The following is a 72,089-nucleotide window of genomic DNA, read 5'->3' as shown; positions in this document are numbered from 1 at the left end:
AGACCTTTCCCTCACCCTCCCAGGCATTGAAGACCCGGTACACCGTGGTTTTGGGGTAGTTAAGAAGCTTGCAGATAGCAGAGGGCTTGTGTCCCGTGTGAGCCAATTCGAGGATGACGTCTCTCCTTGCTTGTTCCATGATGGTTATTGTTTGTTGTCAAAACAATTGTGGTGGAAGTTATAGTGTATTGTTCATGCAACCTTTTATATTAGTATGATTTAACCCCGAATATCCACATTATGGATCTGGATGAAGTTTCAAGTAGTTCCAATTTATCGTGGACACCTTGTATGATAAGTTGTCACTGGAAATATTATCATCAGGAGTTATACTCACTAAATAGAAGCAATTGAAGATAGGAACTTTGATATTAAGGCTGGTCTTGAAATCCAAAAAGATCTGGCTAAGGAGATTTTCACCTTGTCTTCTCTCTGTTTATTTTCTGTGGTAAAATGTTAGTACAGACCTCTTTGATCAAATCTTTAAGGCGAATTGCCTTATAGTTCCATGTCCCAAGTATCTTAGAACTATGTCTACCGCAGTTACAGTAGAGACTGGACTACCGTCATCTATATGTAGTTAAAAATCTTGGAACAAGGATGAAAAACCTAAACTGCAGTGAGTGTAATGTCAATCTTATCATTGATGAGTTATACTCCGCAAAAAGAGGCAGGTTTAATTAGAGGCAAATTCTTGGGCTGCAATAACAACCAAACAAATAAAACGGTACTTACATTTATAATCAAATATGTTGTAGGTAACTACATGGATGTGTTAGCACTTATACCGGTTGCCAAATTAAACGCTGAATTACTCTACAGCAAATATGCTTTAATTATGAAAAACCTTCATCAAATCGGGTTTATCGTTGGGGCAGTATTAGTTGATAATTTCCCAGTCAACAGGAAGTTCTTTACTCATTATCTTCAATTACTCACCCACACAACATCAATAGAAAAGCTCATCTCATCTTCGAACCTGTATATGATTTTCTAAAAAATGTTATAACTGCTTCCAAAAGTAAGAATACTTGAGCATTCCTCTGAACCGTCTAAGAGTTGAATCATTATTACAGCCTCAATTTGATCACATCAAAGAAATCCACCATAAAGAGTCAACATTTAAAGTGAAGCAAGCACACAAGCTCTCTCTCAAAGAGAGCTCTTGGGAAGATAAATTTGAAGTTAGCGGATGGTGTTTTTCATGAGTCCACCATTGGAACTCTCAAACTATACACAGATTAAATGATCAGATTTCAAGGATACAGCTGAGTTTGCTGAGTTTGTCCGGACGTTTTAAATGTAAAAACTCCAACAGTTGGACAGAAGAAAAGAAATGCAACCAGAAGAATGGGCGCTTAAAAAAATCAGCTTGGATTGTCCTTTCTCAAGGAGTTTTCAGACTTCCTCAAGGTATGGGAAGAGAGCGGTGAAAGAGGCCTGACTGCAGAAACTTTTTTTGCAACTAAATACACATGCCTAGCTATAGGAGATCTTGCCAAGTACTTACTGATCAAAGAAGAAGAAAATTTTGTCTACATCTTGCTTTCCAAGATGTAGACAACATTTTGTAGAATTTGTGGAGCACGGATATAATAGTTTGCTCCACTATGCTGTCTATACCAGCCCGTGTTCCACAAATTCTGGAGGCAGAAAAGAAGATCAGGATGAAATCTCTCGTTAAATGTAATAACATGACCATATCATAGGTCAAAGATGTGTTTGCAAATCCTAACGTAACAAAAATACCATTTTCAGATTAGCAGCCTTCAGATCTTGAGACAATGTCCACTGCAGGCGAAAGTAATGCATTGTTTTTTGTTGCGGGATATATTGCATTCTCTCTCAAGAATAAAGTCAAATGTGTGTCATGCAGATGATTTTTAGCTGTTGAGGATTCCCCGCTTGACACTGGTATTAGGCTTGTGGCGGCAGCTAATAAACAACAAATTAGCCTCAGCAAGTTCATTGACATCATTATCAATAGGAGTTCTGTCGACTCCAACAGATATATTATTTCTCAGCTGTCTTTTTGTTCACTCTCTGTTCACCCTCATCAACTGTCAGCCAGAAGAAAGGAAACCCAAACCAAGAGTTTCTTTCGTGGCTACATTCAATGAAAAAATGTTTGACAGCTCAGAAACTACAATTCAAGCAGTCGTTGATACTGTTTGTGATCTAGGTCACAAATGGGCAAGCATTCTGGTCAAGATTTCACAAATCCTCTCCAACGTGATTGGCAAAAAAGTTTGGTTATTCAACTCAATGACAACACCCGACAGGAAGGTAGAAAGAGATCGAACTAGCTCAAATCTAGAAATGTTTCCAAACTTCAATCTGATAATGTTTAAGCTATGAAAATTAATTTTTCTGGTGTGTTCATCAACTTTTGAAATAATTAATTTAAATTATATTGGTGATATATTGCAGTTTATTTAGTCTTGAATCCTTACTAATTGTCATTTTATAGAATAGATATTTATAGATTTTAACTCATAAAATATGTATGGAAAAACATATAGTAAAAAGAACATATTCGTGAACTTCTTTTAAGACAGTCCTTGGAGTGCGTGTTTTCTAGTCTATTGTCCAGGTGCTCAAGAGGTCCATGGTTATTCACTTCTGTTAAGCTTTGCGCAATGAGCTTGTGCAGGAGGTGCAAGTTGTTGTTTACGCCTGCACAAGAGTCATAACCAGGGAATATTGAATGTAGATGTAAATTTGTTAAAATAAAGCAGAATCAAATGTATATACGACAACTCCATTGTGTCATATGTCAAAACGAACTCGGTGTGTATGAATTAGAACAATCGTCTGTTCGGACAACATATACACTGTAAGAACTTGTCCGGCAGAACAATTTGCCAGTCCTGGACGATCAGAATAGAGTAAATATACTGAAATATTGATGACACCCTAATTATATGTATTGACGGTCATCCTGAAATTTCAAAAGGTGATCGAGAAAAACGTGACTCTCGAATGGTTCTCAAGTAACATAACAATTGGCTTAGCGGAACATTTTGTAGTATCTTTTTCACGCTTAAAGCATTCCTACACCATGGACAGATTTATGGGGATAGGCTGAAAAGCCTTCCCCCCGCTCCCCTGGATTTCAAGATTGAATGCATCCGGAAAAGTATACCTACTATGCATTGTACGGGTATTATTATAAAATAGAGCAATTTCTAATACAAATTTTAAATTCTGTATACTTTTTTAAAAAGCTATAAGTTAGCTTAGCAAAACTTTTATTTTTTTTCAAAATTGGTAACTATCTACATATAGAATACTTATATATCTTTATTTGAATTGTAAATTGCAAAAGGAATTGAATTAGGAGCGAGGGAGTGATTAATAAAAATCATAACTTAATTTATAGTAAATATGAAGAATAAATAAGGGAACTCTAAACATATTGAATGTATAGAAATTTTTTCACAGTCCTGGATGAGGCTATTTATTTATTTTTTGTTTTTTAAAAGAACAATTTATGTTAGTTCATATAGAAGTACGGGATCCGTATTATATGAAAACAAATCCACGTTGCTTATATATGTCTCTTAATTCAATTTTCAGTTAATTTTCTTCAAAAAAAAACTAGTGAAATACATTTGACCAAAAACTTACTGATTTGACATTAAATTAAACTTTCTTTTTTTCAGAATGACAGGTGACTGAACTTTTAGATTGATAACATCATTCCCTTTTATAGATACTTTTTTTTTCATTAATAAAACAATTGAATAGAAATGTGAGTAGATCAATAATCATGGAACACTTATGCTCTTCTTAGGGAGTTTCAACATTAATTCTAATTGAACAAATATGAGTAATTACACTACTACGATTTTGGCATTGAAAAAATATAGACTTGATATTTTCTGTCTTCACGATGAGGCTCTGTGCAATAGTTTTGTGAAAAGTAATTTTTTGAAATAAGTATATCTTGTTCATCATTCGTCATTTCGCATCATAGAATAAGTAAAAGTTGTAAAAGTGTGCGTGTATACAACAAAACACTTTTTTGGAAAGGCTTGCCATTGGTTGGTTCAGTCGTGAATTATCGTTCACAGAGTATGGAGATCTGAATAGAAGAAATTCGCCATATTTTACGTTTTTTCTACATTAAAGGGAAAAACGAGTCGAAAGCGACCAATGAAATTTGCAAAGTATACTGGGTCAGTACTCTTTGGGTTCTTGTTGTACAACAATATTTCCAGCGATTTTGTTCTTGTAAAGTGGGGGTGAATGATCCACCGCAAACTGGTAGGATTGACGTCGAAAATGCGAATAAAATCATGGAAAATATCGAGATAAACCGTCACGTTAGCAATCATAGCATTGCCCAGGAGCTGAATATTGTTAACAAAATCGTTTTGAACCATTTGCAGAAGGCTGGATATAAAAACAAACTCGAATAGGAGAGGAATGGTGTTCTATTAAGACAACACCAGGCTGTACACATATGTGATGATCCGCCAGAAGCTCCGGGAGCTCGCAGTGGGAAGTTCTTATGCATCTACCCTACAGTTCGGACCTGGCACCAAGTGACCAACGCCTGGTCCTGACTATGAGCAACGCCCTTGGGGTACAAATTTGGACTCAATAGTGGCTTGTTAAAATGTTTATTCAAGTGTTTTCCCCATAGGGGCAAGAGCTTCTATGAAAAGGGCATTATGAAGTAGGATTCTCATTGGTAACAAGTTATCAAACAGAAGGGGACATTCTTGGGACAATCCGATGATTATAACACTTCTTATGAAGTATTATAATATAGTGAAAAATACAAAATTACTATTTATAATATTTAGAATAATAGACTTGGAGTATCGAGTTCTCCCCATTTTATTTGCTCTGGTAAGTTAGTTTTACCAATATCTTCCATTGATTCATCGGAAGTTACAGGGGAAAATTTTTGAATCCCTTGGTTGGTCATAAGAGTAGGTATACTTTAGTCTAGAGCTCGACGATTTGAATATATCATCCGAAAAAAGAATAAAATTGAATCCTAATTCATACAAGACAATTCTTATTTAAGTAAAAGTGGGTTACAAAATATATCCTGTATGTACATGCAATTTATGTTCGATTTCAATAATTGTGATGAAAATCGTGTGTATTTTGGGCATGTAATAAAAAAAGAAACGGAAAATGAACATGGTAACCCTGACAATTTGAAGAATGTTTTGGAGAAAAGGAGCAGAGCTGTCAAAACGTTTTATTAGATCAGCTACAAGCATCTCAAAAAAGACTTTTTGAAAGCTGCCCTACCTGAAGAAGGGTTGAGAAACGTATCTCTCTGGTTTTTGTCATAGAGATAAAATACATAGAGTGATGATGTGAAGGAGAAGTTGACTAAAAAAACAGGGAATCAAAACATTTGAATTGTAATAGTTAGGTTCGTAAAAATCACAGAGGGCGCTTCGAATATATTTATTTTTTTAATATTTATTGATATAATAATAATAATTTATTAGCATTACTAAATGAATTTAGTGATGTAAATATGGTTATAAAGTATCTTTGAACAGATTATTTTATTACGCATATTAATATTTTATTCCAATTTTTAAATTTAAATATAATTTGATTTAGACTTTTACGCTATAACAAATTGTTAAAAACAATATTATAATACAGTATCGACTAAAATACTATGTAGGATTTTGATGTTGGAAAGTATATGATAGGACATTGTGGAGAAATAATATGACAATGTTGGTCTAATGTTACTTAAGAAATAAATAGTAGTTGGTGGGATTGACTTATTTGGCAAACTACCAGATGATTTTGGGCCTCTTTTCTGTTTTTTTAGAAGAAAAGTTGTGTGATACAATCAAGGTAACAGCGTGAATGAAGGAAATACAAGATTATGTATATGGACTTCAAAGAAGATTCCAGGTCAGATGGAGGAAATACTATAAGGTTTACTAATACTTAGTCATTACTACTAATTAAAGGAACATTAATATTAAAAGGAAGGTAATACATGGGAATTGGATTTTAATATTAATTTATATCAATCAAGTGCCTTCTTTCTGAGTTTTTGTCATTTCAAACTCAGTCATTGATAGGATTATCTATTCAATGTACATATTAATCATGAACTATTCTCTAAATAATAATTAAAATTAGGCAACACGAAAGATATAAAAAAAACTTGCTACCATATGCTGTAGTTTTTTTGAAATTTTTCTTTTCCCTTTTGTCAATCGCGATTGACAGGGGATAAAAAAGCTAGTCTAGGCTTTTTCATTAATTCTACGGAACAATTTTTAATGCCACGAAACCTCGAGAAGAGCCAACATTGATAGTATTTGTATCTCTTATTGAATTTAACGTTACCAGCCGCAGCGCTATCCTATTATTGATTTATCTGGGGTATTATTATGAGCCCTGATAATTTGATATGATAATTTTTTTTCTTCAAAAAGTATAATTAATATATAGCTACATACTTCATACACGAATAACAAAAAAAGTAAAGACTTATAAATCATTCTTTTTAAGTCCTTTCTTTTCTATATTTAGATATTCCAAACTTTATTTGACTATTTTTAATATCATTTTCTATTATACATATCTTCATATTCAAATCACTAGATAGCTATTATGTAGTATTCACTTGGGTAGGAATCTATATGTAAATACAACAATGGATATTATATCCTATATATTTATTCCTTTCCCTCAAAACAAAACTTTGAGTGATAAGTCGAAAGATGAGCATTTTAAAAATACCTAAAAAAATACATTAGGGTGGATCAAACGACCCTTTATTTGTTTTTTAGTTTTCCCTTAATTGGTTAGATGGAGTTGCACTGATTAAGTATAAGTAAACATTATAGTATTGAATTTACTCCATCTAACCTAGGAATCTTGTGTGAACTCCGTACACATAAAGTATATTTCTTTTTCCAGGAACGACTGGGCTCGAACCTACGTACATTAAGTTCAAGAGAATAATTTCTGCTGAGCCCGTTGTTGATGAGCTACGTCGATTGTTCTTGGATTTTCTTACCTATTCTCTAAACGTTACTCTTGTTCCAAAAGTCAATAAAAACAAGTTTTATTTTTACTTCATAATGATCGTAGATATTTAAACCTATCAGGGTCAAATTATTTTCTGGCAAATTTTTAGCATTAATATGCGTTACTTTTTATATAACTGAGAGAAAATGAAGAAAAAAATAATTCACTTTTTTGGCATATATATGCTTTAATGGTCCTTTTAGGTTTAAAGTATCGCTTTTTACAGTTTTGAAAGTCCTGATTTTGATAGGTGACGTCCCCCGTTGTCATTTAAATAACTTATCATTTTATAGAGTAATAGTTATTTTATCATTTAAAAAAATGAATAATTTAATCAACTGCATAACGTTTTTCATAATGGTGAATTATTAATTGAATAAATTATTATTTTTTTGCCGATGCTGCAAAGTTCTTAAAAATGTAGAGGTTTTCCAAAATAAATGCGGTTCCAATTACTCGATTTGAACAAAATGCATCAATTTGAAATCATTTTCCAATATCACATTTAATGGTATCAATTTTAACTCTCATTCATTATTATTTCTGGATTGATTTGCTTTCCAAAAAATTTCAAGTTAAAAAGTATTGAAGTACTTTTTTGCTGGTTTTCAAAAATTTCAGCTAAATTGCAATTATTTACTTTTATAAAATAATACATCAAACCATTTTTGTCAATATTTATTTTAGAAAGCAAATGCACGTTCTTCACTACTCAAATGCATGATGGCGATTAACTGTATTTCTAAGAAAACTTTAGGATCTTGCTTCTAATATGTTACAGCCTTATTGCCACATATTATAAACAAAGGAATTCAGATGACAAACCCTATATATGTACTCAGGGACATATCATAACAATCTTTAACTTTCTTATTTTTCCTATAACCTAGTCATATTTGCTATCAAATTAAGGCTCTTGAAGTGAATAACACAAATATAAACATATCATGTAAGAATAACATAACATAAATCTTTAAATCCGTATCCGAGTACATTGGATCCTGATCCAAAATCCGAACTGCCTCTACCCATACATCAAAATTTTTCAAATTAAAATTAATACTACGTCAAAAATGGCCAGTTTTTTATTGTCCCCAGCAAGATATGTTCTTTTTACAAGGGAGATGGATATTAACCTGAAATTGGGATAGTATAATTTAGATATACAATACACACTCGTATATACAGAGTTGTGTAAAACATGTCCTAGATAACAGGAGCAACATTTTATAGTCGGCAATCTGAAGAGGTTTTTTTATTTTCCAAAGTTGCTACCGTTACTATTTAATTTTTGAAAATAGAATATCTAAGTGTAAAGTAATCACTATTGCCTGTGCTCATGAATGACAAAGAAAGAAACTGAGAAGCTGTTGGAGAGGTATAAGTGTAAGTATATGTTGTACTGCAGGTAGAATTGAGGATCAACATTGGAATCCTTCTAGCCAACATGTCCTTGATATAAAGGAGTGGTATTTGTGTTAATTTCCTTCGTCCGACAGCTACTTGCAGCTGATATAATACATCGACATGATATTTAAGCTGCTCTCCTTATAAATATTCCTCAAATCAAATCTTCTTTAGGGTGACCACGTTCATTTTCGGTTTATTTTATCCTAAAATAACGGCGGGACATTGTTATAGGATTTTAGGAAAAAATAGCGGTGTAAAAAATCGAAAAAATCTTTTAAACTAATATAATACCAATCACCAATATAATGTATATTAAGATGAAAGAAAAAAAAACGCCAGTGGTTCCAATGGAAGAAATGCATATCACTTATTTCTCTGTTATCAATTATAATATCGTTAGACATGATGGATTATTCATATTGGACAAGATCATGGATATATAGCTTTTTATTAGTATAAAAGAATTTTGCCGTTTTTTGCAATTGGTCATTTTTTTCCCCCTTGATATTTTTCTCACTGCCATTTTTCGCTTACAGTATTTTATACATCACTGCATATGACATATATGAGAGAAATTAATAAATAATAATTCCCTATACCCATGTCTTAGATTTCATTGAAATGTGCCAAAACATTCATGCTTGTTTGAAAAAATGATTCTTACACAAAAATATATTAATAGCAGACAATATAAAATACAAATGCATATTAAACTATTATTTAAAAAATTTGCAAAAAAAAAAAAATGAAAAATAGATAAAAGACTTTTGCAATTAATAAAATAATTCATTTAATTTTGTTATTCAATAAGTAAAAATTAATAAAAAAATTTAAACTTGCAAATTATTAGATTTTGCATTTTTTTATAATACAATTGGAATCTAGTTCTATAAGAAAGTCATTGATAGAGTTTTAAAATTTATCCCCTGTCAGTAAATATATAATTTTTAAAGAAACTCGGAAATGACATGTTAAGCCTAATAATTTGAAAAATGTTTTTTAGGATAAAAACAGCTTAGCAGTCATGACTTTTCATTAGATCCGCTTAGAACTGCTATAAAAGGAAGGAAATAAGGAGGAATTCTATTTTGTATCTTGCAGGAATATACAGAGGGAGCCAAAAAACTTGCATTTACATGACTAAATTATGAAAAACGAGATATTTATACTGTAAAGAAAAACATCTTAAACCCAATTTGTGATATGTTTAAATGATAAACTTAGTTAAATTTTTTTATTTAATATTTTCTTTTACAACCAATAACAATCTCGACAAGATGTCTAAAAGATTGGCAGCTCTCGACAATGAAGCCTGTGCCCATGGTGTGTCAGACTGTCATGGTGACAGCTCGTAGCGAATTCAAATTTGGATGAGAAATACGGTAGACATTCGAGACGCAATAGGTTTTTAAAATTCCCAAGGCTTTTAGAATTAATGTTTCATTCTTGAGGAGAGAACATTTAATTATAAATTAATCACGTTTGTCCAAACTCATGAAAGACTGAGAGTAACACTAAGGACTTGTAGTAAGCCTTTGTTTGACACGGAGTAAAATTGAAGATTGAAATCGGAGTAATACTTCTACTTACAGAGGTGGAACCCATAACTTGCAGTAGTTTTTAATTTAATTTCCCTGTGGCATTTTTCATTAAAAGGTTTCAATATGCAAACAAACGACAGCTGAAAGAAAAATCAACAAGTTTTGTCGGATTTCGGAGCAACAACATAAAAGACCATCCGTGGGCGATCTCCTCCGCACCTGTGTCACCGCTGATAAGGCTGCAGAGATAATTGGCATCTCTGCCCGGACTGCCTACAACATCAAGAAGTCCATTACAAAAAATAAATAATTGCAAGTAATATATTATAAATTCATAAAGAAGAGTAATAACTCAAATCAGATTAATAACTCGATCTGTTTAATCTGCTACAATGATAAGAATACAGTATTTAAGTCTTAAAACAGTATAAATTCAATCAGTCAATCATTTAAAAAAATATCTTAGAAATCGACGCCTAAAATGATATTTTTCTAAAGTTATCAAAAAATTGAAAAAATTTTAGTATGATTAAAACGGAGAATTGTGACATTTTAAAAATGCAGTTATTGTGTTCTTGAACTTCTATCAAAATATTATTATTGGTAACTGTTTTTAAAATATTTAACTTTATCTAAGTTGTTCAATGTTCATTTTAAGCCGGATCAATTGTAAATCAGCCGATCTTTTTTAATCCTAAGAAGATTTTAAAGCTTTTAGGGAACAAAAAAAGCCTCCTTTGTGGTATCTCTTTTTTTTTTTCTTCTTTTTTTTGCGTGAGGATGAGATAATTACATATTTTAAGCTAAAACATGGGCCTTTTACATAATGAAATGTAAATAAATAAATTAATAAATAATTTAATTTAATTTTTAGCATTTTTATATTTTATTTTTTAATGAACTTTAAAAAAAAGATGATTGCGTTTATTTATTTCCTTTTATGACTTCTAGCAGCTGATCTAAAAAAACTTAATAAAAATATATATCGGAGGATTTTCTCTATAATCAAATAAATAAAGTATATACTAAAAACTGTACAAAATATATTTTGCAGGATTTGATTTATGAGTAAAAAATATTTTCACACTAGTCTTTAATAATTTAGAGGGTCGAAGATATTGCTTTGTCCAATGATTTGCAGTTTTACATATAACATAGTAAAATTTAACCCTAGTTGAAGTTTGATGGTTGTTGAACAAAGACGACACATAATATATCAAAGATATATATAGTAGATTGTCTACTGTACATACATATCGTATGTATTTGAGAGTGAATCCCTGGATCAATTATCATTCTATAATATGTGGATTTGGTTCTAATTCAACAATTTCCCCTATTATATATAAATATAATATTGAGCCTATTCATTTTTCTCCCTGACTGGACATTGAAGCTCTCACGTTTGATAAAGATATATTGGATTTTTATAATCCATTAAGTTAGAGGGGTTCGAGGTAATGTCTGGACGAGTACATTGTGTATTTATATCCAGGTTTAGGTCCATCGATAAATAACAAGAGGGATCAAAACTCTTTAGTATAACTACACACATACATTTGATTTAGAATTAAATACATATACAGTAAGACCTTGACATACGAGTTCCAGTCGTTTATAGAGCGAGCTCCTTAGACACAAAGTCCAGAAAAAAAGCAATTTATCCTATAGCAAATCCCTTATTGAGAATGTGTGCTTGAAGCGGCTTTCTTTCACATCACCAATTCCCCATTAGCTATTATGCCGATGCAAACTTTGGCTCGGAATCCACCCTGCAATACATTAGTACCAGAACTCAATTTTTCTCAATCGGTGCTCATTGTTTTTAGAACAATTGACATTTTAAAGCTATCTCACTAATGATTCGCCAGGTCTCCTATGTTCAAACTCGTATATTAAGACCCTCGTATAGCAAGGACTTATTGAACATAAAAATATCATTAATATGGTTATCTTCTCTTTAGAAAAAGAGTCAAGTTCTATTTTTTATCTTTTCTTCCTTATTGAAACTTTTATTCGTGTCAAAAATTCTCTTTCTGTCAGAATTCTTTCTACGTAGCCAACATTTTATTTAATAGCTGAGAAGTCAAAAAAAGCATTCATTTTTTATGAGTTGGAATATACTTCATGGTAATGCTTTTCCAAGATAACTTAGAAGTTATTTGCATAGATATACGTCTTCCATGTTGAAGAAAAACGACTATAGAATCCATTCTTGATTCAAATATTTTATAAAACATTTGCATAGGGACTTAACATAGCACTTAAAATGGAAATTGTGAATATTATATGTCCTTGAAAACGTTCCAAGTTATCATTTTCGCTTAAATTATATTAAAGCACCGCAGTTCACCAATTGAACTAGTTTATTAAAATTTTAAGTATCTTTTATACAGGATAATGGACCAAATCCAGGGGTGGGTGGGGTTGCTATCTACTGCCGTAATGATACAAGAGCTTTTAATCTCCAGGAACACTCTGGTGAATTTTTTGAACTGTGCACGATTCAAGTTCAAAATTTGAAATGCATGTGTGTATAGGTATAAAGGAAATTAATAACTCAACCATAGGACTTCAATATACCTGCAGTTGACTGGAATACTCCGACACCTTATTCCAATTCAGCAAATCTACTTATCCAGGCTTTTCTTGACTCCTTTCTCCACAAATACATCACTGAATCTACAGATATCAAAGGAAACATACTTAGTCTTGTCCTCTCTAATTCATCATGTAATATTAAGACCCAAGTCATGAAGGATGTGCCCCTATCAGATCACTACCCCATTGTTATTGATGCTGATTACATTGTCAAGTTGAAAAAGCCACACGAGTCGCCCGCCTACACTCTAAATTTTAAAAACACCAATTACATAGCAATACAAAAAAGCTTGTTATAAATTTTGTTATTCACTCTTCTCCACCCCAAATAACTTCACGAACATGGTACCAGGTTTCGAGGATATGTGGTATGCATTTAGTGATATACTTCACTCCCTTATTGATAAGTACGTTCCCAACAAAAAAATCTCATAATAATAAAGGCCCTCTATGGACTAATCGGAGCATCTTATTATCAAGTACAAAAAATTCCTATGTCCTCAAAACTTAGAAAAGTATAAAGCTCTCCAAAATGCTTTTAAACTTCTGGTGTCTTCGAATAGACGTAAATTTGAAGATTAATTGTTTAAACTTTGTTCATTGCTAAAATTTTAATGGCTATATTTTTGTTATGATTGGTATGCTATCAAGGTTTGTTTCCAGATCTATTGAACGTATAAGCGATTTAAAGTTAGTTTTGGAATGGGCAACTAAGAGACGTGTAGACTATAAAACGTGAATTATTTAGTACTGAACATTAAACAACATATTTCTATGGGCTCTGAATGGTATAGTCTTCAAACTTCAACTATTCTAATAGGGCATACGTCATTGCTAAGCATATTAATTTTGAAGGAGAATAACTTATATACATATTAAGGTGAATTTGCACATCTATCGATCATCTGACGCTCTGTCGTGTATAATTTTGGAAAAGACAAATGGATAAATTTAAGGACCCAACATGTTCTAATCTTCAAAACTCAACAATTATTTGCTTCAAAATAAAGAGTTTATGTGATTTAAAGACAAAATGCCACAAAAAATAAATGTGTATACTTGTTAGAAACTGTCATGCCTTTAAAATATAATTTACAGCGGCATTTTCACCCCTACAAACAAAAAACATTTAAATCACAGAACCTCATATCTCTTCATGCCTGGAGAATTGTGAAGGTTTATGCAGAATTATCAAGTTCCCTAAAGAGGTTATGACAAAAATTATTTGTAGTAATTACTTTCATGGCATTACAAATAAAAACTCAATAAAACAATAATTGAAATAAAATGTATTCACAGACTCATGTTGATCGTTTTTAAATATTACTTTCTAATTTCATGTAGAGGAGGCTATAAGTGAAGAAACATGATTGATTAAGTCCAACGAGTATAAGTACCTACAGTATACACCATTACATAGAATCTAGGTTGTTTAACACACTCTCAATAAATCGACCAAATTATATCAATAAAAGGGGCAATAAAGTTAATTTCTATTGATTTGTTTATTTCAGAGATATCTCATCAAGTAAGCACATGAGTTGGACCCTTTTATTGTGACTTAATTAGGTAGGACGGAATCTATAACCCATGAAGACCACATAATAGTATTTTCACAAATATAATTGGCTACATGACAACTCTTTTACCACTACAGAAATTGAGTCTACTTGAGTATTACTCTACAGCTAATTATGCAACCTCTGCGAATTTTTTAACAAGTAAGAAAAAGTTGCATACGTCATGAGGAAAGCTTACAGAAAATGAATAAGTGAAATCATTTCACATGAACTATAAATCTACTCAAGCTAACAAATGCGTTTTGCCAAATGGTTTATGGGTATAGGTAGAACCAAAACTATAAAACAAAGTGATGAAACGCCCTTGTTAGCTTGAGTAAATTAATAAAGCAAATAAAATTTTCTCTGCAGATACAACAGATAAGGTTAATTTTATCATCCAGGTAACAAATAACGTAAAAAAAGGCATATTCGACCATAACTTTGGAACAAATTGAGAAACCATAACTCAAGTTGATTTCAGGGGAAGGTTTTGAGCTCCACCGAATGCCCATTCTAGTTTGAAATGCAATAGATTTTTATCAAGAGCTCTTGCAATTATTATCAGGTATGTAAGCGTCCCGTTTTTTACGTTCCTTTCAATTTACTTTTTAGCCTACATCCGTTTTTAGAGGTCTGTTCAGCGTTCAATTTATTAATTGTGGTTACAAGCTATATGTAAGGCTGAGCTTAGTGAAATAAAATTATGTTGCTGATAATAAGTTTTTAATTTAAGAATAGTCATAGTTAGCAACGAATTTGGAAATATCCAAATAAATCCTAGTTTTTGGAAGTAGATCAAATGATCTAATTAATTATTTTTGATTCAAATGGAGTGTTAGGAAATAGGAATCATGTTTCTAGTAGTAAGGTTGATTGTTACTAAAGATGTTAAGATAAGATAATTTCATATCTTATTATTTATACACATTTGATACTCGCCAAAATCCTCTTAAAAAAATTAACAAAAAAAAAAATTAACTTTAAAGAATTTGTTCCAGTTTAGCTTTCAACTATTTCGCCAACTTAACAATTATTTACAAACCAGATATTGATGTCATATCAAGTATGAATACCAACATGTAGATATGAACTATACAATTATATGTAAATATGTATTAGTACGTTAAATAAAGAGATGATTCTGTTCTAAGAGTATGAGCTGAATTTAATTTACATGGTGCAGTCACTTAGAAATTAAGTCTTTAAGAAACTTCAAGACAACCTACGTGAGAAAATTAAATATTAAAAAGGATGCCGAAGAGCGAATTGTAAATGGAAAATCAATCGCTTATAGAGGGGATTCAAAAGCTGGAGATCAAATGTAGAAGTAGGAAATCAAGAATCTACAGTGACAATAATGAAAATGACGATTGAAGAACAAAAACAAGCTCGAGATGAAACCCACAGTTCATGGAATAATGTTCTAAAACTTTGTTTATGCTAAGGAAAGTAAAGTTTATGAGAAGATTAGAGAAGGAAGGTCATCAGCAAGTGTCTGAGAAGTAGAAATTCACATACACCCACCACCTCAGATCGAAAAAGATGTGAAAATTAAAGAATTCATCAATTGGATAACACTCTGGGACGATTATGTAATGATGATGAGGACGAACAACCAAACACTAAATAAGAAAAAAATAATTTTTACAATATTATATAGTCCGGAGAAGTTGAATAAAATCAATCAAGCCACGGAAATCAAAACTGAAATAGAAAACTCTATATTAAAAAATATACTACGTATAGAAAATTACCTTAGAAAATAAATATTGCAATAGAACGAAAGCAAAAAGAGGACGAAAAATTTGATTCATTCTACACTTCATTATGTTGTCTAGCTAAAAACACTGAGTTACGTGAGATGACGTTTTATACTTGTATGTCAAACTTAATTATTCTGGGAATCAGAAATGAAGATACAAAGAAATTGTTATTATTTAAATCCACTGAGTTATCACTTACATAAGTAATTTTGATCTACCGTATTGAGAAGAAGTCCTCCAATGGTCCAGGAAGATGTATTGGCTAGAAAATAATTAGTATCAATATCTAGTATATAGCTACAAAATGTTGAAGAGATATAAGGTCAAAAATGTATGGGATGGGGGAGGTAACAAACATGGAAAGGGAGGGAAATATCCAGCATATGGAGAGAAGTGCAATCGATGTAGAATATTGGGATATTATCATAGAGTTTGCAAGTCCAAAATAGATGTTAAACGATTTCCTGCAATTAGAGTAAATGTGATTAAGAAACATGAGAATAATCCAATGGTATTATCTGATGTAATTATTGAAAAATAATAATATCTATAAAATTAAAACAGTTCTCGATACAAGAGCAGAAGTTACTGTAGCAGGAATAGAGTTTGTTAAGAAGATGGGATTAAATAAGAAAGCAGTGAAAAAGGTCAACGAAGAGAAGATTTCAGATGACGATAGATTGCAATTAGAAATTATTGGATGGTTAAGAATTACTTAAGTGTTAAATTCAGTAAATAGTGAAGGAAATGTAATTATATGTCGAAATACCCCTGTAATATTTTTGTCTAGACGAATCTGTCGAGAACTACAAATCATATCAAAGGATTTTCCAAAACAAAATGAGTGTAGCTTTGGTGCAATCTGGGAAGAAAGATTATAAAGAGATTTAAAAGAAAGAATTAATAGAAAAATGTATTTTGTGATGAGGAAAAAATTTAAATTATGGAGGGGGCAACCATTGATGATATGTCTTAATGAAGATTATCACCATACACAGTTCATACTACAATAAAAATAGCATTTACCTATAGAGTTGAGGCGAAGAAATAAATTAACAAAATGGAAAGAATGAAAATAATAAATAAAGTCGTAGATAGGTGCCATCCATTAGTAGTTGTACCCAAACCCTACTGGAAAAGTGAGAATATGTGTGGATCTAAAGAAATTGAATGGCCATGTTAAGAGGCCCATCCATCCCATGAGAACACTTTGGTACATAATACCCAGTATTCCAACAAACATTGAGTTTTTTACAACATTGGATGCAAAACAAGGATATTTGCAGATGGAACTGGAAGAAAAACCAAGAGAAATGACGTGTTTTATGACTCCTTGGGGTAAATATTTTTTTAATAGAGCTACGATGGGATTCACAGCAACCGGGGAACGCATATTATCTTCGTAGAGATGATGCATTGGAAGGTTTATCAAGCACTTACAAAAGTCGTAGATTATGTTCTCACTGTACCACACCATTTCGAAGACCACATTAAGAATTTCTGTAGAATCCTACAAAGATGTAGAGAAAACAAAATAACATTAAATCCGTCCAAATTTGTATTTGCACAATCTAAATTAAAATATTGTGGTGATATTTGATCCAAGAAGAGTATTGAAGCAGATCCAAGTAAATTGAATACTAATAAATATTTCCCATAGCCATCATCTAAAAAAGAACTTGAGAAGTTTTTAGGGATTAGTTAATCAATTAGTATGTCCACTGAGATAGCTTTTATGATCAAAAGTAGAATACTTGTGAGACAAAAATCATTCTTTGCCAATGAACGAAATTAGAGAAGTTTTAACTTCATCACCAAAACTGTTCGATCCAAGATTAGAAACCAAAATTGAAACAGATGCATGGAGAATAAATGGATTGGGATACATGATATGTCAGAAACACAAAGAAGAATGGAAATTAATTCAACGTGTCTCCTGATTTTTATCAAGTGCTGTAACAAAATACTCCATGATGGAATTATAATGTTTGGGGCTAGTGTGCGCTATTAAGAAATGCCATATATATACATATATCAAGCAGGCTTACCTACATTTTGTGTAATTACAGATCATAAACCACTTGTTCATATTCTCAATAATTACAACATAAATAAGCTACAGAGAAGAACGGGACGCTAAAATTCCTTTTTTAGGTTTAATTTCGCGTTCCCTTCAGAAGACTGATAATTTATTTTGATTGTTAAAGTTATCATATAGAATTACTGTAGAAGTTTGACGTTTCTTTCATTATGAGAATAATTAATGTAGCTAATCATAAATATAGTATGCGCGTAAACTAAGTCTTCAGGAAATGAGTTTCGTAAGTTCTTAATAGAAAGAAAATCAAGGAAATTATTTTTACCTCATCAACATCCGTTATTTCATTATTATTTTTTTATAGCTTTACTTTTGGTATTTTTCATAATTAGACTTTTGGTTACATACAAATATATACGCAGCAACATTCTAATTCTTACAACAGTCTTGATGTATGATTAGTTTGGAATGTTTAACCAAATAGCTTATTATTAAGGAAATTGGTGTGAGCCTTTCATAATTGCACTACATATTTCTTTTTTCAAAATAATGTGTAGGTGTATTTGTAAATTTTAAGCATTTATACGAGAGCAATCTTTTTAGTCATTGGCAATTTACTTTCCACATCTATATTTATTGCCTCCTCCAACAAATGTTTTTGCCCCTGTTTGTATGTTCATTTGTTAGTCAACAGGGTTACAGCAAAAGTTACGAATCGATTTTGATCAAACTTTGTACGAGGACTATATATGGCCACAGTAAAAGGCCATTAAATTTTAAGAGGTCAAGGTAACACAAAACGTAAAAAAAAACATACTTGACCATAACTTTGAAACAAGTTGAGATATATAACTCAATTTGATTTAAGGGGGAGGTTATTTGCTCTTCCGAGTGCCCATTCTTGTACCTTTAATTCTCCAGGAGAGAACATTCAAGTATAAGGTAAAGACGGAGAGCAACAGTGATAATTTGTTAGGAATGTTTAACCAAATAGATTATATTAAGGAAATTGTTAAGAACCATTTCATAAATGCATTCATATTTCATTTATGGGTCTACTGTAAGTCCTTATTAGACTCAAAGTAAAATGGAGGATCAATATTTGAGTCATTACTGCCTATGTCCTAGGTAGAGGCAGATTGATTGTAGTTATATATATTCTAAAGAAAAAGGTGACAGCCATATTAATGAAGGGAGGGGGAAGGGGGGATTGACACCTTTAATTTTGATGGGTATAAATTTTTTTTACTTACCCTATGAATATCTTTTTTTGACACGCGTTATTATTAGAGATGGGATCTTTGTAGATAAATTTTACTGTTTCATTTCCTTGCATTCTACAAATATGTAACATCCCCAGTCATCCCCAGTTTTGATCGAGGGTGTGTTAATAAGAGAATATATTTGAGGTTTGCATTTTACCAAGTACCCGTTCTAGTTCAATATTATTTAAACCGGCATGTTTCCTCTTTCCTTATAGTATCTTTCATTGTAGCTAGTCCAATAAAACGGTGAGACAGACAAGCTTTTGTCCTTTATAACATTATTTAAATTGTCAAGGTGACCACTTGCATTCTTGATTTCTATTTCTTTATCGTACTGAAAATGCTTAGAATTGAAAAGTAATTGTATAAGATATAGAAAAGTTAAAAAATCCAAATTTATGTACAACCAGTCGCAATTTGCAGGGTTTTGTATGGTTAAAATATATATTTTTCCCAAATTTGTCGTCAATTTACCCTGCCACATAGTCATGATCCTTTTATCAACTATATTAAGATTTAAAAAGAAAATAATTTTACTTGAGTAAAGTAAATATTTCACATAAATTGTTTATTTTAGTCAACTAAAATTTGACAAACGTTCTCTTCTAAGAGACCTAAAAATCCAGAACAATTGTGTTAACTGTACATAAATAAATATTGTAGCTTATACTTATTGCTCTGGGATATATTTTTAACTAATATTAGATATATTAAAAATAACTGTAAACTAACTAAACAAATAAAAAATTAACAATTTCGATAAATCTTTATTAAACCACTTTTTAAAATATATGTTTAAATACGAGAAGTCTATGGGAGGTACTAGAATTTCTCTCCTGAAAAATAACATGACTTCCAACTTCAAATTGGATATGAATTCATAAATATGCACAAGTAAGCATTACTGGAGAATACATCCTTAAGCAAAATGATCATGCCACACTTAAAATATCCCTAATAGGATAAATAATGTCATGATTCCCAAAAAATATCCACATTTTAACTCACTTCTCAACGTATTAAAATACAATGAGAGTCTCAGAATTTCTTGCCTGAATCCTTTTTAGATATTTTTGTCATCCAAAGATGAAAAGGTTTTCTCAAAGCCTAGACTCTCACTTGTCTTCATCAATCTTCTAACCTATCTTTAATATTGCTTCAAAATACCATTTATTCAAACTAAAAAAGAGGTCAAATCCCAAAAAAGATGTGTGAGTTGCCAAATGATTTATGACGACATAAAAGAGTGAAATATCACTGTCACTGTGTGTATGATATTTAATAAACTATGGAAGATAGATATGTCAATAAAAAATGAGTAATTATGGTTGGTTGAGCGAATAAAAGTCAAATTTGAAGGTCAATAATAATCATTTTGATAAGATTTGTTAAGTATTTTTGAAAATTGGTCGTACATTATTTGGTGTAGAACGTTATCTGTCTACAGATTTATAGATCTCAAAATTCTGAGATCTATTCTGTTTTAAATGTTAAGGACACGCCCGAATCAGACGCAAAAGACATCAGACATCAATTTTTAAAATATATTAATAAATACTTATATGAGAGATAAATCAAGAACAATATGATACTTATTTATATATATATATATATATATTTAATATCCTTCATGTTTTACTCAACGTTGTTTACTTATATTAGTTTGTAAATAAAGCTTCAGAGAGTGGCACCATCTTACGAAAAAAAATAAAACAACTCCTTAAATTTTAAATATATTATTTAATATAAAATATAGGTGCATTTTACTCACATACATAGAGGGTGATGTGAAAATTATTCGTGGTACTTTTTTTATATAGGACCTTTATTTCACTAGGGTGTCTTTCTCTGAAATTTGAGGGTTATTTCGTCAACGTTCTAATATTTGTATGCTGTTATAACGCTGAAAGCAAGGCTGTCGCCACAGAAAGGCCTCACACACACCCCACGCATTATTTGAGACGGTAAAAATTGGATATCAGTTCAAAAAATGTGATTTTAAATCTTTTTTCTAGAGTAAATGGTATTAAAAAATATTTATTTTCTTCTAAATCAAGGTTTTATTATAATTTTTACCCCACCCAAAAAAAAAAAAAAAAATCTGAGAGACTCCCCTTACTGCAAATACTGGCTCCAACACCAACTATGTATACATAGTACGGATATACCGAACAACACAACCGCTGATTTCAGACCTTTCGTTCTATGCTTCTTTTTGGAGGAACGGTTGCAAGTCAAAATAAACGAGTTGTGCCTTTTCAAAAATGGCCAACTTCTACATTCATGACGTCATGAATCATGTAAATATGTTTTTATATAAAAAGTATTTTCTGTAAATTGCTTCCCTCACTTTGTTTGTTTAACTCTTTTTACTCCTATTTATTTATGTTCCAAGTTTGGTCTTTTATATGTATCTAAGTATGTTTAGTGTACACATTCATATTAGGGGAGACCAAACGAGGCATTTTCCCTACGGAACGTTTGCAAGAGGCTTATTTCTTCGAACATTAAAAAAAAACAAATCATAAAAACACATATTTCTTAATCCAAAGCCATGATACAATTTTTGTAGTTCCAACCATCCCTGTCTACGAGATGTGGTTGCAATACATTAATGATTCCTATTCAAATGTAACTTGTGGAATAAATATTGACGGCTATAATCTCTAAACAGATTTAAACATTCGTAGACACTAGACAAATAAGTGTATTTAGATTTCTTATTTCCCAGGAAATGGCCTTTAAGAGGGATACAGTTAGTAAGTAATAAATACTGTTAAATCTATGTATATTATGGTACCTTGTAATTTTGCCTTAAACTTTTTTTCCTCATGACATTTTGCTTTAACCCAATTTTGCCTCAAATGAAATTTATAGGTCGTTATCGTCTATTCTTGGAGGAAATTGCTTTTCCTCATTTAATTTTTAATAAATTTAATCAAATTATGCACTATTTTTAATTAAAAAATGCATTCAATTGTTGATGACGTTACTTGTGTTTCAAATTGTAAACATGGGCCCCATATGAAGTTAAGTGTGTTGCATAGATTCATAGGAAATCGTCCATAGACAGGGACGTTTGCAGGAAGATATATATATTTATTTTTTTACGGGGGTAAATGGTTTTTTGAATTTTTTCGGAAAAAAAATCCATAAATTCAAATATTTCAAATGGAATTTCAAAACTTTAACTTCAAATATTTCAAAAGGAATTTCAAAACTTTAATTTCAAATATTAAATTCAAAAAAAAATTCAAAATCCACAGTTATTTAGAAAAAAATTAAAAAATCCACAGCTGCTCAAAAAAAAAATTACGGAACAAAAATTTAATAAAGCAAAAGTAATATTTTTTGTGGAAAAAAATTAAAAAATACATTTTCAAATATTAGTTGTTGTTTTTTTATTTCAAAAATTAATTTATCTAACATTAATTTTTTTTTGATAAAAAAATTCAAATATAAAATTTTTATTCAATACATGTTAAATTAAATCAAATTTGCTCAAAAAAGTTAATTTTGTTGGGAAAATATTTCAAAAAGTCATAGCTGTTCACAAAAAATTAAATTTTTTGGAAAAAAATTTAAAAAAAGGAAATTTTAATTTTTTTGAAAAAAAAAATTACCCCTTTTTTTCTAATAAATTTTTTCATCTTCACCAAAAAAGTTTGTAGTAACAAGCAAATCATCCTTAATTTGAGGGAAGGGGCTACAGCCCACCCCTTGCAGACTGTCCTTATTTTTGTTTGTTACTGAAAAAAGTAATTCTATAGATTGAGGGAGAAAAAAAATCTACAAATTGCTCGAAATAGGTCTGTAAATAGACTGAACCCAAAAACATTCAGTCTTGGAGAAAGTCTGAACAAAAGTTAGTTGTCGTAAAATTTGAGGAGTTTAAGTCAAAAGAACCAATATTAATTTACCCAAATACAAAATGTGTTGCCTCTGTTTCCCGTCTTCCCTATATATTTATACATACATAAGCCCTAACTCTATTCTAAAGAGTAAAGAAATCGTGTCTAAGTCAAGAGAGGGAAACTGAAAGAAAGTGCTCTAAGAAGTTTTTTTTTCTTTATTATTTATATTGTCTTACATTAGGAAGGGATTTTTTTTTAAAGAAGTCTTGTCATACCTCCATAAAGAACCTTCTTAGCAACTACAGAACCCATGTCCTCTCCATCTCATTACAAGGAGTCACTCTACTCGGATGATCCCACTTCAAATAAAAGACGTCCCATCGTTCAAAAGAAAAGCAAAATCAGTGTCTCGGATAAATTGGATGGGATTTTTAAGCGTATTTTAAGTAATGGGAATGTTGAAGGCCTCGTTCTTCTCAACTCTGAAGGGATTCCTCTGAAAACAACCCTTGAGAGTGGACTTACAATTAAGGTAAAAAGTATCGATATATATTTTGTTAAATGGCTATTGAACAATTATTAATTAATCATTTATAAGATTTGATTTGAGTATACCTTGTGTAATTTATAATAATTTTAAGTAAAGGAAATCTGGGACAGCTCAAACAGGCCCTTTTTCTAAGAGCTTTAAAAAAAGACACAAAATTCAAGTAGCTATTGTAAAATATGATGGCAAACATTGAAGGAAAAAAAATAAAATATCTTTGTCAACTTTTCCTTGAGATATATTAGGTAGATGAAAAACTGATTTTGAAGGAGACATATTATATTCAAAAAATCAGCAGGGGAATCCAATCAGAGGCCACTTATTCATAGTTAAATACATATAAAATGGCTCTAGTCATTGCACGCAGTTTTATTAAAAAATAATGGGTCAAATATTATTAACGTTATTTCGATTGAATTTCCAAACCAATTTTATCCCATAATGTAGCTGGGTATATCTAGTTTACAAAAATGTACCTTTTATATTCTGCCCTACTCCGACATATGTCTTTAATGGGCCTTAAAAAACAGGCATTAATAAAAGTTACATTTTTTGGATGTATTATTCCTTCATAAATCTACAAATGATTTTTTTTTTAAAGTAGATTAAATATGAGCGAGTTATTGATGTTGAAGGGAGAATTTAGTCTACTTTAGGCACCAGTGTCTGAGTAAATAAATTTGATTTTGTTAACTATTATCTCTAGTAGTTAATTAAACCAATTGATGTCTAATTCTGAGGATTTTCATACCTAAGTAGTATCTAGGTAAATATTAGATGATCCAGAGATATGTGGTTAACTCTGCTTGTTGCTCTGGCGAAGAATAATTTCATATAAATTTTACAACTAAATTTGTAATTATAATTACTTTAGTCAATATACTACTAAAAAGTTGCACAAAACCAATCAACATCCCTAGCAAATTAGTTTAAGCTTACATAGGTACAAATAAGAACCTGTTAAAATTAGGTTGAAATGATTAAAAAAAGTAATTATAGCCTGGAAAAAAAATTAAAAATCCGTTTCAGTATTAAATAACTTTTATAAACCATTTGTACTAGCCTAATTAAAACTAAATGAATTTATAATTACGGTTTATTTAATTTGATTTAGTTTATTATACAAATAATTGCATTAAAAAAAAGTCTTACATATTTTAAGGTAAAAATATCAAAAAGGGTGGGGGTAAAGGTCATATACATGTATATAGCCGCATAAAATATTACCTGCATGTATGCTAAATAAAAAGAAACCAAAAGAGCAACGGGAAGATGAAGGAAATAAACACAGATCCACACCGATCTTAGATGTTCTCTCTTCTAGGATAAAATTATAATGTTAAAACTTTATAAAAATAAAAAAGACTGTTGAGGTTCTAACTACAAAAATTCCCAGACTTTTTTATTGTCTTATTTATTACAACTATAATCATACATTTATGATGTTCAGAGACAGTATGTGGCATCTCAAGGTTAATAGAAATACAAGGCTACACCGTCATGTAATTGGGCTTGCTATAATTTTTAATTGGATGTATCGTACCTACCGCTGGGCAAGATAGACAGATTTTGACAAAACACACAACCATTCATAGTGTATGACGTCAATATTACTAATTTTGTTGGGATATATCCGGAGGCGGATAAATTAATGGAAATTCCTGCTGTTAAATTGGAAGTTGGTACAACTCATTACTGGTCTACAAAGGGAATGCTCGTTTTTGTGATAGGAAAAGAGGACAATTGGACCCCGGACTACTGGTGAAAGATATTGATTTAACCTTCTAGAAGAGGCTACAGAAAGAAGCCGGTATTGAATTCGGAATGTATTAAGTTTTCAGAGTTTTTCTCTGATGAAGGATATATATGTGTAATACAATTTCTTTTCTTTTTTTTAAGTCCACTCAAAAAGGAGGGTGCCCCCTTTAATTTGTATGTATAAAGCGTTTCAATTATATTTTTCTCAGTTTCTGTGCAAAAAAAAAAGGTCAGAGAGGGATAAAATTTAGATTATTAAGTAAACGTGAAATATACCAAGCTATACAATTTGTACAATGAAATCATTTCCTCTAGGAATTTATGTTTACACAAAAAATTAACATATAAAGCAAATAATAGCCTCTAACCTAATATTACTAAATAATTTATTTGGAAGTATGGCTTTGTGATGTTATAATCAAAAAAAAATCCAAAAGAGCAAGGACTTTGTATATTTTGTGAACTGTTGATTTTTCCAGTCTTGACTTTATTAGTGATCTGACCATTGATTTTTTGAACTCAAAATATTTTTCATTAATTTATAAGTATAACTAAATAAAAAATAGTTTAACAGTTGGAAAGAATGACGTAATTAAAATTACTACTTTATACTTATTTGATGTTTCCTCCACAAGAGTGAAATATAAATTATAATAGCTTTAGAATTTGAAAAATTTAAGAAAAAACTTTTCAGATTGTCGACTAGAAACAATTACATACGCGAGTACTTGCTTAGAATTTACACCTTAATATATAACTTTTTTTATTCCTTCCTTCTAATGAAAGGTAGTGAGTTATAATAAATAAATTGCACAAATTATTTCTTTGTAATATATTGCTACCTTTATTGTATCTCGCAACCTTTTCTCCTACAAGAATCAGGAATAAGGCTTAAAACCAGTTGATAGTTAGCCATTTATCCCCAACTCTGAAATTATTAATTATTCAATCATTGTTCACATGTAAACAAAAGCTCATTCTAGTTCAACCAATCAACCTCCACTATTGAGGGAGATAAAAAAGAAACATCTAAAGCTCAAAACAAAATGCACCCAGTGTTACATTATTAAAACAAAAATTTAGCTCATTTTAAGCTGCTGCGAATTATTTTTTGTCAATAAATAAAGAAAAATCCACAGTTGAGTAGATTAGAGCATACGTAAACAAATAAATATATATTATACACAAGGTGGAGGGTTAATCTGTAGCTTTTTGGTTAAACTAGTAGTTTAAGAAAATGGAGCATGCTGATAATAAGTTTCACAGCGCCATCTATGTGAGTAACATAGACCTATATTTTATGTTGAATAATATTATCATTAGAGATGGGATTCGCTTAAGAGCGTGAAGAGATGACGGGAGGTAGATGTATGGTGTTACTATAGTTGATAATTTTGTAGAGAAAAACGCGTGCGAGGAGAGGGGGGGGGAGAAAGACATATGGTATCATTGTTTAAAATACTGATGTGATTATCAGTGAGAATCACATCAGTATTTATCAGTTACCTGCTTTATTATGATTTTTGAGGGTATAACAAAAGTATTTATTAGCAACATATAATTGACATATGACTTAGACGGTTTTTATCCGTTATAGTAGATTTTTAAAACGTCACACTCCATGAAATTGTAACTCATTATGAACAATATTCTCAGAATAATAACTAATAAAACGACAAAGTAAGAGTATTTCGAAATATATTTGAAGTTTCAAGTTTAAAATAGAAGGCTTAAATTAAATATAATTTACATACTAAAAAATAAACCACTATACATTTAAGTTAAATATACAAAATTAAACAATTAGAATCATATAACTAATAATAACAATAAATTATAAATACAGATTAATATAAATAATAGATTGATCCAAATAATATTTCCTTGTTCTAACATCGGAATTCAGGTCAATATGTCATAACTTTAGGTTGCAAAATATAAGCCAAACGTGGAGTTTAATCAAAAATATTATCACCCTTTTTTCCTCATGTGCAAGTTGCATATACAATTGTGCACAGGATAGATATATCTCTACCGATGAGATCTTAATAATTATTAATAATAAAATAAAGGTCAAAATCATAAACAATAAAATAAGGTTAAATTCAAATCCATATATTCATCTAATCTTAGTACGAACAGCTTTTAGAATCCCACTTTAATTTATTTCATGATTATCTAAAAAAAATAAAAGTTAATCCATGCAGTCAAATTTTAAACCTTAATTACTTATCTTAGATATAAAAATAAGACTCCTTTATAACTGATAAGACAATTCAGGCAACCATTCTTGACTGAATGTAGTTTTCGAACATGACATTGTAAAGATTTAGAGAAAAAGCTAATTATGTAGTAATGTCCGTCGATATTACTTCCTATTAAGAGCATCAAAAAAAAAGAGTTTTCTCCGGTTATTTATGCTTGTATAACAACATACTATTATCATGAAGGATACACACAATTGCTAATTATAATGATTCACCCAATGCAACTACCCCCATTGTTGTGACCATTTAAGCAGTTGTTTTTGCCTTTTATGAGTTTTCTGAACACCATTTCGTGGAGTTTATCAACCATAGCTAATCCTTAAGTGATAAAAAAGTAATATTTTTGGACTATGTAATATTGGAAAACCTAATGATCATACCCAAGTCTTTAAGTGAAGAAACTATGTAGTGGCTGACAAACTAGTTGCGAACCATCCAAAGCTACTACCCCCGTTATTGTGACCATTTAAGCAGTTGTTTTTGCCTTTTATGAGTTTTCCGAACACCATTCATTGGAGCTTATTAACCATATTTTTATTTTTTTATAACCATATAATATTTATTGACTATGTAATATCAGAAAAACCTAATCATCATACCCAAGTCTTTAAGTGAAAAAACTATTGTCAGACAAACTAGTCGCGAACCATCCAAGGCTACTATTACCGTTGTTGTAACCATTTAATCAGTTGTTTTTGCCATTTAATGAGTCGTGTAACATAATTCTTGATATTTTTTAGCTAAAATAGAATCATATTTTATGGTTAGACTTTTAAAAAAAATGAATACTTACTGTTAGATGGTACAAAATTCAGAGTTCCATTTCGAAATTAGTAAATATTTTATACTTTTTACTGATAACTTTGATCTTAATTTGGTGTGGATAACTCAAAGCATGCTGAAAATTATCTCAACTTCACAATTTACAATGGGGGTATTTCTATAAATGACATCATTACCAACATCCTCCATTAATTTAATGATGGTCCCTTGGGAAGGGATGGGTTTACCCGTGTATTTCTCCATAATTGTTTTGAACGTAGGATGATTAGTAATGGATAAGGGTATATCACATGTAATAAGCATCTTTGTGAGATCTGAGTTAAAGTCTGACTTGATGTATTCATCATTAACTTGATTTTTTAGATGAATATCCATGCTCTTGATATGAGATGAGGATAATGAGTGGCGTGTAATTCTGGACCGGGGACTAAAGGTACCTTTATATCAACAAATCCGACAAGCTATCTGTTTCTCAGCCGGTGAGTATTTTCCAAATTCCTGGGCCTCCATTTTCATAAATCCCGACAGAAGGCGACGTCATTTTAGGCATTTTATTCAGTTCTCTATCTACTATCAGCATTTAATATTATATTGATATTGAATAATATAGGTGGGAATGATAACGTTCTTGATAGAAAAAGATGGATACTATTTAAAAAATGATGCCATGCGTATTTATTCCTTCCTCCTCCCACGCTTTTCTATTCTTACCAAAATTATCACCCTTAGGTATTACGAATTAAGAATATTATTAATATCAGCTGCCTGTTATATGATTTTGGACGGAGACAAATGAATTACTCCTATAAAGAGGAGAACTTTTTACATTTAAAATAGAATTAGTGTAGGGAAAATATTATAATTATATTTAAATGAATATATATATTTTTTATTATGCATTGTTAGATTTACAACAGAGATAGGCAATAATTATTCTTTTAGAGCAGTGGTTCTCAAATGGTGGTACACGTAGCCCTTGGGGCTCTTGGAAACATTCCAGGGGGTACTTGAGACTTTGAAAGAATATTTTGCAAGTGGTAGATAACTCAAGGGCGTCTACCGGAGGTGGGTTAGAGGAGGTGTAGCCCCCAAATTAAGGAACTTTTCTTTTTTACAAGAAAATTTACTATTTGAACATTTTTAACAAAAAATTTAATATCTGAAATTTAATTTGATTTCTGTGAATATCTATGTTTTTTGAAATTTTTCTCCAAAAAATTCAATATTTAAATTTTTTTTTCTAAAATTTTTAAAATTGAATTTTTTTCCCAAATAATTTCCTTTTTTTTTTACCAGCTGTGAATTTTGAATTTTTTTCCAAAAAATAAACTTAATTTTTCGAGAATAAATATAAATTTTTGGAAAAAAAATATAATTTTTTGTGAATAGATAAGGATTTTTGAAATTATTTTCCAAAAAAAATATAATGTTTACAAATTTGTTTCAAAGAAAAATTAATTTTTGGATTTTCTTTTTTTTTTTTTAATTCAAAAACTAAACCCCCTCCCCTTTCCAAAATATAATCCTGCGGACACCCCTGTCACTGAAGCTAAAAATGTTTTGTGCTGGTAAGGGGGTGGTTGGGTTAATTAATTATTTTACAAGGGGTGCATTGCCAAACAAAAAAAATGGGTTGAGAATCCCTGTTTTATAGGTAGATGTTAACACACTCACGACTGATTAAATACTTAACAAAATAGAAGATAGAGCACACCCATCAACCCTTTTTCCTTTTCTAATTGCTATATTTAGTATTTTTCTATAAACAAATACCTTTTTTAATTATCATACAGTGTCTTGTATTATTTTTCCACAACACGGATCCACTCCCTGTGCCTGTTTTAACAACACTCATGCCCATTGACTTACAATAATAAAATTTGTATATTTTTTTCTTTCTCTTTTCAGAGGAAATTTATTCAGACATACAATAAATAAAACAATTCAAATATAGAAACTTCACTTGAATCCCATTAATGACTTTTTATAGAAACCTTTTGATAGCCGAAATATTAATTGCAGGTCATTATTTTTTCTCTAGGCTGTATGAAATTAATTAAAATAAATTAAATAAACTTACTATTTAGTTAACCTGGTAATGTTTTAACCCTAGTGAGCCGGATTTCGAACTGCTAATAAATTATCCCTGTCAAAATAGGGGGAGGGCGTTACAATCAAATTCAATTTTACCCCTACCATTTGGATCTTTTAAGCACTCTCGAAAAAATAATCTTTAATTTCCGGCCAATCCCTACAGAAAAAAAGACATTTTCACAGACGAAATGCGTATTTTGTAATCTTTTTTCAAAGAAATAAGAAAAAACTCCATAATTTCGTCATTTTTAAAGCCGTTTTATGCTTTAAGCAATAGTTATATTGAATATTAAATTAATAAAGCACATTTTTAAGTTCATATAAATGTCAAAAGTTACAATAAAGGTCAACCTCTTTCGAATTTTTATTTTAGCGTATGTAATAGGGTGTCCAATTTATAGGGTGACCAGTTAATTTGATCTTAAGTTGTATTTGAATGACAAAGTTATTCTTGTAAAGTTTCAGTCTTCAAAAGAGCGCTTTTTGACCTCAATAGCTATTTGAAAATGATTCTTTAATAACGGCATTCTCTATTAGTAAAGAGATTCAGAAGTTTTAATTTTTACGTTATGTTGCTAAAATTTAATTTGCTCAATTTTACCAATTACCACCCTCCCTTCCCAATCAAAATTAATTTATTTAACTTTGTTCTTAAATAGTTAAAAAATATTGATAGGTACTGACAAAAAACTATTTATGAGTATTATGTTGAACACATGTTATTTATTTTTAAAACTTCCCTTTTTTTTTTTTATGTTTTTTTTTTCTATATTCTAATCAAGCTTGAATTAATTTTCTCAAAATGGAGTATTCTTCAATAAACTATCCTCCATTTCTATACACAAATTATTCATATGAGTCCTTTAGAGGCTCCATATCGGGTTCAATTTAAGTTTCATAAATGTAATGTAGGTATTAAGCTATAGTTAATAAGCTTGGATATTTTATCAATTCCCATAAATTTGAATACAAAGCCTAGAATACACCCAAATCCTACTCATGAAATATTGGACTGCAAGAATATGTTGAAAAAATAGTACTTGGACACTTCTTGACTTTTGTTCAAAAAAAATTATGTGTTAATTATTATATTTATAATTTATTTTTATTATGATGTCGTTCATTTTTCCCTCAAAGAAGAACACTTATTTATAGCTGTAATTGATCTCCAAAGACAGAAATGTGTTTCACTTCCTTTTCCCCAGATGTATTAAGTATATTTTCGATAGTATTCCCATTTTTTAAAAGAAAAAGAATGTTCTAGATTGAAAATACTGTTCCAACTTAACCTCTGTGATTCTCAAAGATTTCTTGATGTATTGAGGAACATTTTCAGCAGGAAAACTATGTTGTTGAAGCTAATACCAGTGGTTCATTTTTTTTTTCTTTTTCTACATAAAAAAAGAATATTTTGGGCTGTTTAGTTGTTTTGTTTTGTTTTTTGGAAAAAGAAAATGAATAATTATTAATGTTGAGACTCGGCTCAGCGCCGAATTTTGCAGTCCAGACAGTGTACAATGATTTTTTTAAGTCTCACATTGTAGACCAAATTCGATTCGGTCTCACTTTATGGACCTATTTTTTTCGGTCACATATATTATGACATACAAATTTTTTTCTAAATCACCTCTCATTCATTTTTTTCACAAATAAATTTATTATGATAAGTTCTAGAAAAAATAATGTATACATATAAGAGACGGCAGGATCAAGACTAATCCGAGCTATCTCTGTTTAAACTTCGTATAACGGCACTGTACTTGAAAAAACATATGATATCATATTATTAACTATTTATCTTTAAAATCCGTCTAGACCGATTTTTTTGGGACCGAACTAGATCGAAGTTTTCCTTTGGACCGATCTAAAGTAAATTTTTATATGAAACGGATCTAAACCGAGTTTTTTTGTTGAACCGAACTAATTCGGTCCAACAAAAAATATAACGGTATCGTACAGGTCTAGGATTTCCAGACCGAAACCCAACACTAATAATTATTACTTGACTCTTCTGAAATTCCTGGTGCTTTATCTGTAAAACCGAATTTTTAGTCAATTTCCTTATGAAATCTTATCTTTAAAAGGTTTCTATGAATTACTGTAGCAGGGTGTATGTACAGTTTTTGAAAGTGTTGTGGCCAATAGGTTTAATATCTCTTTTTTTTAGTTCTTTCTTTAATTCTTTTTTTTTTCTTCTTTTGCAGTTATATATAAGTTGACTGACCTTCCTCATTTGTTTGAGCATTTCCTATTTGTACACCCTGTTTAGTGCTTCCGATGAACTTTTTTACAAATTCATAAAATGTAAGGTTGTTAATGGATTAAGTCGGAAATAAAAAGAGGACATAATAGTTTAAAGAGGACGGATCTATTGTAATATTCAATAGAGATATACTGTAATATAAAAAAACATATTGAATAAAAGTTGATTTAAATAAGGGAAGAACAAATTCAAATAATTTTTTTTTTTTTTTAAATCTATAATATTAAACAATTATCAAAGTTCTACGCACACAGAGGTCCATGAATGATTATAATAGTCTATTAATATTTTCCCCCTTAAACTGAGATAATGTTGTCCTGGTTTATTTTACCTGGATAAACATGACTTGTACATGATGTTAATATCAAATCAATACCTTCTCAAAAGTCTTTAAATTGTCCCTGAGGCCACATTTTTAGCGGATTTACTTGAACATTGGCTTGAAATTGTATAAATGAATGTTGAAAAAGAACTCATTTTGTGTATCCCCCTCCAGCATCAATCTCCCCCTGGATTCAGGTCTGTAAAGAGGAGAAGGCGTTGTCGAGGTAGTTCTATTGGCGTGTTGGTGATTATTTCCTTGATGGAAGCAATCAGAGAGTCCTCGATTGCATGATATTTTTTTAATTCAACGTAGTCCAGATAAAATAATCGATCGTATTAAGATCCATGCTGCTGAGGGCTATATTTCCTTCTTAATGAAGTCGTAGCCGTGATCACTCAGTCCCTTCAGCGACCTGTCTGAGACATGAAAAGGTTCTGAGTCTTGTTGCCAGACGTTTAAATGTTGTTGAAGACAAAAATCGTCGTCACTGCCCAACACCCTTCCACCTCTGTAAATGCAATCTTCTATATATCTAGAGCAGCTTTCGCCATGATGTCCAAAACTTCACTAAAGTTTATTAATATGACAAAGATTCTGACGTAAAAAAAAAGAGACGCCATCAGACAGCTATATGATAATAAAATCGCTAGCACATACAAGCGCCGATTGATCTTAACGTATAACCTTAAATTACTGCGTGTGGGGTCTATGGAGTTTTTTTGTTTTGTTTGGAAAATATTTTAACCACCATCTACATATATGTGGAAGTCAAGGTTACACCAACTCGGCTACAATTAAAACTAGAAACTGATGAGGTCACGATAGTTACGCTGTATTAAGTTTAAGTAGAATTGGTCTAACCAGCTCTATGTATTATTTTTCCCTTGAACGATCAAAGAAAAAAGTATAAGATATAGTTTGTAAGTACAGACTTCTGTATTAAAACCTGAAACGGAGAAAATGCTTTGTTTATGAGATTCCAAGGACTATTTTTTTTTTTGTTTTTGTTTTTGATAGAAAAAAGGTTGGCACTGTTTTTTTCCTTGAATGCATATTCATTCTATAATAGATCGTTCTAGTTCAACGAATTATATAAAGTATTTTTAGCATTTAAGTCTTAAATTATATTCTCCTTGCACAATTACAATTTTAAATGTAGAACATCATCTTTTCTAGTGTAGAAATAAATTTTTCTCCCTCCCCCCCCCCTAAACAGCAGGTGACGGTAAGAAGAAATCTTTAAACAATATTCCCATAATTATATTTCTCCTCTTCTAATCAATCTATACAAAAGTCCCATCCCTATATGAGACAATAAAAGAAAACGAGACTCATTTATGAAATAAAGGAGAATCGACAGCTGCATTGATATTAGGGAAGAAAAATAAGAAATATGTACTACCATACATAGATTCGAAGTTGAACAAAAAAAATGTCATACAAATATCATGATTAAATAATTCAACCTTCATTATTCTATTTTAAAGCCTTTTAATTATGTTTTCTTTCTATTTTATCAATTACATCTTCTAGTTTCAAGGAAATGTCACATGACATATTAAATTTACCTCTAAACATTGATATTGTCGAGTGATCATACTGTTATAATTTTGGGAGAGCCCAATCAATGTATTACATGGGTGTCCGCAGGGGATGGATGGAGGATTTATAGGCCCTATTAGAACTACTAGAAATTTATCAGTAAATTTATAAGCCATGGATCACTTCATAGATATATTGAATATTTATTAATGTCATATTCCTCGAGTCAAAATATATCAATCATTTTTACTATTCCCTAGAGCCCTTTGAATATATTGTATATCTACTTTTTGACTCAAAGAACAATAAATATTATAACCATTTGTTTTAAACTTGTCTTAGAATTCGTCAACCCCCAAGAAATGAAAGAGTATTTTAAAAGAATTTAAGAATTTTCCAAATGAGAGAATAGACACTTTAACTCAATTTGTATAGAGCAATACTCCCAGCAGTTCGGTTAATTAGATATGTGGATATATGTACTGGCTTTGAGTTACTAAACTTTCAATTCAAAATAAAAAAAGAGAATACATGTCCGAATGTAGGTTTTAAAAGGTGAGGGAATTAGTTGTTCTACAAGGCATTGTCTGGAGTAATTAGGCGTCGACAAACAGAAAAACTTTGCGTTAATGATATGAAAAATAGTTCACCAACAAATCCTCCATTTGGTACTCTGTTTTCAAGAGAACACTCACACAAATGTACTCACCCAATACTTAGATGTTCTCTCCTTAAGAATAAAAACAATATAACAGCTTGAGAAAAAAATATTTTATTGCTAAACTTCACGTACAGTAACATACTTTTTATACAAAGTACTTGTTTTTTAATATTACTTGAACTAAATGCCATTTTATAGAGTGCTCCATATATATTATACTTTTTTTAGAATACATTATTGGTATATTATTTACATCAAGGAGCACTATCTACAGGCAACCCCGTGACTGTTTTTCATACATACAGATGAACTTTGCTTCATTAAAAATATTATAAAAAAATGAAATATAAAGTAGTTATTTTATCTCACTAACACTAACATTTACACTGTATTTTGTGCACAGCTGTCGGTTTTTCTGTTTCTGTTCCCCTTGTAAGGGTCCTCAACATTGATTGTTAAAATTATATATATATATATAATAGAGATTGAAATTCAGTTGAATCGTTGATTCTCCTAGTAGAGATTAGAATCATATTCTCTCCTAGGATAAATTACAATTTTACTAGAGCATTTCTTCTAGTAGCCCTTTACTAGTGATGTGTCGTTCGCGATCAATTCCTTCTTTTGAACGACTCTTTTTATTGAACGTACTGAACCTACTCAGTGGCATGAATGTTTATTTCCTTTATACCGTAAGTTTCGCATACATAGAATATATCACTTAACCTCAATCAAATATTTCTATCAACTTTGACTTTTCTCTTAAGTTATTGTCAATATATTCAAGTGAAGAAGAATATATTTGTGTATTGCTCGGGAGTTCATTAGCTGGCTACTTTGAGTGCACTCTAATTTGCACACACGAACAATTATAAAGTCACCAACCCACCCAACAACTGAACTGTTTTAACAAAAGAACTGATTCACTAAAAGAACTTGATCATCAAAAGAACATAATCCTTTACAGATTATTCGTATTTTGTACATTCAGGTAGCAGTTCACTTAAGTTTACTCTATGTATTGAATAAAAAAAATCTTCCACAGCCGCTTCCTTAACTAAAAATCATTTATCAACTAAAATGAAAGCTTATATTAGTATTGGATTAACTAGAGGACAAGTTTAAGACGTTACATAATTATTTATGGGATATGGAAGTTTTAACATATAAAGAATGTTGAACTCAGCCTAACTAAAGTCAGCTTGTATTTCATAATACCAATTTGCTTGTATTTCATAATACCAATTTGGATTAAATGCAGTTAGATACAAATGAATACCGAAGTTTAGTAATCAATGATGCACCATATTTTTAAATGTATATTTTATAAATATTAAATACATTTATATCTAATACTGTACAATTTAATCTTTAAGAATTGGCTATATTGATTCAATGCAGGTTTTTTAAATATAGAGGAGGGTAAGGGATCCTGGAGAAGGAAGTTAGGGTCCCGAGCAGTTTCCTTATAGTTATTGTTTACATAGAATTGAATAGTGAAAAGAGGAAGGGAAGAGAAAAGGAGATGATGAAATTTCTGATTGTCGGTGGATGAAAAGGAGTAGGAGCGAATGACGGCATTTACTTGTATTTCCCAAGGTATAAATAATATCCACGGATTGGGATTCCATTTCTACTCACTATTAAAGATATATCATGACGTCATTCGTAATCCATAAACACCCTAAATCATTCGTATCCGTCTCCCACCCTTCACAAATCATCATTCATCTCCAGTGCCGAATAACCAGTGCCAAGCTCTCCCTCTACAGCTCTACAAAAAAACACCACTAACTAGTGTAGAAACATTAACCGTATTACGTCACTAAATATCCCTCTTCAAAGTCAGACCAATGAGTTCTTATACTTCTTATAGTATATGAACTCATTTGTATGACTTTGCGTCATATTTTCGAAAACACACAGCCTCTTCAATTATTCAATGCTACTATCTCCCTCAGTAAAATTTTAATTTGTCCTAGGAGAAAATAGGATTGTAATCTCTACTAGTAGAATTATTCTACTGGATTTCAATCTCCACTGTGACATATTTATACCTATATGTATATATATCGCATATCTTTTATATTAATGATATAAGTAATTATTATAATTTTCGAACACATACTTAAATATAAACTTGGGAATAATTATTAAAAATATTTATTAAATGATTTTTTTTTTAAATTGACTACACGATGATGAATGTAGATTTCAAATGTGAGATTAGATGTGGATAGGGCTATAAAATATTGAGATTCGGGCTTTGTCGGCCTACAAGATGTCGGGTTTGTGGACAAAATATGAGGATATAAGAATATAGTTTCTTGGCATGCCTCCATAGTGTGGATATATTTTCCTTTTAGATGTGATATTCATTGGAACATATTTTACCCTTCATTGTTTTATTGATCCCGGCAGTTCCAACTTTCTAAAAAAAAAAATATATACAAATAAAAAGAGAAGTTTTGATGACGATAAGAGTTCGTTCATATATTATTTCGTCCGGGAAAGAATAAGATTCCTCGAGATTAATTGTACAGTAATTTCAAAATGAAAATACCACATTACTGTTTTATGTCTGAATAATGTTTCGAGGACAGTAATGAATGCTATTATTCATATTTGTAATTAGTATAACACTCACAAATAATCAATAACGTCATCTAAATCTTATTTTTCATAAGGTTTCAATGTGATGACGTCGTCATCGATTAGTAATAAAAGAATTATTTTACATTAGAAATAACTGTCAGGCTGGAAGGTTCAGGCCTAGGACTTCTCGGGCTTGGGGAAATAAGGTTCGAACTTTGAGTGAATCGCTGGGGTTAATGAATTTTTTTTCTAAAAAATTTGATATTTGAAATAAATTTCAAAAAATTTAATTTTTTGTAAATGATTGAGGATTTTTGAAATTATTTATTATTATTGCCACAATCATATAGCCAACTCAATTTATCACTCAACATAATGAATTACGTCGAGTGGCAGCTTGACCACTGCTGCCGTAATTTAGGATAAGTTCACTCTATGTCACGCCATTATATCCCTAAAATAAAACTGTATACTTTATTTTGTAGTTTTTATACTTATTTTTCTCTTATCTGTGTTCTTAGCCTTGATAGATTGAATTCGAATGAGTAATTTGAATTATTCCCAATGATGATAATTAAATAATAGTTCCAGAGTTGGGTAAAGGAATTGGTTAACTACCATGTGATTTCAGGGTTTTTACTTTTAGAGGAGTACCGGTTATGAGATACACAAAAGGTTACGGAAGTAATGTACTTTTCTATTAATATATCTCAGTTTATAAAAAAGCCGTGCCTCACACTGTTCCTCAATGAGTTCTTTGCTTTAAAAAGGATGTTTATGTCGTATTTTTTGTTTTGTTTTTAGCGGGCTTCCATGAATTATGTAGTTTGTGATTGCTTTCTCTATATTGACAGGTAAAATTATACTTTCACACTTAATTAATTCATTTACTTTTGTTGCATTATGTAAGTAACAGCAATAATATTTTACCAAGCTTTCACTCGATATTAAATTTTTTGTGAAAAACTGTGGATTCTCCGATAAATTTAGTATTTAAAAAAAAATTATAAAAATTTTATATCTGAAATTTCAGTTTTAAAATTTATTTCCTAAAAATTATTTATTAACAACTGTTTTTATTATTTTGGTGAATAACAGGTTTTTTTTTAATTTTTTTGAAAAAAAGTTATATATTTGAAATTTGAGATAATTTTTGAACTTATCTTAAAAAACAAGTAGTTTTCTGTGAATAGCTGTGAATTTTTTTCGCTGGAAAATTTAATATTTGAAATTTTTGAAAAACAAATTTACCTAGTATAAATTTAAGTTTTGATATATTTTCCGAGAAATTAAATTTTATTTGAAAAAATTGTAGACTTTTGAAATTTTTCTAAAAAAAATTTAACGTCTGAAATTTTTCTTCAAAAAATTTTATATTTGAAATGTAAGTTTTGAAATTTTTTTTCCAAAAAAATAATCTTTTCTTACGAGCCGGTTTTTTTTAAATTTATTTCGAAACATTTAATATTTGGAATGTTTGTCCAAAAAATGGTCTACTAACAATTTTTTTTTATAATTATTTCCCAAAATTTCATTTTCTGTTAATAACTATAGATTTTGCTAATTTTTTTCTAAAAAATATAATTTTTTTGAATATCTGGGGTTCTTTTAAATATTTTTTATAAAAGATTAAATATTTCAAAAAATATTATACTTGAAAATTAATGTTTGAAATTATTTTCAGAAAAATTTTATTGTTCAATTTTATTCAAAAAAAACCATTCCCAACCCACCTAAAAATATAATCCTACAGATGTCCCTGATTGTACATTCTTGAGCATGAATATGTAGGTAAACCCCAGTATGTGCGTATCTAATAATATTATGGATATCCATCATCACATATCCATTTGAAAGTTTTTCTTTAAGGAGCACTTAAATAATTAATATACTTAAATATCCTCGAATGTGTTTTCAAGTGGAATAAGCATGTGGATGAATAAAAACACGTACTCCCTAGTGAAAAATAGGTATAAAATTTCACATACATACAGGGTGAGGACTCAAAAATCAGAAAATTTTAAAAGCCGTTTTCATTTCAACATGTTTTTGTATTTAGTGCCATTTTGATGGCATCCTTCTGAGGCAAAAGTTGATAATTCTACAATGTTCTATATTTTTTATCCGATAAGTCGAGAAAATCTCATTTTCATGGGTTCTGCTCATCGTGTTTTAGGTGTGGAACTCTAACGTATAAGTCAAACACTACCGTAGATGTAATTAATCAAAACGTAGCAACGAAACATTTATTCATCAATACAGAGGTCCGAACTGCCTAGAAAGTCTGGCTATGCGTCATTCTATTTTGACTGTGTATGAACACCCAAAACACCCAGGTTCGGTATTTATGAATGGATATTTTTTTTTCTGTTTAAAAGGACTGCTAAAAACAACATTCCTCATACAGTATGCCATTTGAAAATGTTATATTCGAGGGATTTTAAGAATTATGTTACTGAGGTATGTGAAAATTTTTAGATCTGCTGAAATCTCGGGATAAAAAATTGAAAGATTCTTGCTATATATTTATGACAACAAAAAGTTTACTGTGCAGTTTCAAATCTTGGCTGGCATTTTTTTTTATAATGCTCCATCTAAGGATTGAGGAAAAAAATTACAAAAATAAGTAGGAAGTAAAAAAATATATTGAAATTTTCTTTTTTTCTTGATTTCTGTTATATATTGATTATCGTTAGTGTTCCACACCTAAAACACGATGATCAGCACCCATGAAAATGAGATTTTCTCGACTGATACATTTGATAAAATAGTACCCATCATCACAAGCATATATAGAGGAGTACCTGACACAGTAACTCCTCATTCCGAGAGAAGTTTTTCCTATATGTCAATAAAAACCTTCTGATATATCTTGGGGATAGTTAGCCCGCCTCCTATATAAATTTTGTAGCTCTTAGTGGTAAACGAGTTACTTTGAATGGAAAAGGGCTTTCAGCCAGGAATTTTCTAAATTAATTGCCTTCTAAAAAGAGGCCTTATATAAAACCAGGGGAACTATTTTAACACCATAGAGCTCAACTCTTGTCAGAAGATTGTATTTTCTCAATTCTCTTACTTTTTTATAAACCAAATTATGGATTGCCGTCCAATTTGTGTACGTTTCACCGTGTCTTTGCCATTCAATAACTAAAATTTTGCCCCTATTTTTACATTACAATCTAAAAGTTGAGTCGACGAATCTGGTTTCACATCCCTGCTTGGAGAACAGAAGTTTATTCTCATTAACCAGACCTGTGGGAATATTTTTCGAAAGAATTTAAAATGTGACATAATCCAAATGGAAAATCCTGAGGAAATTCCAAAGCACTATATCTCCTTTGCAAATTCTTCAATTGCTGCAATAAATAGCAAAGCTGCAACAAGAAATCCTTGTCTGTAGCTTCTCTTGAGAAGAATAGTGTCACTTAGACAACCATTCATCTTGATTGTAGATTATTGATTTTAGAATAAAGCTCTTATAGGATTGAAAAAACACTTAGGCAATAGCTTTTTAACAGCCCAAAGTGTATGGCTGTGTTTAATAGAATCAAATTCTTTAAGGAAATCTGCCGCAATGATTCCCCAAAAATTTGTATTCTCATTGAAAGAATCAAGAAATGCCCTCATATTTCTTGATATATCAGTTATTTTCCTATTTCTTAGAAATCATTTTTGGTGGTCTCCAATGCCAAATTGAGTGCCTTTTCCTTTCTTAGGGATAAGTTCAATTCTACCATGGGTTATAGAAAATATAAGTTTTTGTTATAGAAGTCCATTTAAAAAAAACAGCTATTATTGTCAATTTTATCGTTAAAAAAATTTCTTGTGTTTTATTTAGATCGAAAAAAAGCAATATAAAAGTCATTCAGGGAGGTAGAGAAGAACAGAGATTGGAAAGAACTTGAGACAATTTTTATGGCACACCACATAAAATCAAAATATAACAGAAATCAAGAAAAAAAGAAAATTTCAATATATTTTTTTACTTCCTATTTATTTTTGTAAATTCAGGTCAATATTTTATAGGCACATTTGAATCACTTATAAACTTTGTATTCAAATAATTTGCAGATGAGTTAAGATACTCTAGAATTTTAACCATATTTTAGAGAATTATTTTTTTTAATTTAAGAGACTTATATTCAGGGGCGTACGCAAGGGGTGGGCTGAAGGACTATAGTGCCCTCCTCCCTCCCCCCCAAAAAAAATATATATATATATCACAAAAATTAATTTTTCAATCTTTTTTTCAATAAATTTAATTTTTCAAGTTTTTTCCCTAAAAATCTAATTTTCGGTGGATAACCACATGGGTTTTTATAAAAAAATTTCAAAAAAAATATTATTTATTTATTTTTGAGTATTTTTGATATTTTTTTCAAATTAATTTTCTGTAAATAGCTATGGATTTTTAAAAACAATGACAAAAAATTAAATTTTTGAAACTTTTTCAACAAAATTTCATTTATTAATTTTTTATTTCAAATATTTAATTTTTTAAACTTATTGAAAACACCTGTGAATTTTTGAAGTTTATTTCCAAGAAATTCAATTTTTGTGTGCATAGTATTTTTTTCCCAAAAAATTAAATTTTTTCTGAACAGCTACGGATTTCTGATACTTTTTCCCAAAAAATTTTATATTTCAAATTCCATTATTGAAATTTTTTCTACAAAATTGAATTTTCCAAATTTTTTGGGAACAACTGTTGATTTTTGAAAAAAATCCTAAAAAAATCAATTTTCTAAAAATCCAAAATCCCTCCTCTGCCAAATATAATCCTGTGGATACCCATGATATTTGTCCAGGTATGACTTTTCAAATAAAATATATCAATTTTTCATTCTCTTATTGTTACAATCAACTGGAAGTACGATTTACGAGGTATTCAAAGGATTAATCCGAATAATTCATTGACAGCAATAGACAATATTTCGTCGAATAATACAAAATATGTAATCCAGGCTCCATTTTTGATAAATTCTTTCAACTAGCTTCTGTGTTCCAGAGTCAGAACTAAGGATATACATTTATATTATATACCTTCATTATTTATTCAAACTCTACCCAGTATATCCACGGATCTAACAGCTTCTGTCACACAATAAATTTCATATTGATTCAAAAGTTTTATATGTATTTCTATATTATATTGTTTGACATTTTCCTAAGTTTATTATATTTATACTTACTATTTCAGTCTTTTTGTATACGTTAAGGTATATACTCATAACTAAAGCAAATTGTACATATTTTTATACATATCAAATATATACATCTACATCAACGTCATCCCCTCCATTCTATCAATCTTTTTTTTTTAATACCTTTTGTGCATATAATAAACATTACCTATCATAACATCAATTTCATGGAGAATAATCGCAAAATCCATTAAAAGAGGGTTATCATTTACAATTAGGCATATTCAAAATATTTTTTATTCATTTTTGAAATTGAATAAATAAGTAGCAAAGAGAAGTTTAGAACAGGATACATATTTTTTTCTTTTGTAAAGACTTTTCTAATGTGAGTCCCCCCCTTATTTGCTAAAGTCGAGTTACCCCTTCTATTATACGTGTAGGTATACGTATATATATATATAAAGATATCTGTTCTGAGGACAAGGATTTTTTTATCGTGGGTAATTTTCTCTCAAACCTGTTATCAGATTTTAAAAAGTTACACCGGATTCTGAAAGCCTAATGGATTTTTATTTATTTTATCTAATAAAATCACCTCTAGCCGTCTCAATTACAGTTTATATAAGAGACCGAAAGCACGAGAAGACTTTCGCCACTTAGTCTCTTAGCAAATCCGAGAATTAGTTGTCTTTGACGTTTCAGTAGGTTTCTCGTTCCATAACCCCCCTCACTTAAGCAAAACCCATCAGATTCAGATCTAATGTATTTTTTTGGAGACCAAAAGTCCAATCCAATGAGATGAAGTTTTCAAAATTGGCTTGGAGTCGTTTCAAACTTCTTTTTTTTCGAGGTGGGATAGAAAGCCCAGTCGTTTAAAGGCCTCAAATTCACTCCTGGCCTTGCGAAAGAACGTCTCATTGTGTCTTAGAGTTCCACCATTTACTATGATGTCGCTCCTGGCGCGGACTCTAAGGAGGTGTCCGTGCCTTTTCCGAACAATTTGAATAACGAATTGATCAATTGCTTATTGTATTATGAAAATCTATTTGTTGTTTCTTCCATCATTTATGAAATTTTGTCAAATAAAAACTTACTAAGCCTTTTAAATACTTTTATTTGACGTCAGATGTGGATAATGTTTGGAACCTATCTGAGAATATGTAAAAAAATGAAAATTTAAACGATTATCCTACTAACATAAAACGTTTACATAGTAATCAGCAGTCGATTTTTTTTTTACTTCTTTACCCCTTATCAAGGTTCTGAGCGTTGATTGACTAAACTCGAATTAGTATATGTTAATCAGTTAACCATTCCACTTTTTTGTTTCTTTTTGAAGGAAAAGTAACAAAAAAAAGTTCATTAAAATCTAGAACAGCTTCTTTATGTAATAATACTTACTCCCTTAAATGTACAATGAATGGTTAAGTTATTATATTATTTTTTGGATCTGTTTCACTTTTTATGTTTATTAAACTATAGATATTGTTTAAGTGAAAATACCAGACCGTTTTATTATCCTGGGATGCAAAAAAGGTCACCCAATGGGGAATATAAGTTGTGGAATCATATTATGAAGTAGACCCAGTATATACGTTCGATGCTATATGTATACGCCTGCAGTATTTCATTAGTTCGACTACATTGTTATTTCTTATATCAAAATATGTATAAGATATACATTAGGGATCACTATCTACAGTGCTTTATACTGTATATATACTTTATTACTCTCATTTTGTACAAATGAATTCAATCCTAAAAAGGAATGTATCTTTGAGCGCAAAATCCAAAACAGATCTCATTTTTTCTCTCAGTCTTCTGAATTCTGAAATATCTGGGACTAAAGTCATTCGAGACTATTAAGGTTCAGAGGCATTACCCTCAAAACAATCTCCGAATTAAAAAATTTAAACAACACTCTTCTTTAGACCCTTATAACTTATTCATAATACATAGTGATGACAAATATCATAGCTTTTATTATAGAAAAATATTCAATGTATAATTTTTAAGGAAAGATCTATTTACAAAATATGCATCTCCAAGGGGGTTTTTTTCAAAAATTATATTCCAAATATAAAATTTTTTGGAGAAAAATTTCAAAATTTTATAGCTATTCACAAAAATTAAATTTTTTGGGAAAAAGATTTCAAATATTATTATTTTTTTTTTTTTAATTTGAAAAACTTAAGTTTCAAATAATAATTTTTGAAAAAAAAAAAAAATCAAATATTTTAATTTTCTTGAAAGAAGAAAAAAATCCTTGATTTGTGGGGGCTACAGCCCCTCCATCCAACCTCCTGCGGACGCCCCTGAAGTTACAAGGAGACTATTTGAAAAATAAAAAATAAAATTCAGGAAAAAAAAATCACATCAACCCACTCAAATGACTGTTACATAACAACTGAGCGTTCAAAATGGCTGAAACTTTAGTGACTAACTGTAAACAGATGTAAAATTGATGTGACTAGTATTAAATTTATGAGTGCTGGCGTCTTCACTTTGAGGTTGGAAACTTTTCAGACTACCCTCATATTTATTAAACAAAAACACAGAACACAATAATGTTCATTGTGTTTTATTTTGAACAATCGATATTTGTGTTGATGTTTTTTTCAGCAATCAGTGTTCTGAACATTGATTGGTTGAATTAGAATTGGTTCAATTTAAGCTGTGAATTAATTATTGAATAATCATTCCTTAGTTGGGAAAATTTGATTAACTGAATGGATTATTTTGAACCTTTTTTCACTTTCTTTTTGAAAGGTTCGAAAGGTTGTGAAATAAAATAAAAGTGATAAAGTGATTATAATAAATCCAAAATGTTTCAAGTAGGCTAGAGATATTCAACTTTAGTTACGATATTGGACAAACCCTTGTATTAAAATGTCTCTATTTTTTTTAGTGATGGGACGATTCCTAAAAAAAATCCGATTCTGATGTCGACTCTTAAATTTTTTAAATATTATCACAGGATTATATTTTAGGGGAGCTTGGTTTTTGATATTTAAAAAAAAAATCCAAAAATTACATTGTTAGGAAAAAATATCCTAAATCATCAGCTCTTCATAAATAAATTATGAAGAGGTGAAAATTTTTTTAAACCCACAGAAAAAATTTTAAAAATCCCCGGGTGTTCTCAAAATATAAATTTTCCCTAAAACAAATTCAAAAATTAAAGTTCTAATCGTAAATTTTTGAAAAAAAATTCCAAAATAAAATTTTTAGGAAAAAATTTCCAAAATCAACAGCTCTTCATAAAAAAATTAATTTATGGAGAAAAATTTTCAAAATCCACAGATATTCACAAACAAAAAATTTAAAAAATCCCCGGGTGTTGTCAAAATATAAATTTTCCCTAAAAAAATTCAAAAATTAAATTTTTAGGAAAAAATATCCTAAATCAACAGCTCTTCATAAAAAAATTAATTTATGGAGAAAAATTTTCGAAATCCACAGAAAAAATTTACAAAATCCCCGGGTGTTCTCAAAATATAAATTTTCCCTAAAAAAATTCAAAAATTAAAGTTATAAGCAGAAAATTTTTGAAAAAAAATCCAAAAATTAAATTTTTAGGAAAAAATTTCCAAAATCAACAGCTCTTCATAAAAAAATTAATTTATAGAGAAAAATTTTCGAAATCCACAGAAAAAATTTACAAAATCCCCGGGTGTTCTCAAAATATAAATTTTCCCTAAAAAAAATTCAAAAATTAAAGTTATAATCGGAAATTTTTGAAAAAAAATCCAAAAATTAAATTTTTAAGAAAAAATTTCCAAAATCAACAGCTCTTTATAAAAAAATTAATTTATGGAGAAAAATTTTCAAAATCCACAGAAAAAATTTACAAAATTCCCGGGTGTTCTCAAAATATAAATTTTCCCGATAAAAGATTTCAAAAATTAAAGTTCTTTGATTGGAAATTTAATTAAAAATTAAATTTTTTGCAGAAAATTTAATTTGTTGGAAAAGTATTTTATAAAGTTAAATTAAATTTCAAATATTAAATTCAAAAAAAGAAAATAAACCATTCAATTTTGATGTAAAAAGTAAAAATTTCTTAATTGGGGGCTAATTTAGAAAATTAATAAATAATAATTAAATTGCCAACCCCGATTACAGAAAAATTACCCGATTCCCAAGTCAGATTAATTTACCCATTACTATTTTTTTTAAAATAAATATTATGGATTATCTGCTTAAAAGTATGGCAATTCTACAAATCAATTAGTTTGGAGAAGAAAAAAAAACCTTAAAAATATTTTTATCGAAAAACTGTCAAAGTTTAGAAAAACAATTAACAAATAATCCATTGGAATTATAAAAATTATTAATTATTTTTAATAAGTAGCTACATATATACAAGCAAATTTTGTTTTTCGTGAACATTAGCCAATCTATTTACGAACCAGTTAATAGACCATAATTGAGAAATAATACAGTTTAAGGTAATTTTTGTTATTAAAATATATAAAACTTTTGGATGAGATTAATCCTATAAAACTCTCTTTTTTTAAATTTAAGAAAAAGACTTATCCTAGCGATTCTGTAATAAAGTAAAATAGTACAGAGATGCTTTTTAAAATTGTACCATATTTTAAAGACTCGTATTGCATAAAATAACAATCTGAAAGGTTTTGTTGTTAAAAATATTTTTTGCGAAAATACATGTGAACAAAACATTAAATTTTCATAATTACAACTGAACAAATAATTTTTGCAAAAAATGGGAAAATCAAAAAGGGAACAGAATATAACTCTATTATAAGCTGGAACACTTCCAAGTCAATCCAGAAGATTGTCAAGGTGCAAAAAGCGATTTGAGGATGGAATTGAATCTAATAGGGAGTCAGGGAGTGGAACAATCAAAACTGTGAGTACTCCAAGGTTGGTCAAGGCTGCCCATGAAAAAAATTCGGCGAAATCCACGAAGATTCATACAAAAGCTAGCCCAGGATCACAATGTATACAGAATCACTATGACCAAAATTGTTTAAGATGACATTGTTGTAAAATTTTACAAACCCCGTTATCGTCATCTTTTGTCGAAGGATGTCATTACAAAGAGAAAGGATAGAAGCAAAGTTTTGCTGAACTGGCATCCAGAACATAAAAATGTTATGATGATTTATTGTGACGAAAAGTTATTTACTGTAAGTCGGAAATTCAACAAGCAAAATGACAAGATTTTTGGCAAAGAAATGTGACAGCATTGATTTCGTCCAAAATTTGGCTACAAAGTTTTAAACCAGAGTCAATATGGTTTGGGGCGCAGTGGCTTCAAATGGAGGAAATTCACCTATTTTCCGGATTCCTGATGGGGTAAAAATTAATAGAAAAGTTTATTTACAGACTGCGAGAGGGAAATTTTCTGCAATCAAGAAGCAAAAGCAAAACCTTAATAACTTTTTATTCGAAAAGTATATTTTTTGAATAAACTTTTAGTAATCACTCTTGGCAAGAATTATTCAGTATAGCCGCCTTCGCCCTCTATCACAACCTCTACACGAAGTCGGAACTTGACGCAGGTTGCCACAATATAATCGGCGGACATGTTTGCCTATTGCATTTTGATGCTATGCTTGAGCTCCTGCACATTTCTGTGTGATGTCTTCCCAACCTTGCTCTCTAAGACACTCCACACACTGAAGTCGAGGGGATTGAGATCAAGACTAGAAGAGGTCCAGAAGGTATTGTCCCAGAAGTCAGCAAAGCGCTCCTTGCGGAAGTTATGTGTATTCAAGACCTTATGCTAGGTACACCGTCTTGGGTCCAAACATAGTTGTTCGCAGGATAGTTGGAATATCAGCCAGAGCAAGATTATCCACCTCAAGACCTTATAGTAGGCCTCAGCCACGATTTTCTCATTGGGCTTAAAGAAGAAGGGATCCATTTTCTTCCCATTAGAGGTCACGGCTCCCAAGTGCATTGTTTGGGCCGGATGTTTTATTCTGAAGGTACCTTTGACTTTCTCAGGTGATGCTGCTATAAAGCTGTCGTTTCTGCGGTTCAAAATCTAGTTGACTCTGAAAATCTTTTTGTCTGAGGAGATCTTAATAGTCGACAGATGACTCTTCAAATAATTAAGGACTTTTTTGCATATCTCCAACTTTAAGGGCTTCATCCTGTCAGTTAAGTGATATCTTGGAGTCTTGACAAAAAAAAAAATTTAATGACACGAAAATTTTTACAAAAGTGAAGCCCTGGATTGAAACAGCATTTCCATGTCAAAAAATTTACTTCACAATTCTATGTGGCCTCCCTCTTCAGTTGATTTAAATCCCTATTAATGTTGGAGAGGGAGTTCAATGCTTATTCTTCGAGAAAAAGGATGCTCTCATGGCAACCCTTGAAAAGAAATGGAACCTAATTTCAGATGATGAGGCTCTTAACGTTGATTGGTTGAATAAGAATTTATTCTTGTCAAGCTAAAAAAACATCCCCAATAATTAATTATTATTGATTAATAATTACTAGCAAATGATTTTGGCCCTTTTTTGTATTTCTTTTAGAAGGAAAAGCAACAAAAAAAAGGTAATTAAAATCTTGAACAGCTTCTTTATGTAAAAACAATTATTACAATTTAATATATTTAGGTCTCTAACGGCCTCTCGGGGGTTATTTGGATCTACAAAGGGGACTTTATTAGATTTATAACTACTCAATCTTTCATTCTCCATTTAATAAAAAAAAAAAGGTACATTATTACAAAAAAAAAAAAGAGACCTGGTCAAAAACAAATATATATTGCTATTTTAAGGATTTACCGCAAAAACTTGGCATTACCAAACAAATTTAACTTATAATATTCTATATATATTATTAAAAACCGTGTATGTCGGGCTAATATACTAGTAAACAGGCAAACTTATCAGCCTTGTAATGACATTTCTTCATAAATAATTTAGCCTACGGATATTGTTAGGTCCGAATTTTGAGAGCCCCCCTTCCACTCACTTTCATGCAACCTCCCCGTCCCCCTGTAAGTGCGTGTAAATTGCCCCTTCATATTTTTTGCCAAGAAAACTTGAAAAACCTATACTAATTTCGATACCGGAGTCGTCCCTACATAGACAGGAGTCAATTTAAGGGACACATTTACAAAAAAAAGGTGACTAAAATATATTATGCCCATTTTTTTATGATAAACAGTGCCTGTTAGGTATATAAACATAAAAGAAAACGAAAATTAACGTAGTAATCCTGACAATTTGAAGAAGGTTTGGTAGGGGAGTAGCTTAGTTGTCAAAACATTTTATTAAACCAGCTGCAATCAGCCATGAAAGTAAAGAAATAAACACTAATCCCACTCCGTATATAATAAGAACATATACATTATTGGAAATACACAGATGGTAACCCTCAATTCTACTTGAAGTATAATAAGAATTTTACACTTATAACTTCTTAGCAAACCCTCATTATTACTCTCCATCTTTCATGAGCACACATACTAGTTATTACTTTAATTACACTTAGATGTTCTGTCTTCAAGAATTAATTAATAATGATAACAGCTTTGGAAAGTAAAAATGGGCAAATAGAAAAAGCCGCTCCCGTTTTCTAGGACATATATTATACACCTTTGTAAATAAGCGATAAGATTTAATTAATGTATTATGCTATGAAGCCTTTTGTTACTTTATGATTCGTCATTTTAAATTTAGCATAAACGATAAGGATTGTATGCAACGATAGCATTTATCTAAATCAGTGATTCCCAACATATTCAGCCTCAATTGGGAACCACTGATCTAAATTACTTATAAACCCCTTATAATAATAAATTATGTTTTTTACAGTATGCTACAATGACCTCACTCCTGGCACAACGCTCCAAATCCATCGTTCGTGATCTCGATCCCACAAACGAACTCACCTATATAAGAATCAAGAGTAAGAAATATGAGATTCTTATGGCTCCAGATGATGATTATCTCATTCTCGTCATTCAAAATTTTGGAAATGAGTCCTGAATAGACTTTAAGGGACACTAATGTGAATCAGCATCAAATTGTACATAAAATTATATTATTTGTTTTGTAGGAAGATATGTTAGACAATTCATTTGTACGCAATTTATCTTGAAATACACTCCTCCGTTATTTACAATTGAAACAGGTTCAAAAATTGACTTTATTCTATGTATATATTCAGTACAAGTTGCAACCAAAATATGAAATGAATAAGTTTAAATGAAGGATTTACAATACTTGAGATGAGAATAAGCAATGGTTTAATATTCCATGGATAATTTTTGGCTATTTAGTACAAATTAATAAAATGTAAGGGTTTTTGTGGCATATAATAAAGTTCAAATACCCAGAGTTGTATTACTCAAGAATACATAATAACCATGTAATTTTAATGCATAAAATAAAATAATGGTTTCAATTAAAGATTGGTAATTAGAAGGACCAACGTTGGAATTAAATTATGCATTTTAAGACGAAGAAATAGGAACTTGTACAATTTGTTAATAAAAGTTGCAACTTGTACACGATTAAAAAATATATTTGCCAATATTTGTAAAACAAAGTTTTATATGTTATTGGAATAAACTGCAACTTGAAAGGATTTGAAGTTGTAGTCAGAAGTACTTTAAGATCAGAGAGTAATAATCAGAGGCTTTTTTCTGACAGGTCAATAATATTAAAATATAAAAACTTATAATAATTCGTGAATCATTAATAATAATATATATATATATATCCAGCTTTAGGTGATAGTAATGATATCAGAAATATAATTAAATAACATCATAAGAAGTAGAGTTCGGACCGGGTTGCTATCTCGTGAGCCACTATTGCTGCTGCAAACTAGTTATCTATATTTGTACTGCTGTTCTTACGCTCAGCGCTCTGCTGCTACGTTGTATGTTGTACGTTCTATGACGAATTTAATTAAAAACAAAAGGGAGAAGAAGGAAATATAAAAAAGAAGAAGAACAATTCCTTTTAATATTATTTTGATGTGTACAAGATACGATTTTGTACAAGTTGTAAAAATGAGAGGAATCATATTAAATCAAGATTTTTTAGCCTACTAGATATAGAGATAATACAATGATTGACATATTGAAGAAGTAATATTATACTTTTCAGATGAGCAGTATTGGTTGACAAGTAATCTGTGGCACAAAAATTTGCAACTTGTACAAGCAAGTTGTACACAACCTAATACTAAATAATATATTAATATGTATTTAGTTTATTATTATGTTATTTTTCACTCTTTCTTTCTTTCCTTTTAGCAGGCGAGTATTTTCTGTTGTTCTCTAATACCAGTAGTACTCACAACCCAGCTTGGGAACACTGAAATAAATCGGAGCACACTCTTTTTTAGTGTTTGACGAGATTGCAAAAGAATATTCCTATATCAATAAAGTAAATGCAGTAGTAAACTCAAACTTTCAAACCTCATATCTTACAAATAAAAAAAATAATGAAATTCATTTGTTTAGAACCATGACAATCATCATTTCAATGTCCTAAAATATGTTGTATATTTTTTTTCATAAATCAATTTTTATGTAGTTATGTACAATATACAAAATGTATCCCGGACAATTTCTGCAAATGAGCAAGAACAAATTAACTTTCAATCGAACTTACATGATTCTAAAAGTTTCAATGCATTAATAACCACCTATTGAATACTTTTTCTGATCAAAATTGTATCAAAATTCCTCTACATCTATGTTCCAAATTTTGTTTCTGAATTAGAAAACAGGCAACTTCAAGGAAATAAGAAAATTGAATAGTGTTTTCTAAAATTCTTTGATTGCTAATTTTCCACACAAAAGTTTGATTGAATTATGAATTAGCTCTATGTTATCTTGAGAGTGTATGTTCTACATCATTCACAACATATGCGTTTCATTATAAAACTGGGTTAAGAAAAAATATATATTATATATGTCAACTCATAGAAATTATAATTTTGTAATGGTTAGACTTTTATTTATTAAAAAAAGGTAATTTTTTAAAAATGGGTAAGATATGAGAAGTTCAAACTTCAATTTTGTGGATTTACTTTATACATATGAGGAAATCATTTTGCATTAGGGTAATTTTTGTAATTTTCCCTGTACTTCTAGTACTACGTGTGTGTGTGTGTGTGAGTGTGTGTAGCTAGCTGGAGGAAGAAAACGAAGGAGCTGCTGCTGCTGCTAGTAATAAGAAGAAGTCTCTTTCTGCTTCTCTCTCTCTCTCTCCTCAATAGGAGTCTTAAATGTATCTAAATATACGACGATAACGACGATACGAGGAACTGAGCCTTGGAGTATAACTAATATAAATATTTATGCTTCTGCTTTTTCCCCCCTCGCCCCTGGCCAAGTGTTGATACAACTTGAATCAAGTGACTGACAATAGCCGCCCATAGGGTTCCATCTCGATCATAGGACATCTGTCAGTGGAATATGTTATTATGGCCTCCAGTTCGGTAGTGGATCATGATCCGGACCTTGCTCTCGTGGATCAGCTGGATCTCCACGGAGTGGAATGTGTCCAAGAAGTGGTTACACATGAGGATTACGGCAATAGCATCTACGAGGATGAGGATGAGGATCTCATCCCCTTTGTGCGTCGGAGGACCGCGACCCCGGAGAGTCCTCCTCTAGTCAACGACGCGACCTCAAAGCTCTTCCAATCACACAACAATGTCAAGCTTCATACTCATGCCCCTGTCCAGCACAACAGCCACGGACATCCAACATACCAAAAGCATCCTCCTCGATCATCACCCAATACCACGAAAAAGAAACCTCCAGATCCAAAAAGAAGTTCGCCGCCACCGCCGAATCCTCCATCCTCTACTCCCCAAAATGCACCTCCTCCTCCCTCTCCAGGATCATGGCAACAAAAACAAGTCTCCATCAAAACGCTGGAAGGGGAGTTCTCAGTCACGATGTGGGCATCCGGAGCAGACGAAGGTGTGCACCTTACTCCATCATTCTAATAATAATAACTTCTCCTCCTCCTCTTCTATAATCCTAGACTTAGTATTATCACTCAAATATTTCGGCTTTGTTAAGTTTGTACTGTTTAATGCATCACTTTAGAATTCGAGTTCCAAATATGTGTTGATATAATGTTTATTGATCTTGATAGTAATTGATCAAAGGCATTACATTCTTTACATAACGAGGGTTGAGTGCCAAATTGTTTTAACTCAAAAAATACATATATTAGTTTTATTACCTATATGTCATCCTAAAACTCTAATATTAAATAACAAAGAAATTCAGACAAATGAAATGAATTTCTCAGATGCATTTTATTATTAAAATTAGAAAACTCTATTATTCATAATCAAAAGAATAGAGTTTCCCAAATTACATGTTATTTATGCACTGACGCCCTCGAATAATCACTCCCCAGTTTAAAAATCCCCTAACTGACCTACTGGTATACACATGTGTAATATCTTGAAGGGCAGAAGCCCAATTATATAGTTGTTTTGGCTATCTTATATGCGACAAATAATTGTATTTGTTATTTTAGTAGTGTATTACATACAAGTATCATTTGTGTTTGAATGACTCTCATGTTTTGATTTATAATTTGGACAAAATCCTGGGGTTTTATCTATATATATATATAAATTCTGAATGTTTCATAGAATAATATATATTGTTGTTCATTTCAGATGACGATAAGAAAGCATTAATTGGAGGCATCAATGAATTTGTCACTCCAGATGAAACCGATCCAGACTATACTGAGTATATGACTGGAAAAAAGTTACCTCCTGGGGGCATTCCTGGCTTAGATTTGTCGGATCCTAAACAACTTGCAGAATTTGCTAGGTAAAGTGCACTATATGTTACAACAATATTGCGTAATATTCTTTGATATAATCGGATATATACTTATTATATTATTATAACTCAATCCCTTTTGGAAGGGATTGAGGGGGGAGGGTTTTAGTTGGCTAAAATGTGATTATTTGATTTTATTAAATCCCTTAGTTATTAGTTATTGATCTTCATATTATTCGACTACTATTTTTCGTCTGCTATATTTGTCTTGTAAGCAATTATTAATGTAAAGTTATCTTACTTTATTTTAAGGATAAAACCCAAAAAGCATTCATCTGAAGAAGTTCCCCGAACAATTGCATGTCCGCACAAAGGATGTTCAAAAATGTTCCGAGACAATTCAGCAATGAGAAAGCACCTTCATACTCACGGACCTCGTGTCCACGTTTGTGCCGAATGTGGAAAGGCATTTGTGGAATCTTCAAAGTTAAAACGGCATCAGTTGGTTCATACGGGCGAAAAACCTTTCCAATGTACTTTTGAAGGCTGTGGGAAAAGGTTCTCTTTAGACTTTAACTTGAGAACTCATGTTCGTATTCATACCGGAGATCGACCGTATGTTTGTCCTTTTGACGGGTGTAACAAAAAGTTTGCCCAATCAACTAACCTAAAATCTCATATATTAACGCACGCTAAACAAAAGTGAGTTTGCAATGCATTTTTTCTTCTTTCTTCTAAGAAAGTGAAGAGTGTTATTACTATCATTATTTTATTTCCCTTTCGCTTTTGTTTTTAGATCTGGAAGTAGTTCTAGGGGCGGAAATTCTAATGTACAAATGAATTCGAGTGCTTTAACAGCTGCTCAATTTGTTCAAGTTGAAGTTGGTAGCCCCGAAGAGCAGCAATTTATAGTTTACACGGAGTAAATATGTTAGGTTATTATAGTAAATGGACAAAAAAAATTGCAGCCCTTGAAGCAAAAGGAAAGTTGAAAAACAAGCAAACAAGCAGAGTGTAGAAAAGAAAATTTAAAAAAAAACTTGGTTAATATATATATATATATATATGTACGAAATTAATTGAGTACTTCAAAGTGATGAAATAGTGCAAAGTTTCTAATGTTGTAACCCTTCTTTTAATAATCTTAATATGTTGTTTGTCATATAACGTGTCTGTGTATGAATTTTTGAAACGAGCTACCACTACTTACTACTCCTACTACAACAATGAAGAAAAACGAAAAGAGTGCTTACAAGGATTTATTTTTTAAAAAAGCAAGAAAATATTAATTTCCTTTACAAAAAGAAATATAAATTTTGTGTGAAAGGTACTAAGAAAAAATACATAGTCTAATAGTCGCATATACAAAACAAATAATTAGATGGGACAAAGGCATCCTTTTTCTTTATTCATTCCATTGATTATTTAGTTATGATTAGTAGCCTTATTAGATGATGAGGAGATTACATACCACTTATCAATGCAACCTCACTTCCCTAATAAGAACCTACCTAGCTTCAAAAATTGACTCTTTAGAATGTATGTAGTTTCTTTCATCCTCCACTCAATCTTATACCTCTTACTAGAATGTGCAATAAAGATTTTGTTAGACTCTACGTAATAATAATAATACACTTTACTTATTTTAAGTAGTTGAGTAATAAGTAGGTATACAGTTATATGGTGTATCTAAGGAGGATCAAATAAATACAACTCCTTTTTTTATTTATATAACATTTCTTCGTTTATTATTCTAATTCAAATAATTGACATTTTATAGAGCAGGCTCATTCCTATCAAAATGAGTTACCTATTAATTATATACGTATATATAGAACGTCTTCTCTCGGAAAGCATGCCTTTATGACTTAGTTATTATGTAACTCATAAGTCATGTGATATGATATAGATAACTTTACGATGTACATATTTCCTCCTAGTCAAGACAGCCTAAATTGCCTCAAGAGTTAGAAGGCTTTTGATGCTCCCTCATTTATTCGTCTGCTCCTTCACACGAGGAATTGATTATAATAATTCGATTATGTGAGATATTTTTTGCATTGTATGTAGAGTCGTATTATATTTCTAGTAACAGAATATGTACATTCCCTTGCTTAACCTTAATTTGACACAATATATTAATATATTCTGATAAGAGCGATGGGTTGACCGAACAAGAGAGTTTGTACATTGCCATCATGTATTGAGATCAATTCATTTTATATATATATATATTCAAAATAAAATTTGGATTATCTTCCTCTTGTTTGAAACGACATAATCACATTGTCCGTCGTCATCTATATTACCTTTTGGAGTGGAGGAGCTCATGTTTCTTCTTATCATCATGGGTCTTAGAGTAAAGAAAGAGTCCCCCTACTCCCGGTCCCATAATTCGTGAATATTGAGATTTTAGGTGGGTGGACCTGTCCGGGACTTTGTTATAAATTCATGAAATGTTTAATTATGTTAGTTTTATCTAGATTCAAAATATATATAGTTTTTTTTTAAAAAAGGAGGTATCGAATGAAGTTGTGACTTCATTTAATCTCATTATTCTAAGAAAGGGATGTGTTTTTTTGTCATTGATGTAAATAGTATCAATCAAGGGTAGGCAACCTTTGTGATATGGAGTGCCAACTTCAACATTCGAATCAATGAGTGTCCCACTATCAACAATAATGGTAAAAAGTACATACACTATGGTATTATGTTCTGATTTTTGCGTGCCAGTGAATATGCCTCTGCATGCCAGCAATGGTACGCGTGTCATAGGTTGCCGACCCCTGGTCTAAATAATGAAGGGTTTAAAAAATATATTTTACATATGACTTCATAATTCATCAGTGAGTTTTATGTACAGGGGCGTTCTTAGCTTTAATCTTCTTTTTTTTTTTAGGGGCTTGGAGCCCCTTTGAAAGAAGCTATCAACGCCCTTGGTAATATGTATTGTATAAACAAGAAGTTCCCAAGAAATCTCATGATGGCATTTGTTATCACTGGACGATAATGGGTTAAAGGTTTTAATTTCAGGAGTTCACTCTAGTAACCCTTTTCAAATATGGAGTAGTGACTTGAAGAATTGAGGTGTTGATCGTACAGTGATAATAAAATTAATTCATAATGTGTAGTTGGTCACTAATAAATTCTTATTTTTGCTTTATTGTTGTTTGCAATATGACAGCTCATTTAAAAGTCAACTGTCAGTAGTTAACACATACTCTGAGTGCATATTTTTTTTTTCTTTAAAAAAAAAAACAATTTTTTTTCTCTTTTACAATATCCAGATGTTTGATACTAGATGCATAGAAGTATATATATATGTTATTCAAGATATTAACAAGGAAAATTATTTTTTATTGCTGGATTCGCGTCTGAAGCTCTGTTGAGTTCGTGTTAGGTTAATGTATCAATTCTATTGAATTTGAGTTATTGAGAATTTTAACGTAAAATGTCATGTGGTTGTTATTTGTTTCTCCTTTTTAATATATCAGCTCAAGGGTTGAGGATCAGATTGTCGTAACTAAAAAATTACGAATATCGGTGTTGTTGCCCATATTTTAAAAGTCTTAACATTCAATGTTCATCCTAAAAAAACAATGAAATTCAGACTATTAAAATAAATGTCTAAGATCCATTTTATTATAAAAATTAGAAAACACCGTTACTCATAATGAAAGATTGGGGTTTCCATGCTTCATTCTGTAAAAGAAATATTTGAGTTACGACAATTCGGCTCTCCCCCCACAGTCTCATCTTTTGATTTGGAAGTCCAGCGTCTGTATGCGGTTTTTTACTGTCCTATTGAGTAATACTATAATCATTATTATCGCTTGAATATTTTGATTTGCTTGGATAATTCGAACCCAAGAAAAGACTAATTTTCCAAAAAAAAAAATCGAGGCAAGTTCGAGTAATTTTCAAAAAAAAGTGTAAGCTTTAGTAAAGTAGAGTTTTTTTCGAGTTCCAGTAATAATCGAATCCAACATTATTATTTACTAATTATGAAACTCGGTCCAAGGCCGAATTGTCTTTAAAAAATGGATATAATTTTACTACAAGAATGCTCTAAACCAAAATCCAACACTATTATTTATAAATGTTTGATTGTTCATAAATGAAATATTCAGGTGTGTTTTTGAGCCAGATATTTTGATCATACTTAGTTTTTAATACACAACTTTTTTAATTAATTTTATTTTGTTCAATAGTTCAGTTCTTTGCAATTACAATCAGGAGTTTTAACACGTCGAGAATAGGGCTTGTTATTAAAAAAAAAAAACTGGTTAGGTTTTAGTGTTTGTAACTGTTTTGGTTTTTTTATGGGTGCCTATTTAAAAAAGTACAAATGATTTGAGTGATACAATTGTTTATATAGCAGATGTTGCAATCATCAGATATTATGTATCACAAATAGGGTCCTATAGCATCAATGAACTTAAACTTAAAGAAATTACTATAAGAGTTAGAATATATTATATATATTTTAAAAACTTATGTTACTTTATTTCTTAATGTCGAATTGTAGTTTACCTTTATCATACAATACTAGAGACTAGTCTTATATGACTTAATAAAATAGCCTTAACCTTTAGACATACTGAAAATTATCAATGGTCAAGGCTATAAATTAATGTAGATTGTAGGTGCATAGCGTAAATTCGTTTTCGATGTTTCCTTAAATTTATTAATATATTATAGTCCTTGACCAGTGCCGTAACTACAGGGGGCATTAGGAGGTCATGTTTGTGCTCAACTCAAATATAAACACTTTATTCTACTAAAATTGTGAAATTTAAGCAAACGTTTGTTTTTAAATTATCCTTCCAGAGACTACTGAGGAGAGTAATTTAAAAAAAATCAGATTTTGGGCTTTTATAATCAAAAAGGTAATTAAAAAATTTCATGAATAAATATGTAATCTCAAACAATTCAAACGGTAAAGAAAATTCCAAGTAGCTGCCCTGGCCTCTATTAGTGCCCTTCCTTGGAGGTAGGTGGGTTACGTGGCTGTTTTTGAGTGTTGAGGGATTTTATTTGATCCCTATTGTAATACAACACTCTACTAAAAATAGAGTTCCTCCAATATGGACCATAGGTATATAATAAGAGGAAATGACACTCCATGTAAGTTTTAAACATCGCTTAAATCGTCAAATCAAAACATGGCACATCATTTTGAAGTTATTTATATAAAAAGTACCTACATTTTATTTAATAAACACTACTATTCTTAAATCTTTTATAGAAAGAGATAAAGTATGTATATATATTATGTTTGTATTAACGTCTTCTACAAGGAGTATTAATCGTAAATGGGATTTTTTGTGACTATCTACCTGTGACCTATCTTGGATTTGTGTGTAGCTCTACATCTCAGTCACCCAATAGCTGCTACGTACTCATGTTTTTGGTTTGCTACGCGTGAAAAATAAGAAGGGAATATATATTATACAACATAATATTAGAATACCCATGTTTCGTCTAACGATCTCAAAAATTTATCTGATGAATGCTATTCCCTTAAGAGTTTTTTTTCCTTACCTTTTTATGGTTGAAAAAAAGTCAGTCCATTATTCAGCAAATTAGACACAATATATATTTATAAGAAAATTAGATAATCATTATCAGAGGTGTTTAGTACTTAAGTCCAGCCTTAACATGGAATAATTGATACATGAACCCAGACATGTACTAGGTATGCGCCTATGAAATGAGACTTTCGGCTATTGGTCCCTAGGTGTTGCCAGTTAGACATTATAAACCGGTCCAAAGATCTAAATGCATATTTCGACATGTGTCAACAATATTTCATTCATTGCTTGTATAGTTTCATTCAACAACGATCTTTTTTAGCTCGTAAAAATGTCTAATTTTGTGGCTATTAACTATGATGTGCGGACATCATTGATTTTCTGTTACCCAAAAAATTTCAAAGGGGGTGATTTTGACGTGAGAAATAAAGAACGCGGCCGGCCACCGAAAAATTTTGAAGACGCCGAATTGCAAGCATTGCTCGATAAAGATGATGACCAAACGCAAGAACGGCTTGTTAATGGTGATCGCTACCAACAACGATTGGCCGATTTGAACCATGCTATACGCCCAAAATATGAAGCCAGGCAACACAAGGTAATTTTCCTTGATGACAACGCACAACTGCATCACTCTATAGCCACCTGCCAGCTTGGGGAATCGTACAACTGGGAACGTCAAAACAATTTTTTTGGAAAGGCATCCATAAATTTCCTCAGAGATGGGGAAAATGTGTGGCTAGGGAAGGCGCATACTTAGAAAAATAAATTTTGTGACCATTTTTACTATTCTACTATTAACTATGATTATATAATAGCCAAATTTCTATTGTAAAACCTCCCTGTCCACAACATTTTTGTTGTTTCTGTCCATTTGATGTAAATATAATCAAACTGGCATCCCCTTTAGACACTCTTGAAAATGCAACTTTTATGAAAATACTGATTTTGGTAAATATAGGGCAATTTTTTTCAAATGTTTGACCCTGTGATTTATTTATTGCTTTTGCTAACATGTCAAAGATAATGAGGATCGAAGATGCATACTAAGATTAACTCGCTCATCTTGTTCTTAATTCCCTTTTTAATTGGTATTAATAATATCCGTTCTCCCTTTTTCTGTAAGTACTACCATTTGTTTTTCTTTTTTTTTTTTTTTTGGTGCATTTTGAAATCGACAATCCATACCCTAAAAAAACTTTGAAACATGGGGAATCGATCTTGTTTTATGAACAAAAAATCAATTTATTAATAAAAAATCGAACTTTCCCTCCAGAGCCCTGGAATATCGTCTAATCAGAATTAAACCTAGCGTTTAGTACATATCTCAAAATTCTAAACAACTTTTATTTTATACATAAAGTCTGTATCTGTCTCCATTTTTGAAATAAATGCGTTTTTATCATTGTTTTTCTAAGCAGGGCATACATCACAAACACACATAATTTATTTTTATACTATGCAGGGTATATTTGATAATAAGACGATACAAAAAAAAAACACTCACAAGTTACCAAAATTTTAATTTTGTTTTGCCCTTAGATTGAAATTGCGTGTCCCTGATTGCTTTTACTTCAATAAAAGAGAAAAAAAAATTGTAAATTTTTTTTGTTTCACCTCTACGTGATTTAAAAATAGGGTACATTATTTTGATCTCATTGATTAAATTTCAAATGAAGCTATACAGCCCCTTCCACCCCTAAAAAAGAAAGAAATAATAATGATACAAGTCTCTGGATTTGAGCTCGAAACAAGATTTTGTAGTGTTTTTATTCCAAACAAAGCCTTTTACAAAAATTGTTTTGTATACAAATAGAAAGTTCAAAGTTGAGCATTCTTCATTTCTTATTAGATAATAATTTAGCTGGTACAATTCATCGTATAAATATCTAGGTATAAATGTATGTAGATATATAATAATATGTTAATGAGTTAAATATTAAATTATACAAATTTTATAAAGAGGTACTGTTGCGTTTAGATTATGTACAGCATGATTTATTACATAACAAGGACTAAGCATATCCATATAATATTTGACATGAGAAGAGAAGAAATGATTATAGTATTTATCAAGATAGGGTTGAAAGTTGAGAATAAGGATTTTGCGTTTGATTCATAAAAGTTATAATCTTTTCACTTTTTTTTTTACTGTTAATATTTACAAAGACTCAGGAACCTATTAACAAATTGTTTCGCGATCAGATGTTGCATTAAGAGGATCAGAGATCCCTGCAATTTGAGGATCATGTCCCGCATTTCCATAGCGGAAATCCATATCTCTCCTTCTCCGTCTGTTGAGTTGAGCCACATACGCGCAGGCAAGTACAATTGTTATGATCTCTGTTATTGCGAGAACAACACCGACAACGGCATATACAATCATCATTGGAGTAACCTCATTGTCCAATTTATCCTTGAGGACTGTCAAACAACCATTCACATAGATACTGTTACGAACTTCGGTCTCTGTTCTGGAAAATACTCCCTTTCCACAATTTTTCTCCATTTCATGGCAACAAGAGTCAGGAACAGAGTTGTTTCCACCAATGGCAGTATTTCTATAATCATTATAGCCAGTGAGGAAATTTTGTCCCCCACAGCAATGGAGGCCTGATTGTAAAGCATCCCATTTTTTTGTCACAGAATAGTCAATATTGTACTTATCGAGATCTTCATTGATTGAGGATTGTTCCAATCGGCCTTGTACTAAATGATTACGAAGCTCAAGGGAGGTGAAAATGGAGCCGAGTTGAGCAAGGAAGGCAATGGAAAGGAGAATGGCATAAATGCCCAGGAAAATTCTGTTTTCAGAGCCAGAGATTAGGAAACCATAGATACAGACGCAAAACGTGTACACTCCCAAAACAATCATAAGAGTTGGTGTAATCCAAAATACTGAGGACCAAAAGTCTAGCTTGTCAATGTAGTAAAACTGAAATAGAAAGATATATTTTAGTTGTTGTAACCAAATTGTAAAACAAAAGTTTACAGTCCGTTTATGCAATAGAGATAATGAGTACAAGTTAGAGCAAGGACACATGGAGGAAGTTGTTGAGATAAAAATCCCTTCAAAAGATATTCAATAATCTCAAACTAATGTTTTAGGATGATTGAAGAAAAACAGGTTAAAGTCGATATTTACCTTTATGAGAATAATCGCAGAGAAGATCAGGATTGTGGATGTAATGAGTAGAAATACATTCGACAAATTCAAAAAGTTTTGATACTGAGTTTTCTTCCGAGAAAAGATGGACATGGAAGAATGGGCGGAGTATAGAGTCATCTTGGTTGTGTTTGTTACAAGGTCAACGTTGAAATAAATAAAATTTGAACGTTCTTGATTCAAGTCACTATCCTTTAGTTCTGAAAGAATAATTATAAATTACAACTTTTGTCATTATTCGTTGTTGTGCTATAATTAAATAATAATAAATGGCATGCCTGGTGTGAGATTAGTCATAAACTGTTTCCTGTGAATAGATTAAGGTGTTCCTTCAACATAATTTAATTCCAAGAGGAGGCAAATTCTAGAAAAATGATCTTTAGGAACGTATATTCAATGTATAAAGAACTTTCATATTTTTGGGTAATATTTTTGGGGGGGAAGTCATGTGCTTCTACCTTCACTCATTTAAATAAGACTTGAATAAGCAGTAGTCTTCATTCATAGTCGATGAATTTCATCAAAATAATATATTTTTAAAACATAAAATAATGAACATGAGGTAATTCATTTGTATTCTTGGAAATATTCATACACTGGGGGGTAAAAGTGATTTGCTTTTATTGATATGATTTAAAATCAACTCATCTATGAGAAATACATCAAATAAACATTTGAGATTCCCATGTTATTAATACTAATTAATTAATTATAAAACTTGTAAAATTGCTTAGAGAAAGACATCCTTTAGGTTAGCTTTTGAAAAAAGTTGATTCGTCTATCAAAAAGTCAATAGAATGCACAGACCAGTTATATTTTACACACACTGATAAACCCCTGAAAGTAATTTAAGCGCTATAACCACATTTAGAATAAAACTATAAAGTCTGCAACTTCCGAGTGTTGATTCTGCATTGCTCGGCGAGTGCATTAATAAAGCCATTAGGATTCAGGTGGAATCCTTATGGCTTTAAAGACAAAAGTTAGAGTATTTGTCGTGGTCCATCAACACTCAAACAAGTTAAAATAATTTCCCCTCAAATCGAATCGAAATGAGTACATTAGTATTCCTCAACTAGCTTTATTCCATGTTTGTTTATAAAATATGCTCATTAGTCCTTCAAAAATACCGCAAATTACACTCAAAGTCCCAAAAATACCCTATCATATATAATTAGAGATAATAAACATTATTTAGAAATTCAACCCATTCCAGAACTTTGAATATATAACCATTATTGACCTAAATATCATCAGGAAATATTAGGCTGGTTACATTTATGAAGTAAAAGGATAAATTGAGAATTTCTCCAAGGTTATTTTTATGTTGATGATCCACATTTTTGAAAGATATAAGAAGTAATTATAAGCCTTGAAGGGCACTACTACATGTGTTACTGTTTATTGATTCTTTGTTGAGGTAAGGAACCAATGGTTAGTTAAGGGAAACAATGGTACTTTGTTACAAATGATGATTATTAAGGATATATGTATGCACGAGTATGTGGGAACATACTTAACTAAGTCACGGTATGCTCTATTATTTATTTTTTCTAGGAATATGCCATATTCTTTTTATAAATCAAGGTATTATCAAACTCCGATTCATTTCATGCAATACAGAAATAAAAGAAGATCTGATGTCTATAAAAGGATTTATTTCGATCTCTAAAAATATTTTATATGTTTTTTATTCGTGCATTTTGATAAAGGGAATTTTTGTTTGGAATAGCGTGAGTGCTCTAAGGACTTGGGTCATTGTTTGGCCATTTTTTAAAGGGTAATGGAGGTATGTACAAGTATTGGTTTTTAATATCAGTTGAGTACAGTGCCGTTTCAAATGTATCAGTGCCTCGATACTCCACTAGTTCCTTTATATCGAACAAGAGTAGTAGTGATGAGTCATGATAAAGTCGTTTAATCGATATTTCAATCGATCCAATTCAAGTCACTCAAACTCGGTCTATAAACAAAAAAAATATGAAGCCCCTTAATTAGTTTGTGAGTATTAATTACCCACATATTAATTTATCATGGCTTATCATTGGATATTACGTAAAGAAATGTAAAACCGGATTTTTAGCAAATAACCATATCAAGAATGTGATTTCTTTCTTAATACAATTAGTTTGGTATTTTTCGTATATTATAGAGTACCAGGAGAGGGTGTCATTGTATGTCATTATTGTAAGGACGATGATGACTCAACCGTTTGCAATATACATACATTCAAAACGGAATCAGATTCCTCTTGACTATTTATTCTCCCATGCTTGCAACAAGGAGTAGTGAACTACAGCAGTGGATAGGTTAAATGTCTGTTACGTGATCCTTTTTATTAATCATTATTGATTCACCTTTTTCTTCCTCCATTCTTATAATACTCGTATGTGGCCTGTCAACACAAAAGCAAGCCTGAATGATTTTTTTTTCCAAAATGAAGTATGGATTAAATTTTTATTCTTCTACTAATAAATTATAGGCCATTTCTATCAAAACAAATTATTCTATTGGAGGCGTGGTAAATGGCACTACTTAAAGCAGCAAACACATTCATTGTACAAATAAATAATTACAAATTGATAGATTTTATTTGAAAGACCATATTGGCGTCAAATTAAATATCATAAATCAAATGAAGATTTTAAACTATAGTTAACATTCTTGGGTATTTCAACTTGCCTCAGAAATTTAAATACAAAATCCATTATTGAGCGAAATAAGTCTATGAAATACGTATTGAAAAAAATTTCATTTTCTTTGAGATTATTTTATGTTGACGCATCATATATAAGCTATAGGTATTATAATTCATAGTATGCATTGCAATTCTCCCCAAGGAGTATGTACTACAATTCTACTTAGCGACATAATCCATCTAGCTACAGGTAAAAACAACATGAGCGACCCTAACGAGAGCACTTGAATCATGAGTTCTTTTTGCTTATAATATAACCACAGATGTGAATTGATGAAGGATACATTTATGTACATATATATCATATGCATTTACTTACCTTGCACTAATTGCAAATATCCTGTATAAGATGTATTTTTCTCTTAATCTTCTTCAACACTTTATATTAATATGTATGTATACGATTCAAAGTGAGAGAAAATAATTTATCAATGTAATTCGGGTAACAGGGGACCACACTACTAAAATACTACAAACTGAAAAAATCGGGAGTAGGTTATATTATTTATTATTATACCTTATACCTTTTTCGCAGGCACACACTATGTAGTAGAGTATGTATATGCTTTAAGGAAGATGACGACGACAACAACAACAACAGGTATGACTGAGAGAAGGAGTGGGTATCACAAAAACGCAGACAGGACTCGTATTTGTTACTTTTTTATTCTAGAAAGGCACTCTTTTAATGAATGTGTGTTCTGAGTAAGGATGAACGGATGACAGGGCTTTGAAGAAGAAGGCTTCAACTACACAACACATTTTTTTATTATTACTTTTGAGCCCTACAAACTATTATTATTAAGAGGAATAACGATTTTTAGAGTGTTTAATTCACTCAAAGAGACGTCGTTGGATTTCCTTATAAATACTAAACAAATTATAATCTAAATAGGTTATATATTCTTCAAAAAGAAGGTGTGACCTCAAAAAAGAAAACTTTGTTATTTTTCCATATTTAGCGAACATTTTAGTAATTTATGGGTAATTTGACTTGAATTTACTCATTTATTTAAAACCAAGTCTTATAAAAGGAAGTCAAAGTGAGCACGGATTCCTTTGTTTGACTCAACTCAAATGATTGAAGATGAAGCAACAACGTATTTAGAAATAGGTTCATAAATTTATTTATTCTCCCTGAAAATCATAGTTTTCCAGTCAGTTGTTCATAATTTATTATGGTCGAAAACTGAAAATACTTGCTGGTAATTCCTCTTTCTACACTTCTCTCTTTACTTATTTACAAAGAGAGAGAGAGATTAGTTCTTGTTCAAAAACAATTTGCACTGAAATTTTTTGGTATCATACAAAATTGTTGGGCTTTTGATTTGGACGTTAATTACCGAAGTCACAATGTAACTCACGAAGACAAACTTCTTTAGACTCAAACAACCCTTCCCAACTCTTTCCATTGCAAGTCTTTTAAGAAATCATGTGGATATTTGAAACATGGCTGCTGCAATACTATGGTCGTTTAACTACGGAAGGAGTTTTTACCTATTAATAAGCAGATTCAAGTTAAGAAATGAAGACATTAGACCACTGCCTAAGCAATCAAATCCGTCATATTTCAACATGTACAAGGAATCCTCAAAACTATCACAGGATGAGACTAAATGTCTCACGTCTAATTTCAAATAGGTAGAAATTCCTTCATTCACTTCGACTTCCATACCCCCTGGACAGTATTACCTCATTACTCATATTTGGAGTTCAACTCAAAATGTTGAGAAAACTTTCCCTATAAGCTCAAGCAAAACTTGGGAATCCAACCCGGCGTCGTCACCCTTATAAATAAAATAAAATTTGGTCATAGGGCACATGCTATTTGGTGTTCATAGGCGTAGGAAATAAAAAGAAAGGGGCAATTGCATCCCCCTCTTTAAAATTTATGATAGGCAAAACTAGGGAATATCTATTCGTTTCTATTAAAAATAAAAAAAAACTCATTAAGAAATGTCTTTTCTAAAAATAAAAATCTTATTCCCAAATATTCGACCAACATGTGTTACCTCCCTAAAAAATGCTCCTCTTCTACACATATGTTGGTGTTAGTCGTAAAATTGATTTGTAACTCAAAGGCATTGAATCTCGACTTTCTTTCCAGAAAACATAGCCGTTCAGTTCCAGGGTTCATCTCTACCTGATTATTCGAGCAGAATTGGTATTGACCAAGAATAGAAGAATGTATCTTATATTTTCATATTTAGTGTAGAAACTAAATTCAAAGCATTGAAAATCTTTCTACAAAAAGAAACCCAATAACCTATCGAGGTTTTCAGCCGTTAAAAAACAATATAAGTTTATGAAGAATTTTAAATTTTTACCTGTAACCGGCTTTTCTCTTGGTTTCAGTGTGTTATATAATTTAACCTAAGCCATTCTTCTTTGTATTATAGATGCTATGTATGTAAGTAGTCTACAAAAGTGGCTTGGATACTTCTTTGCAAAAAAAAAATAGGAGAGATAAATCTAATGGTTTCTCATGTTGATACTAGTAAATAAAATCCATAGTAAAATAATCAATTCCAAAAATAGAAGATTCTAAAAATATCTTCTTTATTAATTTATTGTGGAATCCTGTTATTATTGATGATTCATCGCTAATGGATCAACCATTTCAGAGTTAGATTCATAACAGTTGTCACGGCGTTACCTATAACACAAAGTTCACAGGGTATTTTGTTGTCAGATGTCGTTTTTTTGGGGTTTTTTTCATTTCCTCTGATCAGTGTTCTGAACGTTGATGGTTGGTTGAATTTGAATTATCTCCTGTTGAGCTGTGATTAATTCCCAACAATTATTAAGTAATCATTCTATAGTGTGGCAGAATTGGCTAACTGATTTTGGGCCTTTTTTCGGTTTCTTTTCGGTGAAAAAATTGCGATACATAATTTAAGTAACGATGTTTTGTTTAATTATCAACTAAAAGAGGTAGGAACATAGAATTCGAGACTTTAGACACAATTCTCTGCTTTCAAGACTTGATATTTTGGACTTGAAGGCCATGTTTCGATACTCTTTTTTTTTTTTGCAAATCGTCTTACAATCATTCTAATTTTTCACTGAATATCAAGAAAACCTTTTCAATGTGGCTTATTATATAGTGGAACAACTCAATATTTCATTGTGGTTATTACTCTACATTAACGAATAACTAATATGTATTGTACTCATAAAAGCCTTTACCTTATAGGACCAAATTATTTTGTGGGAAATTTTTATATGTTTTTAGCAAATGATTCATTGTATAACTGAGAGAAAATTGAAAAAAAATAATAATTCACTTCTTATTCAAATGGAAGATATGTCTACCAATTTGTGAATAGATGATTCAAATGTTCCCTCCAAATGGACACATACAGATACGTACCGATTAGTTGCTCATCAATTGAAAAGTTAAATGCAATTACATTTCTTAATAGTCCTTTCTTGTCCATACCTTACTTAGAAGTAGAATAAATAGAAAAAAATTAGTAGAGTAACATGCAATTGAGATTTACCACCACTCCTTGCAATGTAAACAAGTCAATCATGCAAAACGACATGCAAGGCGTTTGCTGTGGTTGTTTTTTATGAAGCTGTGAGCATAACATATGAATAGTACGTCATTACTCCAGTTGTATAAATTTTGTTCAAAAAGTTATTTCTGCTTATGTCCACATTTGTTTTGAAATGGAAAATACATTTTCCAATGATCCTTTTAGGATCAAGACTCAAATGAACAAGTAAGTATTTTGTATCGGCTTCAAATGACCTCGAAATAAATCTGAAGACACAAACTTCACTCGATAAAAATATTAAAGGACTTGGATTTGTGAGGAAAAGACTCCAAACTAATGATTTTGGGTTCTATTTGTACTTCCAATATAGGGACTTTTACAATACGATATCGAGACGGTCCATTGGTTTTTCACTCCGACCTTCCCCTAACGAGAATGTCAACCTTGAGTCAACTTCTCGTTTCAATTTGATTGATTGACTGGAGAAATAGGTGGACTCTTTCCCATCTCTGTTAATTGCCCATTTTATATGTGTATCAATTAATCTTGTCAAAAGATTGCAAAAAAAAAAATCCTCCGAATATATTAAAATGTGCAAATCATTTAATTGGTAAAAGTATTGAGGGATGTAAATAGTCGCCATTTAAATTCATGAGATAGGTGCCTTCCTTTTCTCTTCCTAGCCTCTGCTTTAATAGAAAGATGATGAGCATATTCCTAACGCCTTGGTCCCCTCCTTCAAAAATGGGATCGTGAACATTCAAAAGGATAGTGCCTGATAGGAGTAAGGCAAAAGTATTGCTTTAAGGTTTTTGTACATAGGAATGATAATATCCTTATTGTTCCTCCTGACGCAGGTTGTAAAATATACTCATATTATTGTATTTTATAGTATCCATACGGCATAGATAGACCAAAGCAATTAGATCAAGGATTCATGCCATGGAAAATAGTTAGGAATACTTCGATGATGATGCTATAAAATACTTGTACAATGGTAATTTCAGGAAAAGGTTTACAACATTGGTTTTGGTTGAGAAATAAATTATACACATAACCACTTATGAGAATGAGTATTGCACGTGAATCCGTTTTAAATCCCGAGATTTGCTTAATTTTATAAGTACATTATGTATTACAACTCTACAATATATTAAATATAAGATTTGATCAGATATGTATATCGATAAGTTAAACCTCTCATATCTGTCAAGCACGAAGACTCTAATCTTTTTTTAAAGTAAGGTGTCCGCAGAATTATATATTTTTTTTTTGAGGGGACTTAGTTTTTGGAATTTTCTTTAAAAAAAATCCAAGAATTAAAATTTTTGCAAAAAATTTAAAAAAAAACTCACAAAAAATTAATTTTTTTGGAAAAAAAAATTCAAATATTAAGTTTTTGAGAAAAAATCCATAGCCAATTATAGAAAATTAGATTTTTGGAAAAAATTCACTGTTATTCACAAAAAAATTAAATTTCAATTATTAAATTTTTTGCTCTACTGCATAATTTGACCGAATGACAAAAATATTTCTAATAAAAGGCAAAAATTCTTTAATTTTTTTTTTTTTTTTGGGGGGGTGAGTCTACAGCCCCTCCAGGCCACCACTGTGGACACCCCAGAAAAGTGAAATAGGAGGCGTTCACAGGCTGGAGAGCTGTAGCCTCCCCCCGGAATGAAAGATCTTTTGTCTTGACCAAGGAAAAAATATTGATTTGAAGGAATAAAATAATTTTTAAAAAACAAAAAATTAAGGATCTCTTTTCTAAATGTTCAAGGTCACCATATTTTTTAATAACATAATATAGAAAATTCTTGAATAACTCAATAGCTATCAAATGATGTATTAAATGCATCCATCAGATGAGTGTGTACGAACTACACTCCAAAATATAGGGCCTTAAAGACGATTTTTGACCAAACTCATCGTGAAAAAATGCTCATACTTCCTACTTAAATTAAGTTACAGATCTAAAATTTCATTTTCGCGTTTCCTAATAATAATTTATTTAACGTACTCCATATTTTATTCCAATCGGAGGGGCAAAAAATAATAATAAAATATTTTTAGTGTACAATGAATGATGTTGTCATCACAAATTACTGTTAAATTTGTACAGTGTTAAGTGCATAAAATAGGAAATATAATTATTGAATGTACAGAGGCTAGGAAGAGTTTTCACTTTTCATATGGGGGGGATATAGAACTCATCCAACTCAACTCATCTTATATGTATATATATAGTCCATCTTATTGTTTTATGAATTAGTTTTGGCCATAATGTAGAATTACAAATGTATAGCTACACTTTTAATAAAATATTACTAAGCAATATTACAATGCAGTATCGACTCAAATACTATGTAGGAT

The 72,089-nt window shown here is 30.7% G+C and overlaps 3 protein-coding genes across 4 annotated transcripts; 2 read left to right on the top strand and 1 right to left on the bottom strand.

Annotated features, from left to right (window-relative positions):
* Positions 1 to 23,358: 23,358 nt before the first annotated feature.
* LOC121113700 (dynein light chain roadblock-type 2-like) lies at positions 23,359 to 51,147 on the top strand. The gene is made up of 2 exons (XM_040707548.2): positions 23,359 to 23,601; positions 50,854 to 51,147. The coding sequence occupies exons 1-2, from the start codon at positions 23,380 to 23,382 to the stop codon at positions 51,025 to 51,027; spliced, it is 396 nt and encodes a 131-aa protein (XP_040563482.1). The 5' UTR covers positions 23,359 to 23,379; the 3' UTR covers positions 51,028 to 51,147.
* Positions 51,148 to 53,209: 2,062 nt separating this feature from the next.
* On the top strand, positions 53,210 to 56,549 carry LOC121113701 (uncharacterized). Its single transcript, XM_040707549.2, has 4 exons — positions 53,210 to 53,987; positions 54,704 to 54,863; positions 55,128 to 55,517; positions 55,612 to 56,549. The coding sequence occupies exons 1-4, from the start codon at positions 53,483 to 53,485 to the stop codon at positions 55,739 to 55,741; spliced, it is 1,185 nt and encodes a 394-aa protein (XP_040563483.1). The 5' UTR covers positions 53,210 to 53,482; the 3' UTR covers positions 55,742 to 56,549.
* A 5,538-nt stretch (positions 56,550 to 62,087) lies between these two features.
* LOC121113702 (CD63 antigen) lies at positions 62,088 to 67,082 on the bottom strand. Of its 2 annotated transcripts, none has more exons than XM_040707550.2 (4): positions 66,738 to 67,082; positions 66,533 to 66,689; positions 63,495 to 63,715; positions 62,088 to 63,284 (listed from the first exon to the last, which is right to left on the bottom strand). In XM_040707550.2, the coding sequence occupies exons 3-4, from the start codon at positions 63,633 to 63,635 to the stop codon at positions 62,532 to 62,534; spliced, it is 894 nt and encodes a 297-aa protein (XP_040563484.1). In that variant the 5' UTR covers positions 63,636 to 63,715; positions 66,533 to 66,689; positions 66,738 to 67,082; the 3' UTR covers positions 62,088 to 62,531. The 2 variants fall into 2 exon arrangements, with proteins under 2 accessions (XP_040563484.1, XP_071742836.1); XM_071886735.1 differs by lacking the exon at positions 66,738 to 67,082 and adding an exon at positions 65,743 to 65,910 and having other exon boundaries at positions 66,533 to 66,676.
* Positions 67,083 to 72,089: the final 5,007 nt, after the last annotated feature.

Source organism: Lepeophtheirus salmonis, chromosome 2 (genome assembly GCF_016086655.4).
Source record: "Lepeophtheirus salmonis chromosome 2, UVic_Lsal_1.4, whole genome shotgun sequence".
Taxonomy (NCBI): domain Eukaryota; kingdom Metazoa; phylum Arthropoda; class Copepoda; order Siphonostomatoida; family Caligidae; genus Lepeophtheirus; species Lepeophtheirus salmonis.
The sequence above is the reverse complement of the archived record's forward strand: the minus strand, read 5'-3'. Positions and strand labels throughout refer to the sequence as shown.

Bases quoted from the DNA above. Each gene is read 5' to 3' on its own strand.
- LOC121113700 (XM_040707548.2), top strand. From the start codon at position 23,380: ATGTCCTCTCCATCTCATTACAAGGAGTCACTCTACTCGGATGATCCC. The intron at 23,602-50,853 runs GTAAAAAGTATC...TGTTTTTTACAG, and splicing joins AGAGTGGACTTACAATTAAG to TATGCTACAATGACCTCACT.
- LOC121113701 (XM_040707549.2), top strand. From the start codon at position 53,483: ATGGCCTCCAGTTCGGTAGTGGATCATGATCCGGACCTTGCTCTCGTG. The intron at 54,864-55,127 runs GTAAAGTGCACT...CTTTATTTTAAG, and splicing joins CAACTTGCAGAATTTGCTAG to GATAAAACCCAAAAAGCATT. The intron at 55,518-55,611 runs GTGAGTTTGCAA...TTTTGTTTTTAG, and splicing joins TTAACGCACGCTAAACAAAA to ATCTGGAAGTAGTTCTAGGG.
- LOC121113702 (XM_040707550.2), bottom strand. From the start codon at position 63,635: ATGACTCTATACTCCGCCCATTCTTCCATGTCCATCTTTTCTCGGAAG. The intron at 63,285-63,494 runs GTAAATATCGAC...TTTCTATTTCAG, and splicing joins CTGCGATTATTCTCATAAAG to TTTTACTACATTGACAAGCT.